Source organism: Hyalella azteca, unplaced genomic scaffold, assembly GCF_000764305.2.
Source record: "Hyalella azteca isolate HAZT.00-mixed unplaced genomic scaffold, Hazt_2.0.2 contig12589, whole genome shotgun sequence".
Lineage (NCBI taxonomy): Eukaryota > Metazoa > Arthropoda > Malacostraca > Amphipoda > Hyalellidae > Hyalella > Hyalella azteca.
Genome location: NW_025942544.1, coordinates 71,135 through 143,223, shown reverse-complemented (window position 1 = coordinate 143,223; position 72,089 = coordinate 71,135). Strand labels below are relative to the sequence as shown.

General features: G+C 38.8%; 2 protein-coding genes across 2 annotated transcripts; one reads left to right on the top strand and one right to left on the bottom strand.

The window, feature by feature from the left end:
* Positions 1-17,587: 17,587 nt before the first annotated feature.
* Positions 17,588-29,112, bottom strand: LOC108681121. Its single transcript, XM_018170112.2, has 12 exons — positions 29,069-29,112; positions 26,960-27,019; positions 25,990-26,725; positions 25,242-25,631; positions 24,603-24,853; positions 23,575-23,721; positions 22,783-22,994; positions 22,098-22,232; positions 21,356-21,513; positions 20,526-20,668; positions 19,307-19,970; positions 17,588-18,871 (listed from the first exon to the last, which is right to left on the bottom strand). The coding sequence occupies exons 1-12, from the start codon at positions 29,085-29,087 to the stop codon at positions 18,667-18,669; spliced, it is 3,120 nt and encodes a 1,039-aa protein (XP_018025601.2). The 5' UTR covers positions 29,088-29,112; the 3' UTR covers positions 17,588-18,666.
* Positions 29,113-38,935: 9,823 nt separating this feature from the next.
* Positions 38,936-53,811, top strand: LOC125178774 (mucin-19-like). The gene is made up of 10 exons (XM_047883318.1): positions 38,936-39,270; positions 39,996-40,394; positions 40,657-40,907; positions 41,411-41,566; positions 43,663-43,832; positions 44,831-44,968; positions 46,016-46,158; positions 46,877-47,037; positions 47,256-48,298; positions 48,343-53,811. The coding sequence occupies exons 1-10, from the start codon at positions 39,215-39,217 to the stop codon at positions 52,948-52,950; spliced, it is 7,125 nt and encodes a 2,374-aa protein (XP_047739274.1). The 5' UTR covers positions 38,936-39,214; the 3' UTR covers positions 52,951-53,811.
* Positions 53,812-72,089: the final 18,278 nt, after the last annotated feature.

Here is a 72,089-nt window from a genome sequence, read left to right as displayed (position 1 = left end):
TATTGCAGCTGTATTTTACATGTATTGTACAATATTATAGGAGCAGTTAAAAAGAGTTTAAAAAGTGTTGTTGACAGGGTAGTTAAAAAAGGTAAAAATATATTTTAAAAAGTAATTAAGAGAAATGTTAGAAGAGCAGTTAGAGAAAAGTAAAAAAAAGTTATTAAAAACACATGAAACATTTTCGTGGTCTGTGCCCTCAGTGCATGCGTGTTCTGTGCTTCACTAACTCTTGTGTGAGTGAATTTCGTCTGCCAATATTATTATCGCTTTCCTAATTCTACTTATCAATAATACGGCTACCCTGTTATTTCCAGGCAAAGCTCCACATTCAGTTGCAAAACAAATAAATAATGATGTAATAAAATATATAATACTAAAATAATATAAAAATAATGAATAATAAAACAAATAAATAATAAGTTGCAGAACAAATAAATAATAATAAATAAAAATATACGACTAAAAACAGTGAAAAAGATTTAAGCCTAGCCCTGACTTAAGTATTAACGATATGCTAATGCTTCAAACACTGAAAAATACATATTATGTATTACAAATTATATTATTTTCACGTCCTGTTATCTTAGAAGAGCAGTAAGCGTCTAATTACTCAGCAATATGCTTATCACGGAACTATTTAAACTCCATGATTTTCCACTTATTACCGTTTACTTGAAGCCCCAAAAGCTTTACTAGAAGGTCGACCGAAAGTCTTTAAACACGGCCATTAAAAACCAGCGTCCGCCACCTCATCGACACACAAGTTTTTTCATCAAAACTTACACGGCAGCCTTAGCCTCAGCTGCCGCAAGAGGTGCAGTTAGAAATAAACTCAAGCACTGCTTTTGAATTATTTCAATTGCTGAAATACTTACGAAGTATTTCTGCTGAAGTATTTAGCAGTGGACAAATTAATGTTGCGCCAAATACTTAGCTTTATTTTGGCTTCTTGTGGAGCGTTAAACCATTGACCATACATACCTTGGTATAGTATTGCAACTTCAAACCATAAACTAAGTGTTAGCTTAATAATTTTTCTTCAAACACTGGAAAATATATGAATAGGAAATTTTTAAACCTAACATTTTTTAATTTTCATCCCACAGCGCAGGCAATTTGGGCGCTATGAGCTTGAAACGAACCTTCCGCCTTATATCATTCGAGTTCGGTTGAAACATGTCGCTGGTGCGCCATAACTATTTTGAAAGAGCAACAACACCTAAAATATTGCTGATAATTAATTTATATCGCAAATCATTACGTTTTATTCTTTTCTTTACGTTACGTTACATTACGTTACGTTTTATTCTTTTCTTTACTTAACTTACGTTTGCTTTCTTCATTTACGTTGACAAAAATTTTGTTCAGTTTGCTTTAGCTTATAGTTGTTTGGATTGAAATCACTTACTTTATTTGTAATTTTTACCAAAACTAAACAAAGAGATTCGATTCTCGTGGCTTTTCAGCGAGCATGTTAAATAATTGTATTAATAAAATAGAGGGAATTCCAAATTAATAAGGTTCAATTATATGAATCTATTATAAGAGCATCGCTTTTAATGAACAACATTAGGCAAACCCAACAACTGTCAACTGCTATCGAAAATACATGATTTTTCACCCGCTCAATGCAACGTTTCTTAGAGTAATGATTAAAAATTGAACATGTAGCATATTGAATGAAAATTTAGCATGAATGTGCATTAGGGTTACCAGACGGTCTTTTTTCCGGACAAATTCCGCAATTTAGTTTTTACAATTGCTTTGGCCGTCTAAAATTTATGAAAGGGGTACTTCCTAATAAATTAAAAAACTGCAAAAAGATATGAAATTTTTACCTCGGAACCTATAAATATACTAGAATATACTGAGTTTTTTTTTTTTTTTGCGCATTTTCTCATTTATGGAAAAAAGGCGCTATTGTGCTCTTCATGTCGGTCCGCCCGTCTGTCTGTCTGTCCGTCCGTGACTTCAAGTTTTCATCGACGAGAAAATGCTCTCTCTGTCACTCACTGCAGTGAGTACTGAGTTATATTTTTTATTTTTGGACTTGGTCCTCTGTTAGGCCATCTGGCAGCCCTAGTGTGCATTGTCTCACGATGGCGACTTTCATTGTAAAGGTTAGTGCGATGCAGACAGAACCGCTGAGGAAGAATGTGCAATTATAATCTGCATGGCCACGGATGCGGTTAACCGAGCGTATAAAGCGACAATTAACGTAGCGGGGGTTATTAAGAGGTCGTTATTGAAAACGGGCACAGCAGTTATTGTAAGACGCACACTATAGAGAATATCTAAAGTAAAATATAGGTGCATTGAATATATACAGTGGAATGGTGACAGTTGATTATCTGCTGTAAAATATTTATATTATAATATCTACGGTTGAACATCTGCTATAAAATATCTGTATTATAAAATCTACGTTGTATATCTGCATTAGAATATCTGCCGTATTAAATCTTTCGCGCGATATCTACTTCTGAATATCAAGCATAGAATATCTTCCCTAGAGAATGCCATTCTAAGAATATCTACTTTTGAATATCTAGCATGAAATATCTTCCCTATAGAATGTCATTCTAGGAATATCTACTTTTGAATATCAAGCATAGAATATCTTCCCTAGAGAATGTCATTCTAGGAATATCTACTTTTAAATATCTAGCAAGAAATATCTTCCCTAGAGAATGTAATCTTAGGAATATTTACTTTTGACTATCTAGCATCGAATTTCTACCCTATAATATCCACCATGAAGGTAGGTAGAGCCACGCTCATAAGTCCATAGTTACAACAGCGGCGACAATAACAAGTGCAGCACTACAACCATTACGGCGAGCGTAACGTCGTTAACGGCTGCAGTTGATACTACACCAAAGCTGCCACGATGCGCGTAATTCTGCTCCGGGACTCGAAAATTACCAACACCACACCGGCAATTATCGCAACCAATGCGGCACTGGTCCATTACAGGCACAGAATAAGAGTGTTCACTCATTATGGGTTCAGTCATGCCACACAAAGGGGCTGTTAAAATATCGTAAAGAATCGTAAGAGGGTCTGAAGTGAACTCGTGACTACAAAGAACTGACTTCAGGACCGCAGGCATGAAAGCGACGCGTTTGTTTTTACGTTCCGCGGGCTCTTCCGCTAATTGCGAATTAATCGAGTTCGTTGTGAGCATAATTGATGGCAGCGAGTTTTGGTTTCGGCGAGTGAAATAGTGGAGCGAAGTGATGGAGTAGCGGTGGAGCGAAGTGATGGAGTAGCGGTGGAGCGAAGCGATGGAGTAGCGGTGGAGCGAAGTGATGGAGTAGCGGTGGAGCGAAGTGATGGAGTAGCGGTGGAGCGAAGTGATGGAGTAGCAGTGGAGCGAAGTGATGGAGTAGCGGTGGAGCGAAGTGATGGAGTAGCGGTGGAGCGAAGCGATGGAGTAGCGGTGGAGCGAAGCGATGGAGTAGCGGTGGAGCGAAGTGATGAAACAGATTGGTGATGAGATCGAATTTCTAACAGACTTTATCCTTTTGGATGTGAGTAAATTGAACTAAAGTTGTTTCTAAATATTTTGAATCGCAGATTCAAAATATACGTCATTATTGCACTGAGGCAAAATATTGCCTCAGTAGCTAGACCTTGAATCCTCTAAAAGATTGCCAACATGTGCTTGGTCGCCAATCATTCAAAAGATTGCCAGCAATTGCGTAAGGTTTTGAGCTCTGTAGGATATGATAAGTGCAATCACTTAATTGCTCGCTATTTGAAATTAATGAAATATTTGTGAAATATTTGATTGACATCTGGCGGCAAGATGACAGACGACAGGTTGACAGACGGCAGGTTGACAGACGGCAGGTTGACAGACGGCAGGTTGACAGACGGCAGGTTGACAGACGGCAGGTTGACAGACGGCAGGATGACACACGGTAGGTTGACAGACGGCAGGTTGACAGACGGCAGGATGACACACGGTAGGTTGACAGACGGTAGGTTGACAGACGGCAAGTTTGTTAAGTTTCCATGTTTTATTCGTTGATTTACAAAGGATATCTTATAGGATTCATATAAATATGGTAAATTGCAATTCTGGAATTTCAATGTCAGGAGAAGTAAGAATAAAAAACAAATTTTAACAAATATTATATTTTATTTTCATTGTTCTTTATACTGTTGCCAAAATCTGGTCGAGTAATTCAATACAATTGAATCAGCAATAATGAATTTTACCCATCACCCATCACAAACGAATAATTATTTATTCGGCAATTATTCCACATCGGCAGTTCGTAGATTCATATGAATTTTTTTGGAATCATCGACATAATAATTTGACTTTAGGCGTTGCAATCACTAGGCAATTACCGGAGGCAATCAACTGGTCATTCATCACCAAATATATCAACACAGCAAAATGAAGCGTCGGAGGTACCGTTATATTCCCTCATTTATCATGGGCATAATCGCGTCATTTATCACTGGGTCCGATGTGCTGCGGGGACATAGCGTGCAGTGCTCGGCCTGATAACTTGGCGTCGTCGTAATTGATGATCACTTCATGAGGCTAAATTTAAATAAATTTTAGTATTGGTCCAAACTCTCGGGAGACTCAATAAAAAATATTATAAAATATTGTTGAGGATTCAAAATTGTTCTACATCTATACATATATACAAATGTTAAGATTTAACATTAACATTTCAAAAAATGTTCATGCCGAATTTCAATGAATTATTTGAACATTATCTCAATTATTCGCACGGCCAATAATGCGGCTTCATTAAACTGGAATAATATTCATACGACGTTAAATTCCCGTGGAAGCGCACTCTATGATGAAATAGAATGTCCCATTAAATACTTTGTAAATTTTCAGCAAAGCTTCTACAAATTTCGCATCAAATTTGTAATAAATAAAGCAAAAATTACGTGTAAATTTAGCAAAAATGATGTGTAATTTTTTCAGAAATTTTTTTATAGGTTTGCTAGCAAAATCTAAATAAATCTCCTAACAAATATTTTGTAAATTTCGCAACAAAGCTGTAGTGACTCGATCATAACTCGCACTATCATTTCTTGTGAATGTCGTAATTATTTTTATTAACTCTTCAAACTCGTTAATCACCAATTTCTATAGCTATTCGCAACTTAATTACCTAGAAACTTGCCAATTACTTCCTATGTCGTCAATCTAACTTTTGAATAATCATGCAAACATTCTGTCAAGAGACGGCTCTCAATTTTCTAGCACTAATAATATTCGTATGATTATTGAGTTACAATATAGTTAGATATACGACAAAAATACTTTTTATATTTAATTCGATCACTCGAAAGTTGTAATTTTCGTTTAGAACGTGTTAGCGGACAGAGCTAGAACCATATACGGAAGAATCACTTTGGTTTTTCACGTCGACGTGTTAAGATCTCCGGGGTGTTGGTCGTGCCGTCATTCTTAATCCCATCAATAAACATACCAAGCACCAGATTCTTTAGTACTCCATCCTCCTTGATACATATTTTCTACTATCAATTGGAAGAGGGACGTCGAAATCTTATTAATTTCCAACCTACTAAGAAAACCAAAAACCCTATTCCTAAAAATCTGTTTTAATAGTTATTAAATTCTTATTATATTGCCCAGCAAATCCTTGGAAAATTTCCAACCAATCCTCTATACGTTTTTTAGCAAATATTTTGTAGATTTAAAAAAAATTAAATTTCCCAGCAAACGTTTCCCCTATGTAAATTTATGAGAAAATCCTAAGTAAATTTCCCAGGTAATCTTTTGCTAATTTCAGATTAAATCTGGAGTAAATATCCCATCAAATCCTCTGAAAGACTCAAAGCAAGTCCTTTGTAGATTTTCCAGCAAATCCTGTGTAAACTGTCAGCCAATCCGTTGTAAATTTCCTAGCGCCTCCTTTGTAAATAATCCCAGCTGAACTTTCCGAGCTGCAGTTCAGAGTTCGCCGTCATAAATCCGAAACTGGCATCAAAATCCCGCACATTTTTATTCAATTGTCTTATTGCCTCACCATCGTCTACAAACTAAGAGAAATCAATGAGACTTTGTCCAAATACTAAACTCCTTTTCGCATTTTCTTGGGTCATCGTGAACTATTAGGACAAAATGTTCCTTTTCTTTCTGAGTGGGTAAAAGCCCCAAGCAGTGGCTCTAGTGATGCACTAATGAACCGCGAGATTTCTATCGAGAAAATTTTTCGGGCAGCACAATTATCCTAGTAAGCTTTAATAATTGAGCTTTAATAATTTTTAATATGAAGTCTTGAATTATAAATTCCTGCAGGCCTGGACGTGTCTCCAGCGATACGGCCATGAATAGTCGTAAGGTGGGACTGTGTCTAAAAATAGTATATGCGTGAAAATCAAAACAATTTTATTCATTACAGCTTCAAATGAATTAGCCGTCTTATACGATTGAAAAGAAACAAGGAAAATTAAAATTTTTGCTAGTTTAAAAAGTGATGAACAAATTTTGTTATAAAAACAAGTGAAAAAATTGTGTTGAGTCAAGCACATTTTATTCAAGTAAATAAGCGCCTACTGGGGATCACGCAGGCATCACGCAGACGTTGCGCAGGCGACACGCAGACGCCACGCAGGCTACACGATGACTCCCGCAGGCCCATTGCGAGCTACGCGCAAGAGCTACGCAGGCTACACGCAGGCTAAAAGCAGGCGCTACGCAGGTTACACGCAGGCTACACGCAGGCTACACGCAGGCTACAAGCAGGCGCTACGCAGGTTTACACGCAGGCTACAAGCAGGCGCTACGCAGGTTACACGCAGGTGCAACGCAGGCTACATTCAGGCGACACGCAGGCGACACGCAGGCGACACGCAGGCGACACGCAGGCGACACGCAGGCTACACGCAGGCTACAAGCAGGCGACACGCAGGCGACACGCAGGCGACACGCAGGCTACACGCAGGCTACAAGCAGGCGACACGCAGGCGACACGTAGGCGCTACGCAGGTTACACGCAGGCGCTACGCAGGCTACACGCAGGCTACAAGCAGGCGCTACGCAGGTTACACGCAGGCGTCACGCAGGCGTCACGCAGGCGTCACGCAGGCGCCACGCAGGCGCCACGCAGACGACACGCAGACAACACGCAGGCGTCAGTATAACTGCGCTAGATGCAGCGCAGTAGCCAGACGCGTTGGGCTATTAAGCGTTGGTGGCCGTGCGGTCATCAACGAGATCGCGTTTTACGACAGCTTCATGTACGATATGAGGTCGTCAGATCATACGTTATGACATCGCAATCCCCGGTCTCCTTATGCTGCATCTGGTCTGACAACACGATCCATTTGCTTCTCTGAGTGTTCTGCAGCATTTCAATCGGTATTTTTTCCTCTACTTGCGATCGGCTGTCAATCTGAGTGTTCTGTAGCATTACAGTCGATAATTCTTCCTCTACTTGCGATCGGCTGTCAATAGAAGGGAAGTTAAAGTGTTCGGGCGGAGTACAAAGTTGGTGACATCTGCACCAGTAATTCGATAAAAGGGCGGCCGCATCAATCGATGTGGGCAGTCGGTATTGAGTCTCGCTCAATTATCGACCTCTTCGGTTCCTGCTAAACTTTTGTGGTGGATGGAAAGAAAGACCAGACTAATACAATCCGATAAAATCGTGAAAATATAAAATGAAGATAAAAATTCCAGGCAAAAAAATTCATGACTGTTATAATGTTTAAATTTTATATAACTTTTTAAAACATTTCTCATGTGTTCGTATATTTGATGTGTAGGAGAGCACACATGATGTCATTATATAGTGAAATTAAGCACTGTAAAAAATTAAAGGGGTTTCATGTTAGAATTGAAGGGAACGCATGGGTAATTTTGACTAAATGTTACCCAAATTACCTATATAAGAGCAACAATACTCGCATATTTGATGTGTAGGAAAGCACACATGATGTTTTTATATAGCGAAATAAGGCACTATAGAATAATATTAAAGGGGATTCTTGTTAGAACTGAAGGGAGCGCATGGGTAATTTTGACTCAATATTTTGCCAAAATGACTAATATAAGAGCAAAAATACAATAACAAACAGTAAAAAAGTCAGCTAAAACGTTTATATGTATCACCTGAAGGAAACATACATGCCGACGAATTTTAAACGCTATGAGAAAAAGGCTTCAGCCATTTAGCTCCCAAGACCGAATGCGGCCGACCATCGCATCTCAATTTCCGGGTCCCGGCTATCGACTATCAATGGCTGTTTGTTCTGTGACTAACATTAGCCTCCCGCGCAGCGGTCCTGCGTAACTCTGTGCTATTCCTACCAACGCTCAAAATGTGTGCTATTCCTACCAAAGGCTCAAGGCTCAAAACGTGTGCTATTCCTACCAAGGCTCAAGGCTCAAACTGATCAATTTCCAAGCATGGGGAACAATTGAACTACCTCTAAATATCCTACAAGGTTAACAGTTTTATGAGTTATTTCTATAAATTTTCCACAGTTAAAAATTTATCAGTTTTTCGAGCACATGCAAAGAATTATACCAGAGATTAATATTATCGAAGATTTGAGTGTCATATATGTTATGCCTATCCAACTGGCCCTTCTAAAAACTGACCAACTTCTCAATCTCGGCGAACAATCGATAGGCCAAATCTCTTCGAAGGTTTTACAGTTTCACGAATTTTCGGCTTATTTTCACAAGTGCTTTAAATCTCAGAATGGATTGCGACTGCTCGCGCCCGGGTGCACCGGCAGCCACGAGTGAAAGAGATTCTAGGGTCAGTAAATTGCGCTGCAAACCATGCATGGAGACGCGAATTTCGGACTACCATCGTGAAAAATGTTACACGAGTTCATACGGACATTTGTGCATTCATCTGAATGTTATTTCTTAATGCACTGTTTGTGTGATACCTCAGTTGAAAATGATTATTCATATTTTCTATTGAAGTTGACAGTCGCTTTCATTTTTGTAGTCCCTCGCATACATTCATTTATGAAACTGAATAGGTTATATTGTCCATATAGTTCTCATGAACACGCTTTATTACACACAGCTCGAGATAACAGCGAATGCAGCACTGATATGCCCTTTCACAGGACTAAACTGGGTCACGATGACTCACAAAAAAGTAAAAGGTACATCGTTACTCAGAAAAAGTCTTGTTCATGTCTCCAAGTGATATGTCGTATAATTTCTCAATATTCCCCAATATCATCAGAACGGGAGAAGGTTCATTGCGGTTAATCATTTTAGAGGAAGCCAAATTTCTAAATTTTCACGAAATGAAAAGCCAGAGAAGCCGACGAGTCACAATTTTTCTTAAAAAAAATTAGCTGGATGACGCCCGATGACGGCAGAATCGAATTTTTCAACGAGTAAATGATTGCGCCTGATTTCATAATTAAAAAAACATATGTTTTCCGCCGTCGACAATAAAAGCTTAGCAAATATTGCACATGAAGTCATCAATAAAACGATTAACTGCCATCGATAATGAAGGTTTTGCCAATATCACACAAGAAGTTATCAACAAAAAAGTATGTGAAAGACAATTATCTGCCGTACTTTGTCATTGGCTGCTGTGCAGCAGTCAATATTCGAATTTTTGAACAAACGAGCAGTCAATATTCGCCATAATTTGTACAAACGATTCTGCCAACGAGAGAAATCAGTTGTAACAGACAACTGAGCAATTTAAAGACAACTGAGCGACTGAGTAATTAAAATATTTTTAATTAAAGTTGAGTCAGGTTTTGAGCTGATATAATTTAACATGAGTAATTCTATTCTAAAAATATCGAAATATAATTAAGTTTTATTGGTTCCGTATGAGTGATGCCGTATGGTTGCTATTGTATGGAAGACTATACATAGCAAACGACTCTTCTTAGAGTTGATTAAAATTAACACATGAAAATATATTTAACTGGTCTGTATTTCATTTCTAAAACGCTGCATTGATTGTTCGCTTAAACATAAATGTTATTGGTATCAGAGGTTAATCTCAGGAAACTTGGAAAAGTGGTTCTAAACGAAAAAATTCTGTATTTTGACCCGAACTATTAAGTGTATTTGGCCTAAAGCAGATTAATAAAGATTCCATCATAAACTCCTGAGTGCCCCGAGGTTTTAAGCGATTTATCAGAATCAATTCCGGGTATCGAATATTCGTTTTGAAAATCTCGGCGAGGAAAAAAAAAGTTAGTTTAATTCTTTTAAAGTTCTCTGATGCTTACGGATTTCACTGGCTAGAAATGGGACATATTTGTAATCCGCTTCGAAACTATAGTCCCGAATGACAGATTTAGTTATAATTGTAAAATAGATTTCTCTCGAATCGTGATATGAATTTTAAAATCAAGTTTGTGGAAATATGATAACAAATGTGAATTGATGTCATGTCACTGGGTACGTTTCAGGAGTGGGAGAGTAAATGTGATGATACCCATGAGTGGGATACAAGATTTTACCATATCTTATATTTAAAACTAATTAAGTGATAAAGAACATAGAAAAAGCTAGAACAAAACAAAAATTTAAACAGAAATTAAAAAAAGAGAAATGAATCAGCTGTTACAATGATGAACAAAAAATTCATTTTAATTCGTTTTTAAACTGTTCAGGATCTGAAGATGAACATCTGTACATTAATAATAACTATTGACTATTAGTATTTGTTGTAATAATAATTTTCAATTATTAATAATATCTGTCTATTAATATCATTAAAAATATCTGTCTATAAATATTATTAAAAATATCTGTCTATTAATAATTGAAGCGTTAAATATGAAGTTTCAATATGAAGCACAAAGTCGCTGCCACTAACGATGCATTCAAAACTTAGTACCAGGGCTTGAGATGAAGATCTTGTAAAACATTAAGGTATCATAGGAACTTATACGGCGCTATTAGGTGCGGTGACGCCTCAATCGCGATTTATGTCACGGAACGCGTTAAATATTTATGATGAGAATCACGCTTATTGAAATCGGTTTGTAGACAGTAAAACTGTTTAATGAATGAATCTGAAAATTAAATGGCATTGGTGAGGACTTCGGTTAGAAATGAGTACTTCTTTACAACATAAACTTTGATGACAATCGGTTTGAAGACAGTAAAACTGTTTAATGAATGAATCTGAAAATTAAATGGCATTGTTGAGGACTTCGGTTAGAAATGAGTAATTCTTTACAACATAAACTTTGATGATAATCGGTTTGAAGACAGTAAAACTGTTTAATGAATGAATATGAAAATTAAATGGCATTGGTGAGGACTTCGGTTAGAAATGAGTACTTCTTTATAACATAAACTTTGATGACAAGCGAACTAGCGACCAAATTGACTGCACAGTAAGTGAATTTCACTTCCAACTTGATAAGTAATGTCAGGATGAATTAAGTTAGGTTCGGTTTCCCCGAGTCAGGTTCAGGTAGGTTAATTGAAGATAAGCTGTTTTATGCTAAGTAAAAATTTTTGAAGCTAAGCTGTTTTATGTTAAGTAAAAATTTTCAAGTTAAAGCTGTTTTATGCTAAGTAAAAATTTGTAAATTGATTAAGTTCAGTTGAGTTGAGTTATAGTCAGTTGAGTTAACAATATTTGTTTACGAGTATAGTAGAGTTAGTGTGAGTCACGAGTACAGAGTTTTTTCTAAGATACAAATATAGTAGACTTATTAAAAGATGGTATACCATTGCATGGTCAAGAAATGAACATTAGTGAATCTTAATACAGAGAGGACACTTATGCAGATTTGGTAAAAAAGTTTTGTTTCATTCCCAAATTGAATAAAAATAAAAAAGGAGGCATCCCCTAGTGAATCGTGGTAAAATCGCGAATAAATATTTTGTGGCCAATCAAAGCTGATATTTTCAGAAAAAGTGCGATGCTGCGGCTAACAAATAAATTGGGAGCTCTTTGCTTGAAGGCATCAAGGCATTGCCCTCGGTTGTAGGCTCACTCCGGAAAATAAATGTGTCATGTTGTTCAAATATCAGAGCACTTTCTTACCAAGAGCACAAGGAGAAAGCAGACGTAGCACTGATTCGCTGATTTGCTTGGTCAAACCGGGTAGGGCTGACCCACACAATGTCAAAAGGTGCATCATACCTTGGACAAATCTCACTCATTTATTTAACTGCAGGCGAGCGTTTTACGAACGCATATCCAGCACCTCAAATAATTTTTTTAGTACGGCCGCAAAACGTATACGGTCAATGATAGGCCTGCTGCGCGAGGAATAAAAGCCCCCGTATGATCTTTCAGCGCTGCGCAGGATCGCTCAATATGTAGCTACTCAATATTGAAAGCCAGTAAACCGAAATGACTGAAGCTGCTGCTACGCATGGCAGCAATACCGTGTCGCCGTTTTTCTAATTCGTCACAAGAGCTCCGTATCACATGCAGAAAAAATATGACTCAGTACTCGCTGCAGTGAGTGACAGAGAGCGCATTTTCTCGTCGACGAAAGCGTGAAGTCACGGACCGACAGACAGACAGACAGACAGATGGACGGACGGACGGACAGACGGACAGACGGACATGGCGAGTACAATAGTGCATTTCTTTCCATAAATGAGGAAATGCGCTAAAAACGGCGAAACGGTATATTTTCACGAGAATGCCAGATTGACCGTTTTTTCACCCTTATTTCGAACAATGCCAAAACGAATTAGGCTGACATGGAGTGACTGCTATGGCCACTGTTGTGGAGACTATAAAATTTCCGAAAGATTCTATGGCGATTCCTGAACTGATATAAGCGATTAAAAAAATTATATGGCAACTTCTGAACTGAAATAAACGATTCGGTGAAGGTAGTTATACTTTTAGGTTCGTGGTGGAAGAGGGAAAATGTGCAATATCTGTCGATTTATTGAACTATGAATATTTATACTGCGAAATGAAGTAGTTTTAAGTGACTCAATTCTAATCTCATCTTGTACATATTTCATTGTAATTTTGATAACAATTCAACACGCTTTGATGTAGAGATTTTTAATATTTTGCGTTCGCTAATCAGCTTCAGTTATTAACTATGTTCACGAGTTTATTTATTTTTGTAATGTTTTTCATAATCGCTCGTCGTACTACTCAAGGCTCTTAGTACATACATCGCAGGGCGTGCATTGTAAAGGCAAGAAATATCCTCTGTACTCTATGTAAATAAATACTCTGTAGCAAATAAAAGAAAAGGGTATGCGAAGATGAGACGGCACTCCATAGAAAGCGGGAAATCAAATAAATATAAAAGATAATGTAGATAGAAAGTCATCACGAGTGAGGCCAGTTGTAGGCAAAATTATTGTGCTATTATTTACAATAATTATATAATATATTTATTTTAAATAATAAATAACCCAAATATATACAATTATACATAATATAATAATATAATTATTTAACTATAAATTACAGTTGAACTTTAACTTGAAATTAGATTTTATTTTCTGTTAATTGGATTACAAAATAATCCTAATTTGAATCATAGTTAAATAAGATGCGTAGTATTAATAGAAATTAAAAGATGAAACAAATGAGCACAAACTTTGAATCACTATATTTGATAGTGCAGCTCATGCTCCATAACCTCCATTTCTAATTCTATATGAAAATTTATAATTAAACTTCCTTCTCCCTGTAGGCATAGAAATTTCCATAATTTTAATAATGTATGTCTTGTAATTGTAGGCATAAAAATGGGTATAATTTATTTTAAGAACATTATCGTGCAAATTTTCTCATCTTGGACATATTTATAAACCTAGATCGTGGATTTATAGGCAAAAATAAACAGGCCAAATTTCTCATAAAAAATATAACTCAGTACTCACTGCAGTGAGTGACAGAGAGCGCATTTTCTCGTCGACGATAACGCGAAGTCACGGACAGACGGACAGACAGACCGTAGACGGACAGACGGACAGACGGACAGACGGACAGACGGACAGACAGATTGACAGACAGACGGACGCACATGACGAACACAATAGGGTCTTTTTTCCATAAATGAGAAAATGTGCTAAAAATATAACTTGAAATTATCCCAGCATGGAATATTTTCAAAATCGAATAAGTTAGCAGCAGTCAGACCTGCAAACTTAATTAATCTGTAAATCTGTCATCTAAGGCCCGCTTAGTTTAATGATAAATATTTAATGTAATAATTAGATTTATATAAGATAAAATTTAACTTTTTATTTAAATAAAAAAATCACCCGCCAGTGATAGGGATGATCTCGCTTGGACACAGTCCCATAGTGGGGATCTTTATCATCCACTTCAAATATTTTAAACCCGCCTGGCTAACAATTGCTGAGATAATTCAGTTAATTTTATGAGCTTATCGTCCTTTCAAAGTTTTGAGCTTTAATCAAAAGCTGTCGTAAACCAAAGCTAATTAACAAAGTGATTTGTAGTTGAAGTTTGTTGTGATTAACTGGACTTTGCGCGAGTCATTCTGACGCAGAACTGAGGGGAGGAATGTGCGCTGGCCGCAGACTTAAGAACTGAGGGGAGGAATGTGCGCAGGCCGCAGACTTAAGAACTGAGGGGAGGAATGTCCGCAGGCCGCAGACTTAAGAACTGAGGGGAGGAATGTCCGCAGGCCGCAGACTTAAGAACTGAGGGGAGGAATGTCCGCAAGCCGCAGACTTAAGAACTGAGGGGAGGAATGTGCGCAGGCCGCAGACTTAAGAACTGTGGGGAGGAATGTGCGCAGGCCGCAGACTTGAGAACTGCATGAGGGGAGGAATGTGGGCAGGCCGCAGACTTAAGAACTGAGGGGAGGAATGTGGGCAGGCCGCAGACTTGAGAACTGCATGAGGGGAGAAATGTGGGCAGGCTGCAGACTTAAGAACTGAGGGGAGGAATGTGGGCAGGCCGCAGACTTAAGAACTGAGGGAGGAATGTGCGCATGCCGCAGACTTGAGAACTGAGGGCAGGAATGTGCGCAGGCCGCAGACTTAAGAACTGAGGGGAGGAATGTGCGCAGGCCGCAGACTTAAGAACTGAGGGGAGGAATGTGCGCAGGCCGCAGACTTGAGAACTGAGGGGAGGAATGTGCGCAGGCCGCAGACTTGAGAACTGAGGGGAGGAATGTGGGCAGGCCGCAGACTTATGAACTGTGGGGAGGAATGGGCGCAGGCCGCAGACTTAAGAACTGAGGGGAGGAATATCCGCAGGCCGCAGACTTTAGAACTGAGGAAAGGAACGTGCGCAGGCTGCAGACTTAAGAACTGAGGTTGTTGGAGTTGCATTCGATGCAACATTCACTGTGTTATTGATGGCTGGTGTTGGAGTTGCATTCGATGCAACATTCACTGTGTTATTGATGGCTGGTGTTGGAGTTGCACTGCGATGCAATATTTATTGTGCTATTGCAGGCTGGTGCTGGTGTTGCACTGTGCTGCTTCAGTGTTGCTGCTGCAGTCACCACAACTTCGAACCATTTTAAAAGCTCGCTGTTTGAAGTGCGTGTCGGCAATTATAGAAGCACTTTGCTAGCCTCCCTCACGAAGTATAAAGCGAAAGCGTTTCCCAGCAATTTGTAGAATGAAAAATCTGGGCGCAAAACCAAAAAGAAATAACAAGGAAATTCGGAATATCCCGTCATCTGATATGTTCCAGGAAATTGCAATATTTCAAAGAATGAAATCGTGTTGCTGGTGAATATCACTAACACAATGAAATAAGGGAAAATTTGTCGGAATAATGATGCACTTCTTGCCTTTAAGTGAGTCACCTTGACTCGATTAGGATCGACGGATGGGCATGTCAGCGCAATATTAGCTATCTGCTCGTGAGGTAGGTATGGAAGTGTGTCAATACATGGACAATTAGACACAGTTATTTTTATCAGTGCAGGGGCTTAATGGACCAACAAACGGCCACCTGTTGACCAGCGATATTATTATTTTATATGAATTGCGAAATTAATATTTTTATATGAGTTGAGTAATAGTGTTTTGTATATGAATTGGTTTTGGTCACGAATGAATTATAAAGCTTCTAAAAAATGAACTTGGAATAACCTACGTTAATAGTTCATGTTTTTTTAAATGCTCGAGATTTATCACTTGTTGGAACGCTGATAATATTTTTAAACGTACTCTGTGATATTTTAGCTAAAAATATTCATAGAAAATTTAAAATTGTGCATATTATTAACGTTAGTTGAAATTAAATAATTTTAGGTCCTTCAAACAATTTTTTCTCGAAAGAAATTAATTTATAAACCAATGGATATTTCGCATATTTAAAATCGAAATAGAATGAGACTAGTTTCATTTAATAATTTTTTGTTCATTAACTATAATGGATTGATTAAAATTAGAAAAATACAATTAAGATATCAACGCCAAATTAAAATGAGAAAGACGCCAATTATTCCGGAAATACGAAAATGCAGCCCATTTCATTTATCATAATTGACTTCTAGTCAAATAATCAAACAAAATTAACATCTTTTCGTAATTACAAACTAAAAGTATAGACACACCGATCATAAACGACTAAACTGTAAAGCGTTAAAGACCAAATTATGATTATTATTTATAATGCTACATTGTTTGTTATATGTTATATTCCTGTAAATTGTAAATCCTGCTATTCCGAACTCGATCATCTCGCATCTCGTCATCCCAAATCCCGTTTTTAAGAATCCCCGTCATTTCGAATAAATTCATTTTTTGTCAAAATTAACGAAAGCAATAAAGGAATGCTTCGTTCAAACCTAAATTTAGCACTAAATTCATATTAAGGTCAAATTTCGAAGTTCATAGGAAACTAGCATTTTCTTTGTTAATAAAATTTTCAATTACCAAATTTGATATGATATTTCAAAATTTAAATGAAAATCCTCTCTACTTCTGCCTCGCGATTTTACCACCGAAATAGATATTCTTCCATCAATAACATGCCATCTTTCGTCGATAACACCGTCTCCCATCAATAATATGCTATCTTCCATCAATAACATGCTATCTTTCATCAATAACACTGTCTTTCGTCAACATTTTTTAAGAGGCTATTTAACTTCGTATTTCCATAAATTAACTTAAGTTAATTGGTTATTAAGTAACAAATTAACAGATTCTTGTACATTAATCGAATTAATATAAAACCATTGTTCGATCCCCAGTCGACCATTCACCGCAATCATCTTATAGATTTTATCACTCCAGGCGGGAGTAATTCAACTGGAATTGCTGCGGCCAGCAGAATCGGCTTGAACGAGCAGCTTTTCATGGCAGTTCCCCCTCATTAAAAGTCCAATGAAAACCACATAAAGGTTAAGTTTACAGTGGCGCATAATTGATAGTTAGAGAAAGTGCGGTCATTTAGGCGATGTTTAAGAGCACTCAAGAGGCTTCAGCAATAAGCCCCGCAATTGTAGGCTCTGATATCGGCCCCGATCAGGTCTGTGGGCGCGGGATTCCCAAGTTTCAAGAGGAGCTTTCAGCGCTTAAAATAACTGGCCGCTTTTACCATAGGCTGTTGATTATTTAACAGGTGCTTTATCGACAAGAGGAATAAATAGGTTACTAGTGAGAGAGTGGTTATTAGTAGGCAATTAGTGCGTGAAGTGCATTTATTGTATCAGTGACATGCAATGATGATGACAAATCCTGGGCAACTGATATTGTTATATGGTTATTTAAATTAATATTGAATATCAATGTACCAGGTTGCGGTCGCGATGAACCGACGGCTTATCGACAGCTATTGCAAGAGACGCTTGGGCTTGGAGATGCTTGTCGTAACTCGTAAGTTCTCTTCCATTGAAGAGCAACGGAGCGCCGTGCTTCCGGAAACTTTCATCACACTAAATTCAAGAAGGAAAAATTTCCTCAGGAGGCCAAAAAATCTGACTTCTAAACAATCAAACTGATTTTTAATGTATTGGCCAATTGTGTAACTTAGTCCGATGTCATTGACATCAGACTAAAGTCACTAAACAAATAGATTCACGCATGGACGTCACGTGGTGTCTCAATGGAACACTATTCCATTTCGAGACACTAGAAATAGAAACCTCGGCTGCGGCATACTGATATTGAGTAGCAAGTTCATGGTGTCCAACATGCGCCCTGAAAAGGTAGCTTTGTTGAGAGACTGCGACTGGCCAGGTTGATTACGCAGAGATAGAAATTTATTTTGTTAAAACTCAGGAAAATAGATTGCATCGTTGACTCGAGGACATTTGCCAGTCAACTGGTGCTTCGAACCGCAGCAGTTGCGGCGTAGAGGATGCCGTAGGGTTACCAGTAGAAGGGACTTCTCGGAATATTATCGTCTAGCACATAGACAAGCTCTTCGTATCATTAAATTTTCATGCTTTTCGTACTCTATAAGAACCATGGTAAGTGAAAAATATCTACTACTATAGATTACAGACGATTGAAGATTCTGGCAATTTGTACTGGAGAACATACAGTACCTATTAATATCACGCCTGATGTTAGCAATTAGGAAAACAATTCTAAATTCTAGAACAGGTTGAACCACATAACCGCGATATTAAGCGTAATTACGGGTAAAATCAAGGAATCAAGAACTAAACGAAGAAATAAATTTATTTGAAAAAAATTCGTAACGAACATCAACATTTGAATAATTAGGACAAACGCTAATCAGGGGAAGCATTTTGCCGTGATTAATCTCCAGGGCTGGGCTGGTGATTCATGTAAACTTGAGTCGGAAAGCCGAATGTGAAGGCAACTTCCAGGAGAATACGAAAGACGGTCTTCATGGGATCGTCTCTGCTGATGCTGGATCTCTCGGTAGATGCCAATAACTTGTCTACCGTCCTTGCCCAGTTAAGTAGCATATCCCGCTCTATCTGGTTCACCGTTTCATCTCTGGAGAAAAAAATTAGCAACTTGAGCAACGGGAATGCGCTGACAATTTTTTGAAACTTTGAAATTTTCGCATTTTACTTTATACAGTCTTGGGATTGGTTTGTACTGGAGAATGTTGAAATACTAGTCAAGAGGTGTTCACACATGCGCTTCAGAAATTACATTGTACTTTTAAATGGAAAATGGTAGGCACTTCAATCTTCGAGGGATAAAATAAATCCGTGACTAGTGACTGAACATTTCAGTATCACACTCTTCGAGCAAAATACCAGTACAGAATAATTTTGTTATAAATACTAGTACGGGAAAATATGTTCTGGAAGTACCAAGTCGTCAATAAATAACATATTCCGAGGATGGTCTATATGTTATGAGACAATGTTTTACTGGGAACTATTGCATTTGCGGTTGGTCTTACCTTCAAGTTACACTTACCTCATTTCCAGGAGTGAATTATAAACTTCTCCAATTAGGCTGATCATCACGAGGAGGAAATCGAGAACGTCTTCTACTTTTTGGGCAGGATCCGCTGCCTCTATGAGGTCCAATTCATTTTTGATGTAGTCAAGTTCGAAGTCATTGCACCGTACAACAAACTGTGCTGATCGCTTGCTCAGATCAGATTGGAAAACGTCGTACGGGAAGTTTTGCATTTGCCCCGGGCCGATGTTTCGAGGTTGAGGACTAGCATTGGGGTTAATTTCCGCCAACTTTTTCGAATAAACCTGATTGAAATGATCTATTTTGCATCTCTGGCTGAATGTCGCGTACACAGGCGAGTCGTTTCCATGTTCAAACTCTCTTGGGTCCTCCACTCTCCAGGTTTTAGGCCACTTAGATTGAAGGCGATGTTGAGGAAATTGATTGAAGTAGGTTTTGGTGAAGTCGTGAAGCTGTTTTTGTCCAAAAGATGCGTGGGGATCTTTAACGTGCTTGTAGTCCTCTCTGGTTTCTGATAAGGGTGTATCTACGTTTTGTTTCGCAAGTTCGTACATTTCAACCATTGCGTCAGGATCGTGCTTCGAGAAGTAATTCATGAGGACAGGCAGTAGGTAATAACCTAACTTTATCAGCCGTAGCGTCTCGTGCAAGGATCTTTCTGCAAGTAAACGAGTCATGGCAAATAAGGGTAAAAACATTCAAAACATAAAAGTAACCTATCAAATAAATTGTGATGTACATAAGAGGAGAAGTCCAATTAGTTTAGAAAAATCTGTACCACATTATAAATTCAGGTTGGCTGTTCAATCTTCTGTCATAAATCTCCAAGGCATCTTTGTAAATTATTATAATAATGAATTTCCATGAATTTCGATTCGCGTTTCAAGGTTACACTTGCTAACTGCTTATGGTTACAGTTGGACAAGAAAGAGCATTCCTCCCAAAGTGTGTCAATGCATTAGTGCTTCAACATTTATGCTCTGTTCTGTGGTTTTGTACCGCTTCAAAGAACTTGAAAACTGTTGGACCGTGGCTCTGGTAGAAGGCCGTCCATCGAAAATAGTTTTGCCGTTTTTTCCTAATGCCGTAAGGAATTCTTCAATTAAATCCGAAAAAAAGGTGGGACGGCGCTATTTTCACGGGCCGGTCGGTCACTAAAATACCTGTCTGACCGTTTTACGAAGATACTCTGAACAGTTGTTAAAGTTCTTACTTTCCATGACGCGCATCAGTCTCTCCATCCTATCCCAGATCTTGGTGCTGATTTCTTCGAACAGCCATTTGGTTAAAGGCTGTCGGGCCATACAGTCCAGCGAGTGTGTACGGGACTTTTTTATGGAGGGTTCGCTCAGACGACTGGAAAAATTGAACTGGTCAAAAAAGTATTTATGGCAGGGCAGTCACTTTAATAGCATTCGGCAGCAATTTAAAATCAAAGAATGGCTGAAAAAGCAATATCGGTACAAAAAACGTTTCAGGGTCCAGCTCTACCCTTAAATGGTCTGTTTCGCCACTCAAATTTTTGGCGTCAGTAAGATAATGATGGGAACCATATTTCAGGGAAATGGGTTGGCGTATGGATGACTAAACAAGATGCGTTTTTAGTATGTTTTACCCGTTGTCCACGATTTCAATTAAACGTTTTTGCCAATTTCTGTCTGAGCTTCGTAATGCTGACCGAGATGCGTCTTTGCTCATATCCTAGCTAATTTTGCAGCTGGAACTACTTCTACTCATGTCTGGAGGGTCAGGCTATAATTATTTTTATAAAGGACCACATGAATTGCCACCATCCACAATATTAGAAATAGTCGACCATTTTGACATTTCAGCGAAGAAAACAGAGTGCTTGGGGAAATTCAAGTCACAAGCCATTGGGCTTCAAGATCAGAAACGAAATCTTTCCCACGTACAGATGTAAATCTCAACCGTCATTCATGTGAGCGTCATGATCGTCACGATGTGCCCGATTATTACATCTTAATTATAATTGTCAGTATTGGAATCGATAAAATATTCAAGTACATTTAATTTACGCTTTACCTTTCAAGGCCACACGTGTAGTCCACCAAGAGAACGTGGGCCAGGAAGAGGCTGGCGGCTTCATCAAACTTTATTGGAATCCAACTCGCAAATCTCTTCTCAGTTATTAGCTGGAGCAGAGCGACAGTTTCGTGTGTTGTGTTCGCGTTCTGAAGTTCCTGCAGAGACGAAGAACAAGCTATGGTTTAAAGTATTACTAAAAAAGCAAATTTCTTAATGACCAAAAAGTTCTGTTTTGCGAAACGTTCAGCGGGTTTACTAGATTTTTCGGGATTGGACCCAAGCGGTTCTGCAACTTGGAACAGGTCATTATCGTGGGTGTTAACATCGTTGTGCTGGAATGCACCGAGAAATATTTAGGGAAGCCAGCCAGGAGGTGAATTAAGCAACTAGGAACTCATTCCCTGTAAATTAGAGCCGCCAAATGTTACGAGATCAAATGAATGAACCATACTACTGCACAGTTGAGCGACATTTCTAAATATAATGCACATGTGCATGCGTAATAGTGTGAATCTGGTCCTTCAAATATTTCGTCAATTACTAGGAACTTTAACAATTCGAGGCCTAAGAAATAAAAGTGCCTTAAATCTGACTGAATGCTGACCGAAATCAAAAGCCATTTATACAAATGGGTTATAACATCTTGCTCGATGACTATAGCGAAAGGATTCCAAGCTAATGAATATTTCCGAGGATAATTTCGAAGGATTATAGGCAGGCATCTGAGAAATGTACTGACCCACATGCATCGAAGGGCACAATCCAGCTGAATGGAGGTGAACGTCTCCAAACATTGTTCGTGGAAGCAGATCTTTATGTTGGGTACCCTCATCTGCTCCAGCTTTATCGCAAGCGCCACTTTGCTCAAAGCATACTGCAGAATAAAGCAGTGTAAAAATGAATAATGACATAAGGGCATTATTCCATACTTCTCTTATTTACTTTGATAGAGGTATCAGAAAATTTGGTTTAACTCTAGAATTAAAGGCCAAAGCTCATTTTTCAACGGATCGAAAGCAATACGAATTTCAATTACTAGAATTTATCGACAGAATTTAACAATCTGTCTCCAAGAAATATGTTCCCAGATACATGAACAAGTCTTTGAAGAGCCAACAGGTTGTGGGCAGGGCAATGGACGAGTGGAGTTTTTAAAGCAAGTTTCGAGAGGATAAAACGTAATGATATTAGAGTTCTTTTACAATCTCCGATTCAGTTGCTTCTAAGGGGCATAATTATTTCAAGCGCACTATTTTATAGACTTCCAAGTAGTGTTCAGGTTCAAGTAACTCGAAGGTTGACTTGGTCTGATCGGACGTGCAGCTCTATTTCTTCTTTACTGCAGAAAAATACAATATTTGGGTCATGCGATCTCGACTTGCCTTGTCAGGAGTTTGCATTTCTATTTTCCCCTCACCCCTCACCTGGTAACAAGGAAGGTAGTCCGTGACAAAATTGGCTATGCAGCTTGCGATCTGGGCTTTGTAGCGCAGCACCACCGAGCCCAAGTTGTTGGAAGAGTAATAATTCAAAGGGTCCTCCCAGTTGTCAAACTCCATCAGGATTGCCATGATTTGACGGATAGTTGGATTGTTATCGCCGGCAAGATTACTTAGGTTGGGAACTTTCATGTGAACTGAGGGAAGTAGGAATCGGGAAGGACGTGTGAAATTTATACAATTGACGCTATGTTGGGATTGTCAGTTTTCTTTTCACTAAAAAGGATTATGCGAGGAGATCTTGTATATAAAGTTATTGCTATCATTCGGAAACTTTGCTAAGCATCATGAAATCTGAATATTTTTTTCAATATAGAGAACTTGTAACATGCGTTTAGTTCGCAAGCAAAGCTTTAAATTCAGCAGAAATTTGAGGGAAACTGAGCTCAGTTCAATGGAAATTAGATGCCGAACGTCGGATGGTATATTGTTGCTGGCGCTACAAAAAATAAAACGCGCTAAACCAATTTGACTATTCAAGCTGGCTTTCACTTGTTACGAGCAACGTAGCCCTTCTTAGCTAGTTGGACGGACCAGATGATACTTTGCAAGAAGGTTCTAATAATGCATATGATAGATTACGCAAGATCATGAACATAAAAGAAATTAAATTTGTGAAGTGAAATGCAAAACTACAAATTTCATGCTATTCTTTTTAACGCATTCGATTGTGGGTCATAACCGATCAAAGGCTCAATACCGGTTTCTTTCACTCACGCGTTAAATCATTTATTTTTGACGATGACCGGAAGCAGAAAAGAAAAAGCCTTTCAAACTCCAACTGTTTATCGATGAAGGTGCTGCGCCTCAGTATCAGCAAGCTCATGGCGAACTCTTTGAAATCAGTTGGCGGCATGTAGGCATCTGAAAAAAGTCAGTACCAATTTGATAGATAAAAATTAGTTTCGATGGCGATGGTAACTGTCGAGGAATATAGGAGCGAGCAGATATCAATCTGTGAGTGCTATGTCAAGGATCTAATGGAGAAAGTTAGGATTTTTTTTTCAAAATAATGCAAACTGCGAGTAGATTTGAGGGCCGAGTAAAACTACAAAAACTGCACCGGCCCCCTCATCACTTTATCCAATTATCTCGATACAGTGAAGCAAGATGGCTCAACCTGAGGGTATATGGCAAATCTAGTATGACATCAGATATAAACTTCATAGAAACTATAATTAAGTCTACACCTTCGTCCCAAGAGCTCTACGTCTTCTCTGAAATGTAGTGCTTTATGCTCTCCCTGGAAATTAGCCGCTTCAATCCAAGAGAAAATCTTCAAATTAGTTGAATGATGCTTCAAGCTTGCTATTGCGTTCTCTGAACAGAGTTAGTATTCTATTATTAACTGAAATTTTAATTCTTCATTAGGCCAGGCCTATCTGAACTTTTTTTCTCCGTTATGTCAGGCCAGGGGAGTTGATCATCATCTGTAAATAACTGGCTTGACGCTGAATAGTTAGTTGACGCTGGCATCTCTAAATACTAGTTGACGCTGGCATCTAAATAACTGACTTGACGCTGAAAGTCTTAAATCTCCCTCTATGATTCATCTGGTTAATAGCCCAAAAATAAATTCACCAATCGTTGTGGCTTCTATCCGCGCCAACATTACGAGGCCAAGGAATCTCTCGCTAACCGATTATAATTCCATCAACCAACTTTAGCTGTAGTTGGCAGCCATGAAGATTCGGAAAACTTTTAAAACTGATTACGTTTAGTTGGACAACGGGTAAATTACATACCTGGGTCCTCTGACCCAATTTGATGGTCCAGGAAAGCCAGGATCGGGAAGAAGGCCCTTTCAACTTCATCGGTAGCTCCCGGGTCGTCGAAATCTAAATCTGCGTAAACGGCTAAGCGCACGAGGGCGGTAGTGAGGACCTGGTGGAAGAGTAGCTCCAAAGTTGAGTAACTTTCAAGTTCGTGCGTGATGGACACGTATTTCGCTGCCATCCTAAGGCCCCAGCGACCGTATGCAACAACGCAGAGCAGCCTGCACAGGGAAGTACAGTTACTGAGGAAGCTAATAAACGTTAGATATACGTTAACTCCACTACATGGGTAGACAGGCTTTGAAAACTAACCTTGAAGCCGGGTAAAGTCAGTTTTCTAGCTCGTTGCGTTTGTATCGTCAAAGTGGAACCGTCATGCGCCCCAAATCGTTAAATTAAGACTGAAGAAATTAAAATATTTTCTGCCTCTATCAACAGCGTCTGTTCAAATTATATTCTTTGTTATGATACAAACCACTACATTGCGATAACCAATATTTGGAGTCTGGTACTCAATCAAATTAGGGTTACAGCAACTTAATACGCAGGTGAGAAAATTTAAAGCTCAATTTATTGCACGATTGAAAATCCGGTTTAGCCAAAGCCGACCTTCCATTGTCGAGGGCGTCTTCAGCGAGCTGATGGAAGACCAGCGCAGCGGAGAAGCAGGTGTGTGCGGCGATGATTATGAAGTCGCTGGCTTTTAAGGATTTCAGGGTGAAGTAGGGAGAGTACTGTGTTGATGTTGAAGTAATCGAGAAAGTTTCTTTGAACAAGTCATCTGAAGAGAAGAATCCTTGGTGTCTAACTCTCTGCATCAAACGCATTCGGATGTCGCGCATGACGTAGGAAGGAAGGGACTTAATAACCTGAGACCTTATATAGTCTAGGAGCTGAAGCTCATGCGGGGCATTGATAATTCTTTCCATTACTTTTATCAACTCGTGCATATTCGAACGATGCTTCGTTATTCTGGAGGCGTAGATATCCGGGCTATATCTGTAGGAAAGATAGTTGGTTGATCATTTCGTGGCGAGGTAATCCATTCTCTGGCTCCGAATACCATAGGACTAATAATTAATCATTTCCAATCACAGTGCCAGTCTACGGTGCGAGTATAAAAGTCTACGTTAAATTATTGCCGACAAGCCAACAACTGAATAAGAGTTTAATCATAAACTACTAAAAATATTCAAAATTTACTTCTAGTCACAATAGAGTAGCCCGAAGTTGAATGAACCTAGCCATTACTTCTGGTGCATTCTTGGACTATAGTTCATTTGTTATCTCTTCAATTAATATCTGAAATCTTATTTCACCACCGAGCTTCTAGTTCATCTCAAATTAAACTACTTACTTTCTGGGATAGTTGAAAGTGAAAGCGTCCAAGAAAAAAGTATCAGAGTTGCGGAGGAGCACCTCCTGCCAAGCTGACCCGAAGGAACCGGTATCCTGGAGGAGGGCTGGCTTTTCACTGACCGGCAGATAAGGAACTCGGATTTGGTGGACTCCTAGGAAGTCTTTTTTGGTGTGATCGGGCAAGTACGAGTCCAGAATAATGCTTTCGCCACGACTGCTCGGCGTGCCTGTGGCGGACAAGCTTCTAGATGTGGAGCCAGAGGGACGAGACTGAACAGGTTGGGCTTGTGGTCTCGGCGCTGCTACAACAACGCAGCTAAATGAAGTTTGATTCGCGGTAGGCTCTTGTCTCGGGGTCGAAGGCTCCAGTCTTGGGACTTCACTGGGTATGAATGCCCCTTGGGCACCGGAACATTTGACCCTTAATGGATCGGAATTTGGCAATGGCTCTGTGACGGCTTCGATCTCTTCCTCTATTATCTGGCCCAGCTCTTCGGAGATAACTAGCTCAGGAGCTCTTTCAATGATCCCCATTCCAGCCTGAGAATCGGTTCTTTCTAAATTCTCTTGTATCTGAGAAGTACTTTGACTGGCCTCGGAAGCTGCTCCAACAGCACCTTCAACAGCGCTTCCCGTAGCAGCGTTTACGTCGCCTCCACGCGAGTCTTTACTCGCAGGTGAAGGGGACTTGGGAGCACCTCCGCTGGTCGAAGTGGGTTTTTTGCCATCCGGCTCTGAAAATTATTAGAGAAATGTTAACTATACCAACCAATAATCAAACGAGACAAGTGTATCATTTCAGTACTAGGTACCGATACAATGAATGGTAAAACCTCGTATGATATCACCGCCTGAACGAAATTTATCAATATAAAAAACCTTCATCGAAACCAATACACATCTGAACTCTAGGATATCATTGAAGTATGCAAGGCGGAGACTATCTTTGAAGCGAGCTAATTACATACCTTTTTTCTTGCCAGAAAACCTACGGCCCGCCATGAGGAGCACCAGAATTATTGACACGCCTGCAAACAGCACGAGGTTTAATTGCATCATGGAGCCGAAACCCTTATTTTAGCACAGAAGTTTCGCACAACTAAAGACATCAGAACCTGTTCGCCAACATACCATCCTGTATTCCTAAAATCCCTTGCTTTCGAGCGCTCAATGAAGGCATTCTCCGTACAATGGATAACAGAATCCGGAACGATCGAATGCAATATTATTTACAGTGGTCTACCGAGTAGAACACTTTTTTCGACATCCTACCCATTGAGCTCTACACCTCTCGGCCCTGCCCAGCTAGGTCCGTAGGTCGAGGAGTTGAATTTTTACGACGCGACCGATGTCTTCTGCGTTTTGTGGATTTCGCTAGACTGTCTCTAGTGATTGGCTGACTGAGTTACTAATTTTTTTTACTGGACGTTCTCACTGTAGAAGTATCCACTCGAGGGATACTCATACCCTAGCCTAAGAGTATACAGACTTCTGGCGTTTTTAACTGAAGAGCTCGCGTTTGCTTTCTGCCCCTCGAACTGAACTACTGACGGCAATTTTGGATGTGGGAGTCATTTCAATCTCATATTATAACCATGTCCTCTCAAATAGTTATAGAACCGCAAAAAATTTCCTAGTGCGATACGTAATTTGCAATTCATCAATTACACGAATATGCGACAGAACATATCTAGGTGATCATCAGTCATTAGTAAGCTGCAGTTACGAAATTCGAAAAAAAAATTCGTAGTTCAAATTACTGATAAGCGCCTAGAAACTAGCATATCGGCGAATTGGTTGGTAGCGGATTAAAAGAATATAGAACGTCTCAATGCATCTGCGTAAAGAAGTGTTCGTTCTTACTTACTACCATGCTTAACGAACCAAGGGAGACTGAACTAGCAATACGCTACAAATAATTCTTGTTAATGCGAATCAAATTCGTATATTTATAAATGAAATGAAAATATAGAGATTAGATTACTGACCATTTGTTAATCGTGGACGCGGGTTTAGGAATACTTGACTAGCTTCTTAAAGTAAATGAACCCGTTTGCTACAGATATGATCGGTGAACAGGCCTCGGTAATTAGAATTTCTGCAGTCGGCCGGGTACAGAATAATTAGCGGTTCTCTACTGTATGGTTTACTGAATACAACGTTCCGCAGATAACCGATCTCGGCGAGTTTAGGCGTCCGCTACGCAGGTACGAATCCAGGGATCATTGCATCAAGAATTATAAATTCGTAACAACGTTAGCCAAGCATCGATGGCTCGTCAATGCTACACTTTCCACTCACGGATGAGAAATCAGCCGCTATTTGTACTCAGAGGAGTGTACATAGGCAAGGCTACTGGATGGCTGGAACCCTGAACGCAGTATTATAAGGCATCTCTGTGACTACATGAACAGAAGGAAATGTTGCTCAGGAACCTTTTACATCGTGAACATCATCAGCAAAGTATCACAGAGGCTTCAGATACTGGAACACTACTCTGGCATTTCAATTTACTTGCTCGCTAGCTAGTCTAAGGAAAATGCAAATTATGGAATTCAATTGCGCTGCGTTTCAAGACAAGTTTCACAGGTAATCGACTAGTCCAAATACAGCGGCACAAGAACGCTTGCAGCTTCACGGATAAATCGTCTCGCTTGCTAGTTACGAACAGAAATTGTATCTTAAATAATTCTTCAACAAACCAAGCGATTTGAAAATTCAATTAAAAAGGCAACCAGCAGGGAACTAAAGGATTTCTTCCGCAACAGATCTTCCATGAAAAATAGCACTCTCACAACAGAGCTCAACATTCTCGGTTGGATTCCACTGCCATCAGCCGAAAATTGTCAGGAAACTTATAAAAACGCTGTCATGCCTCCGACTCAGTTACAATCAGTCATATAAACTTTACAGAGCAGGTTTTGGCCAATATAAATCACTTATAAGAACGAAGCACGAAGCTTCATTATATGGCCTTCCACACTACACAATTAAGAACCACATTTCTTCCTAGTACTTAGTATTGATCGGCACAATCTACACCATGATTTCTTACACTACACGTATTTAACCGTCACCAGTACTGGCGAAACGCATGCGATCGAACTTCACGCAGGCACTGCATTACTCGAGCAGCAAACCGACCACTGTCGTCTGGCGCTGCGCGGATTGTGAACTTTAATAGAGCAATTTTTCTTCAGCGCCACGGCAAGAAGTTCGGGTCATCATTAACACATGTTTTCTCAAAAATATTTCTTCAAATCTATGAGCAGTGGTATTAGTTTTAAATATACTGAAAATTTTCAACGATGAACATAATACTAGAAGTGTAGTGCAAGCGAAAGTAATGGTTACTTTTTAAAAATATTTTATGCAGCTATTTGAGTTTTCTTTCTGTATTTTGACGTTTCATTTCTTGGCGCTTCTCCTGGAGCGGCAGCTTGCATTTATTTTGCGATGATTTTCCACATATATTAATTAACTAATGAGATTTGAGGGAAGCGTCTACAGATAAAAGATAAATTTTTATATGAAGTTATAGATCTTTTTGGAACTTCATACACATATGTATAACACAACTTTTTGTTATATGAATTTTCTGAGAAAATGTGAGATAATGTAAAATGCATAGAAAATGGATAAAGACTTCCATAAATTTATCTCCTATTTTATATTACGAGCTCCAACACCGGGAGTCATTATTCGATTTTTCCATTTCCCACTCCTCCCTTTTCCATTTCCCACTCCTCCTACCCACTTACCTCGAGTTTTTACAAAATATAATATAATAAATAGATAAAGGCCTTCTCAGGGCGCTAGATATTCTATTTACAAATTGAATGACAAGTCCCTCAATGTGTAGCTTGAAAATTAGAGGAGGTGATAGATTTTAAATGAGGAGAAAAATGGCAATTTCGATTATTCAGGAGAACCAAATAAGTAAAATGGATAAAAATAATGAATAATGAGGCGAATAATAACCTAAAATTATAATTTTTCCTAAAGAATTCCCTGTAAAATTGTAGAGCAACTTGTTCATTTTATATAAATGTGAAACTGCCTCACGCATCAACTAGGGTACGTGTATCCATGCGGTTTGCTGGGTTCGACGAGCCTTTTTCGCAGGTACAAATAGAAGAAAAGGAAGCCAAAATTTTAGATTTTTGACGTAAAAATTCCCCTTAAAACAAATTGACTTAACATCAATAGCATAGCCCACAGCAAACCCAAATGCAAGGTGTGAGGGGTACCACATCTGTCAATAAAAATAACTGAAATTAAATGACATTCCAGGTCGATGCATGACGTTTTGTTCATCTGCCAGTCATGCACCAGTTCGCACGTTCTCTTTTTAGGTTTAAATGTAATTGCAGTGTGCAGATTCGTACATAGAACGTTCATATGATAGTAAAGACATTGTCTTGCTAAGGTTGATTGCAACCTTAGTGTGCAAACTCTTACCAAGAATGTACATATAACTTCAATTACATTCTCTGCATTGTTGAATGTGAACGGCATCTTACACGCTTGTGTACAGACTTACATCAAAAGAGCACATATCAGAGCAATGACATCTCAGGTTGAGTGCGAATGACATTTTACACGCTAGGGAACAGTTTTTTCTACCAAAAAAGCACATATCACAGTAATGACATCTCAGGTTGAGTGTGAATGACATTTTACACGCTAGGGAACATTTTTTTTACCAAAAAAGCCCATATCACAATAATGACATTTCAGGTTGATTTTTAATGACATTTTACACGCCAGTGAGCAGACTTTCATCAAAAGAGCACATATCAGAGCAATGACATCTCAGGTTGAGTGTGAATGACATTTAAGTGCCGTGGGAACAGACGCCCAGCAGAGACCATTCATATTCAAGAGCTGGACCACGTACGCTTGCCATCTTCCCGTCGGGATTTACGGTGGCACTACATCAGCAGCGCTAATTGCCACCTCCATAAATCGGCCGCACAAAACATCCTTCGGTTCTTGAACGGAGTAATCCTACTTTCCTGAGAAAGGATCAGTTACCAGCTTGAGGTTTGGCAATTATCGAGGAGACGAAGGGCCTCGTTTTCTGAATAGGAATCTTTGCAAAGAAAGAGAAATTCTTGTATGGTGTGCAGACTGAAAGATCGAACTACGACTGAGATTGGGTCCCATTGAAATTATTGCATCACTTCAAGATTCCATGAAACCGTAGAACTTTTTGCTACGCGCACGCTACATTGCGTATAGCCCGCATTGAACGGCTATACGCAACGTAAAAGCGCAGTTGAGCCAAGTGCGATCCAGACGAACGGGAGATGAACGGCCATTTATACGTCTATTATCCAGCTATGATTTACACATATAAGCGTTTGGTGGAATGGAGAGATCCCACGTATGATCGCTATATTCAAAGGATTACTGTAGATATGAGGGTTACGAATGTCTGAAGTACATTTATTTCATTGAAACAAATATAAATTACGAAAACACGATAGCATATTTGAGTTCTATTATCATCATATTCGGAATACTAAAGGTTTGTAAACGCCAAGGTTTCTGTCGAGAGATTTCAAAAAGAGCGTTTTGAATCACTTTACATGTATTTACTTACATATTTACTAAAAACATATAAATAAGAATCATTTTTCCCACAGATTTTTCTTTACTTGCCTGATTACAAAAAATATTTAGTCATGTAGTGCTACCGTTTACTTGATGATTGTGTACGTACGAGCTCGTAACCGTTCGGTAATAGTGTAGGCGTACGGAACATCCGTTCCTTACTCCCAGAAGTATGGGTCATTTATTTAATAGAAGTTAATAAGAAATTAATAGAATAGAAGAAGTTAATAGAAGTTAATAGAAGTAAGGTTCATGAGTTGTGCAGTATTAGTTGGGTGTTTTAGTTTACAGTTCGTAGGTCTGGTATTATAGTCCTCAGTTTCTGATGATCGTTATTTCACGTTATTGTAACATCAAAACAAATGATAACCAAGCGAAAGAATGCTAATATAAATGAAGAACTCTTATTAAAATTTGTATTTATGCAGATAATAAAAAAATTATAATCGCAGCTATACATGCAGAGGTGGGCAGTAGCGCGCTACATTTAGCGGTAGCGGTAGCAGCGCTACATTGAAGCAATTGTAGCGGAAGCGGTAGCGCCGGCTACATTTAGAGCATGTAGCGGTAGCAGTAGCACCGCTACATTTTAAAGTAGCGCTGCCCAGCTCTGATTACATGTATTTAAACTATCACTATTTATATTTTCCCTGGATTATGTATAAACTATACTTAGAGAGTAGGTGTTTAAGCATTAATATACAAAAGCAGTTAGTAGCAGTTCCGTAACTCACAGCAAGCTGTCAAAATTAACACAATATGTCAGGTTTATAGTGACAGGTTAAACATGGTTTAATCATGAACATAGATGTACCTATATTACATATAGTAAGTATATTTAGAAAAAGGTATAATTGCCCGAACCTGGTTAGAAGATTTAAAAATTCGAAAACACACGATCTCCCTTCTTTTCTGGAGCATGATGCCCTCTCAGTTTAAGCTCAGTCATTATATTTGTGCATTGTACTACATTCTGCATTATATAAAAATTCGGACTTTGGTAGATGCGGAGTTGGTAGATTATTTTCTTGGAATATTCAGACTTAAATAATATTTGTGTTGCTATAGGTAATAATGCTGGTTATTCATATTAATTTAAATATTAATATCCAACACGACCTGCACTAAACATCAATGATATTAAAATTTGAATTTCAATACAGTCAGTGAATGGCAAATTTAGTTCAACGTTGCTCGGGATAAATTACAAACTGAATTTCAGAATCACGTCCTCCTGAAACCCATAATTCCGAAATTCGTTATCTCGAAGGCAGAAAACAATTTTTAAATTGGGATACCATATATGAAGAAGACGCATTGATACACACGCTTTTCATGAAGCTTCCATCTAAGTCACGTTCTGAAATTCAACGGAAATTTCAGCTTATAATCGTGGATAAAATTTCCATCTAAGAAATTAAAAATTGTAATTGTATGCTTAACTATATGTGTCATATTTTTGTATGGTTCTTTCCTACTTCAACTATCAATAGGAAGAAGGCAACTCTCATGTAACTAATTTTTATTGAAGTGAACAACAACTTATTGAGTGCACTTAATAAACGGGTTAGAAAAAATTTCTGAAGCTGTCGACTTCACTAGATTAGGAAAACTCAAGGTCAACAAGAGCTATAAAATACTAAAATAAAAAATATAACTCAGTTCACTGCAGTGAGTGACAGAGAGCGTATTTTCTCGTCGACGAAAACGTGAAGTCACGGACTAACAGACGGACATGACGAGCACGCAATAGCACTGTTTTCTATAAATAAGAAAATGCGTTAAAAACTTCAAAACGACTTTCGGTATATCAGTTATTTGTCAAAATAAATTCTTAACAAGAAATATCCTCCCTTGCCCCATTTCAATGTGTTGTTGTTTCACTAATAAATAATATTTCTTACTGGGCAATATTCCGACACGATAAGTATCGGAATACATCGGAATTTTTAATTAATAAAAATTCCTTTTTTTTTGTTGGAATGGTGAGTGTGGGAGGCGTTTAAAAAAAATAAGTATCCTGGATATGTGCCTGAACAGCACGTAAATACTGTGTAAATAAAATATCAGGCTGCAAATGCATCAACTTTATACAGATATCCGTGTATAATATATTACTTATGCAGTGCCATTCATTTCTTTACTGTTGTGTAAATATTCTTGCGCCAAGCTTAAGTTGTTCAAGTGATGTACAGCGCTAGTTGCCTCGTCTCTCCCCCTCGAGCCATTACATCTTCGTCTTCTTATACTGAAAATCTGGAACGTATTTTTTCCTCACGCCCACGTCCTGTTCTTTATTTGCTGAAATTCAAAATTCCTGCAGTCTGATGGATTAGCCAGCTGAGTAAACATGACCGAGGGTAAGAAGCCATGAATTTTTAGCACAATTCACATCGACATTAATAACTTTTGTGAGGTTCTCGCTCGTAGTTTTGAATTTCTTGTTCCAATTTGAAAGAGCTTTGGAAATTGTTTCTCATATCACTTCGAAGATTCAACTACTCCTCTGTTATTTATTTTTTGGAGAGATTTTCAAATAAATAAAATTTATTTATAAGATATGAAATCGCAAAGCCTGAACTTGGAAGACATCCTTTACAATAATGAGGATGCGTGGTTTCAAAACACTGGCAAGATGTCTTATATCGAGAATGTCTCCTTTAATATAGATAACATTGATGTCTTGCAGCAGACCTGAACCTGCAACAGCCAACTTCTGCGTGTTAAATCTCAAGATTTTGTAGATAATTATTAATTATATTTGATTATAATGTACACACTTAGTACTGAGTAATGTCCATCTCGGTTTTGAACCGTTCGTATCCTTTTCCGTGCTTCATTATTTGCTCATCTTCAATTTTTTTATAGTTATCTCAGGAGGATGAAAAGTCCCTTCGACTTTTTTTTTCCAGACGCCCCTATAGTTTATTCGAGGAATAACGCAAGTAGTAACACTGATAATATTAATAATAATAATAATAATAATAATAATAATAATAATAATTAATAATAATAACAATCAGAAAATAATATTACCAATAATAATATTTATCACATTAATAATGTGATTTATGATAACTACCACTGACCCACTACCTACTCATGATAAGTGAACAACTTATAATAACTTTAAACAATTATCTTGAACTATAAGTGCCCCACAGCTCCCACTTTGTGCGTCTTCCGTAGCCATAAGAAGATGATGGTGTCTGGTAATATATTAATGACTCAGATGTCTGTCTTCCGGCCATATTAACTGTAAAAATATATTTCGACATTTTTGATCGGGAAATTTAATATAATATAATATTATAATACTTAAAGTTATCGGTATTTTAGATATTAATTAAATCTTGAATGAAGTTAAACTTTTAAGTCGTCGTTGTCCAATGGTTTAGAATTCACTGCTGAGCTCTTACTTTTAATCAGGATACGACACTGCAAATGGATCACATTTATTAAGATCATTAATCACGTCCGTTATGTTAATAAATAACATCTACTGGATTAATTAGGTAAGCTTGATTGAGAGATTCAGCGAATTTTGGTTTAAAATAGCAGAGGAACCTTAACAAGATCTCATTAAGCTTAAGATCTAATGAGATTGATCACTCAATGATATATTTATCTGATTAACGAACCCGTTGACCCCTCGACGGTAGAGGGCAGGGCTAGTGAGCCAGCTTTTGAATAGCATTAACGGTTGATCATTTATAACGAGACAAATGGTTAACATAACGGTGGATCATTGTAACGAGACAAATGGTTAACATAACGGTGGATCATTTATCATATCACAAATGGTTGACCAATGATAAGGGCTGAACAAATGACCAAGATCTGCAAATGAAAGAGAGCAGTAATAAAAGACAAAGCATCAACAGTTTAAAATCTTGATTAACAATTCAAAATGCTGAATACAAAAATATAATTATTTTTTAAATGACAAATTCATAACAAATCAAATAGAAAGAATAAAAATTGAAAAGAAAGGTTAATAAATGACAATGGCTCAACAAATCAAAAATGGTTAACAGAAGATAAAATTAAAAAATTTTTGAAAATTGATTTACAAATTAAGAGAGGGTTAACAAATTACAAAGGGTGTCAGCACTGATACAAAGCAATTGTAGATCAGTTCCCTCGCAATCTGCTCGATTAATGTCGATTAAACTGAGGGCATCCCTCGGAGCAGCATGTGACAGATTATATTCACGTCGTTCACCAGAGAATTAATCAGTCTACTTGGTCAAGTCCAACGGTGATGAGGTTAAATGAGTTAAAACGGTTAAATGGGTACTTAAGTGGCTGAGAGAAATGACACGCAGCGAACGAATGGTGGTGCATGGGAAGTGATTAGCGCGCGTGTGAGATTAGCGTGCGTGTGAGATTAGCGTGCGTGTGAGATTAGCGTGCGTGTGAGATTAGCGTGCGTGTGAGATTAGCGTGCGTGTGAGATTAGCGTGCGTGTGTGAGTAGCTTGCGTGTTTGTTAATCGTTGATTCAAATTCACGTGTAAGTGAATGTCAAGATTTATATCTAAGACCCAGAATATCCATTTAGCGGAACAGTGACTGCAGTGGTGCAAATGAACTCTAGAGGGAAACTGCATTTATTGACCGAATAATGATAGGTTAACAGGCCAAGTCTTCTTTTCGTGCACTAAATATAACATAAATATATACGTTCGTGATTATTATATCAGTTACACAAACGTTAATACACTAAATTCATCTTATGTCACGATTGGGACAATAAAAATCAATGTATTCGAAGAACATCCATTTGAATCAGGGTGAATTCGCATTGCAGCTCGCACTTGAAAAAATCCACGGGTAAAATTATCAAAATAGTGACACTCTTTCTGCACGGGGAGCTGATACGGATTTTTTTTTGTCCAAACTGGGTAAGAATGACCCACACATGTGCTAAAAGTACATCGCTATTTGGACAAAGTCCCTATAATTCTCTGAGCGCGTGTTTTCTCTTGCCGTCTCATATATAGTTCCGTGCAATGAACGGACAGAATTACTTTGCTGCGTGTATCCATAATCCCTTTATGAAATTAATCAATGTTATAATAAGGTAGCCACCAGACAATATGATATATGATCATATTTGATTCAGTAGAACAGTTCTTCATACCTGCGTTAGTTGCATATCATAATTGTTGTGGATCTTTTACTGTATGTACAAACTACAAAGCATGGTCTGACCTAATATATTCTTATAATTGACATTGTGGAATTGTTGTCATGGAATGTAACTGACATTCATTTCTTGAATTCTAATCGTGAAAATCAAGCTCGATTGAAATGAAATCCAATTCCTAAAATTTTCATAGAATTTTCGGTTTCATGCCGAGATAATTCGTTGGACTCGCGAAGAACCATTTGAAGCGCGGCAACCGCCACGTTCACGTCACTCGTGCCTTGGTCCCCCTCCAGTTGTAAAATATTCGTGATGCCAATCGTGCTATAACCTCTATTTTTTTGTAATTGATGTGGTGATGACAATTCCTGGTGATCGTTATGGTAGGATTTTTTTGGTAATTTTAGTAAATTAAATAAGATGAAGTAGTAATTCTGTCAGCCAATCACTGACGGCATTTCGATCTAAACCCAGCAATCGCAGACCATAAATCACCCGTTACTTGTACTTGAATAAATCATGAAAATACCGCCCCTGGCGTCTAAAGTTTGGTTACAGTTTATGTGTAATGGCGTCAGTTATATATTCGATAATTATGACTACAATTTTTGTATATTTCGTTCAGACGTAGCCATTTTGAGGGAGATGCTAATTTACTTTACTCGTGTATTCCTTATTCGGTAAATCGACTGCCAATTTAGTGCATGAGAACTGCTGGAATTTGAATCTTGATAATAGGAAAGCTACATGATCTGTCCTGTGTGGAGCAATTGTTAAATTTATTGTCTATAGCTAGATTCGAATTAAAACAAATTCTCAATAGCTAAATTCAAACAAAATATGTAGATCGATGATTAGATACCTAGTTAGTTAGTTTAGTGGCCAAATGTTTACTAGCGCTTCAGCTATTTAGCTATCTCGCACCAAAAGTCATACCTAGCCACAATTATTGGGTGTAGTGTAAGATTCTATAAAATTTTGTAGTGAATTGGTACTGAAAGACTTTCTCTAATAATTTGAAAAAAATATGCAAAACTGGCTGATTTTGAGATTTGTTTTGTTCAGGTACCTTCCTTCTTATTAATTATTTACAATAGGTATATTTAGCATTAGAAGTTACTCCATTCTGTTTTAGTTGAAATTCATCAATATCCTAATATGCATCATTGATAACTATGAATGATAACCATTACCATGTTTATGCTAGATGCCTAGTTGTTGTCTATTAGGTAATTCTCCGTAGTTGCAGCTCGCGCCTAATAGTTCTGCCAATAGTTAATCACATGAGCGTCACGCGTACGATTGCAGTCATATGTGCGTTTTATGTTCGTCACACGCATGTCACTTGTACGTCATATCTACGTCACACGCACGTCACTCGTGCGTGATGCGTGCCTTAACGAATGATCGTGACGTCTGCGCATACACAACCAAATCCCCTGCATGAATGGTCGGGGCTATATCAAAGTAATCTATTCTTTCTCCTCTAGTATATTACTCGAGAATTTTAGAGATTTGCTTTCAAAATGTTAGGCCAATAACAGTAGACGAAATAGTTGAGCTTGATTTATTGGATAAGTTCGTGTGAGGGCTTAAGGGAAGTTTTATTCAATGTTTGAAGTTTCCTCTATGTTGAACATACAAAGTTTTTTGTCACTCGGTAAATCATGATTAATTATGGACACAAATGGGATTTATATTATGATAGATTTTATGATTTGATATGGGATTTATTTAATGATTGCTCCGATGCATCAAGCAGCGATTGCATTTGTGTCCTTGCCGAGCAGTGATTGCATTTGTGTCCTTGCCAAGAAGTGATTGCATTTGCGTCCTTGCCAAGCAGTGATTGCATTTGTGTCCTTGCCAAGCAGTGATTGCATTTGTGTCCTTGCCAAGCAGTGATTGCATTTGTGTCCTTGCCAAGCAGTTATTACATTTGTGTCCTTGCCAAGCAGTGATTGCATTTGTGTCCTTGCCAAGCAGTTATTACATTTGTGTTATTGCCAAGCAGTGATTGCATTTGTGTCCCTGCCAAACAGTGATTGTATTTGTCTTTGGCAAGCCGTGATTGCATTTGTGTCCCTGCCAAGCAATAATTAAGTGATTGTCCTCATGAAGCTATCGCTGAACTTGTGTTCTTGTCACTGACTCGTTGCAATGACTCAACAGGTTTTTAAAGCTGAAACTCGTACGCGCTCAATGGAAAATTTTAGTTCAATCTAAGTTGAGTAATTTCTTGATAACTTTCATTTTACTGAGAGGATTCTTCAGTGGAAAAAGGAGAAATTATCACTGTGAGAGCGCAATGATTATAGACTGAAGTGTATGAGGGATCAAAGTATCTGAATGATAAGAATTTGAATGATTTTTACTACTACTACTACTACTAGTAAATAGTCTTGCTTAGCATTTGCATAATTATTAGTAGTTGTCTTCGTCCTGTCCCCGCAATGGCTGAGGTCTGCGAGCGAATGCAGGAAGTCATCGAGACCTGCCGGGAACCTACGTGAGTTTCGTATATATTTACACGAAATTTGTAATTATATTTTTATTGGAAAACATTTTTTCCCGAGAAATTTGCTGGGAATATCCATTAGTAGAACCGCAATAAACAAAATAAGAAAATTAATTGGTCCCACTGTCCATTTAGTGTCACTTCACTTCTAATGAAACTTTAATAAAAGAAATTGAAAAAAACTTGTATATGAGAAATTTCACTAAAATTTAGATAATTATTCATAAGTACTGAGATTTCAATGCGTAAACTCAGACAAATGCGTAAACTCAGACAAATGCGTAAACTCAGACAAATGCGTAAAGTCAGACACTTATTTCTGGTCGAGCTGGTCAGGATAACCCGAACAAGAGCCAAAAATGAATCAGTATCTCGACAAAGTCTTAGTTATTCAGTTGAAAGTAGGCTTTTTTAGTCCGATTGCCCTCTGGGTTCGAGTTTAATCTTTTTTTTTTCGCGCTTGCGGCAGAGAAAATCTTGGGTAACGTTCCCGGCGTATTGGTATCTTGCAAGTAATTTCTTTTTCTATATCGTTGATGTAATTTTTTTGCGTGTCTCACTCCGTACTGTTTAATTCGGTTAAAATTTGAGGAATTATTTAATTTGAATTTACATTCGGTGAAAAGTGAGAGGGTTGGTAGTGAAAATTATTACTTATATTACTATCTGTTCTTTAACTAAACATACAATATTAAAAAAATGTTTATTTCTCACAGGATTGAGAATGCTGAGGCCCAAGTCGCGATCGCAATTCACAAAACCATTCTGACACAGTTATTCGAAGGAACGAAGTTTGTTTTTCGCTATACTGACATTCACCTTCTTATGAAAGACATTCCTCAAATTTCCAATCACCTTGTGAAAGAAATCCAGATAAATATGAACACCATCCAACCCATGAGCTCCCGACTGCAGAAAAGCTCTTCCTACTATCAAGCGTCTATCATAGAACAAATGGACTCGGCTGGAAATTGTGTAGTATTCTATAAAAGTTACTTAAGTTGGCCATTGAATTACCGAATGATGACAAGAAGATATTCTGGTGTGGTGCGGTGCGCCGAGGCTGTGGTGTTGGTGCTGCACAAACTTGCTACGCTCACGCACGATTACAACAGGTGATGACTGCGACGGCTCACATTATGTCTTTATGTCAAGTTTAGGACTTCTTAGTTACGGCCATGCTGATGCGCCGCCTTCGTCGTCCACCTTGGTGTGTGTGGGTGGATGGTTTGTTGGATGTGTGGATATATGGATGCTTGGATAATTAGATGGTGGGATGGGTGGATGGTGGGATGGGTGGATGGTTGTTCCTGATTGGCCCACCTTTGACTTCTTCACGCAATGAATTTAATTATGCGTCTTTTTTTTGCGTTTCAGTTTTGTGGACAGTATCGGGTACAGCCGGGTGGGTTTGTTCCTGATTGGCCGACTGGCACCCGGTGTGTTGGACGCAAGTTTCCAGTCGACGATGAAATATCTGTTGTGGCGATGTCTCTTCACCAGCATGTATTACGTTCTACTCTACAAGCATGGGGACTGCTCACAATGCAACGATTATCTCGAGCAGTTCTGCCAATCTCTGCACAAGAACATACTGGAGTCTTTTCAGTTCTTCTGCGTTGAAAAAGGTAGGAAATTCGGTTGTAATTGGGCCTAGAGCAGGGTCTGATTGAAAGATCTTGGGAAGTGATATTTCTTATATTGGGTTGATATTTATGATTCAAAGCATATTTCAGTTAAGTAAATAGATAATTATCATTCAGAACTTATTTATGGTTCTCCAGTGAGAAACGTTATATCGTCTGAGGCGATGATGAGTGAAATGAAAAGACGAAATCCCTTATAATACACACCAAAAAACAAGTAGACAAGTACTAATTTTATATTTGAGCCTTTTCGCATTAGTTATATTTTTGTTTTATAGATTTTTCAGTTGTAAGGACAACGAAATTGGAAATATTTGTATGTAAGAAAATTGAGCGCTGGAATATTCATTGCCTAACCAACTTGTCCACTAACAATCTTGTCCACTGACTATCTTGTCCACTGACTATTTTTTCCACTGGCTATCTTTTCCACTGGCTATCTTTTCCCCTGGCTATCATGTCCACTAACCTGTCACCTACCACAGCATCGCCCCATGACGAGGCCGACCCATGCTTCGTGCCGGCGCTGGGGTCCGAATTAGTGTCCAAGTGCCCGACGTTCTGCACGGACGGGGCAATCTTGTGGAAAAATTCCGTACTGAAGTTCATCAAGCAGCTCGACGTTTACCACAAGCGCATCCGTAAGTCATTAGATACGCTTTTTTGTCTTAAACTGCAGGGTTAGTGGGTTAATTATTACTTTGACATTTGCCAAGCAGCCCCCTCAGGGGGGACTTCTAACGCGTGTCGCGTGTCTGTGCTCGTCAGAAGTCCTTTGGGATTTCGCGTTCCTAGGATTGTTCTTGAGCGCCCACCGCTTAGCTCGCGGTGCCTGACTGTGGCCTTCGGTTGTGGGGTTAAGTTATAATGTAGGTAGGATTCCTTACATTAAGTTATTATGTAGGTAGGATTCCTTACATTTCCCTTCTCTGTCTCTCTCGTGCGGGCGGCCGACGTCCCGTGTAAGCGACCTCATGTTCGAGTGTCTTTGTTTCTGTTGATTGTCACCTGTCCCTCCTTGTCACTTCGTCTCTTTGAGATGCTAACGCTGCTTCGTTCGCGCCAGTTTCAGCGGGCTTGACAATTGAGACCTTCCGCCCCTGGGTGATGACCATTTTTTTGATATAAGAAACTTTCAATAATCGTGACTTTCCACTTCGTTGATGATTTTCATCATGACTTTCGGTGCGAGAAAGCTGAAGCGCTAGTAAGCATGTGGCAACTAGATAACTATCTCGCTAAATAGCTGGACGTTTAGCGCAAAAGTTTTCGTAAATTTCCTTCATGTATGTTTTTTTTAAACTGCTGGGTTAATTATTATTTATTTTCTCCATGCCTGACCTCACAGTATTCCATTTACTTTTCAGGATGTTATTTCCCTCTTTTTCTTATTATTTTCATGCGCTATTTATACTTTGAATCATTGATATTATATATCGATATTTTTCTTTGGGCGTGTACAGCTGATAATTTTAGATAAAATCCTATTCGTTGCCTGAAATTGTTAAAGTTAATAAATTTGAACTCTCAGCTGATTTTAATGATGGGTTTAACACTGGCGTAAAACGTATTTACGGATCTTGTTTTCATTTCTACTTTTGTCTTCACTGTCAAGATCCTGAACAGCATGAATAAATCTTGCGGATATGAGTCATTATTTTACTGATAGTTCAATTCAAAAGCAATTCAATTCGATGGAAAAAGTTACCGAGTATTTCATGAAATTTTTGTCGAAACAAATAATCGTTTCAATATTATTCTTAGCTGGCATAGAAATAATCCCATTAAGACTAGAATTGCGTAAGTTATACTAGGTTGAAGGGTATATATGACATTAGTAGAGGTAATATCATTTATTATGAAATGTCTTTGATACATGAGAAGCCTACTGACGTTCAGAAAATGTATTTATCCAGATCATAGTCAGCAGGAAGGGAAGAAAGTGGGTTTAAGGGTGGGTTGTGGGGTTTAAGTGGTGGGCTTTAACCACTGGGCAGGGTGGCCCAGTGGTTAAAGTTCAGGGTACCAAGATATTGGCGCAGAGAGGTGCGGGTTCGATCCCAGCTCTGTGCGCCAGTTTCTGGTCAGAATCGGCGAGGAGGCCGGGCGGTTAAGCACAGCAGAATTGTAGCAGTGAGTTGTGAGTTCGAGACCGCAACAAGCTGTGTATGTTCTGCGATGTTAAGAATCGGCGACAGGCCTACGGCCTAATAAACGCTGAAACCGCTATTATTATTATTATTATAAAACAAAACAGCGTTTCTTAGTGTTGATAAATCCACTATCCTTTGGTGATGACATAACAAATACGTTGAATCTGTTAAGAATTCAAGAATTCAATTATATCAATAAATATAATAATTGCGGTTTCAGCGTTTAGAAGGCCGTAGACCCGTCGCCGATTCTTAACATCGCTGAATACACACAGCTTGTTGCGCTCTCGAACACGCAACTCACTGCTACAATTCTGCTGTGCTGTGTTAATTCTGCTTAACCACACATTCGCACTCTCGATTGCACGTGGTCGTGTCACGGAGACCTAATCTCGTTGACCGCCCGGCCTCCTTGCCGATTCTGACCAGAAACTGGCGCACAGAGCTGGGATCGAACCCGCGCCTCTCTGCGCCAATCTTGGTACTCTGAACTGTAACCACTGGGCCACCCTGCCCTAATTGAATTTTATACTTGAGGATCTTATATTTGAGGATCTTATACTTACGAGATCCTTAACTTTCAGTTGAGGATCCCAGAAACTCGGAATGCAGGGAAAATTTGGCGCATGTTGTCCTTGTGAAGCCTCCGCTGCCCGACGCTCTACTCGCCATCGTCGCTGAGGTGGCCAGGGCAAAGCTCCTGGCGGCGGTCGCCCTCACGCCTCATGCTGGCGGCGTCGATCAAAACTTACAAGTGAGTTTTTAGCGCATTTTCTCATTTATGGAAAAAATGCACTATTGTACTCGCCATGCCGTCTGTCTCTGTCTGTCTGTCTATTCGTCCGTCCGTCCGTCCGTCCGTCCGTCCGTCCGTCCGTCCGTCCGTCCGTCCGTCCGTCCGTCCGTCCGTCCGTCCGTACGTCCGTCCGTCCGTCCGTCCGTCCGTCCGTCCGTCCATGATCTCAAGTATTCGTCGACGAAAAAATGCGCTCTTTGTCACTCACTGCAGTACTGAGTTATATATTTTTTTATTTCTTCCAGACTTATTGGGAACTTTTTCCGGGCATTTATGCTTTTCGAGTTATTTGGAAATGTTTGATTTTTTTTATAAAAATTTACGATTTTTTCGAGACATTTTCTAAAGTTTGTTGAATTTTCTGTTTTCTTAGGGTTTTTGAGATCTTTTTTGATTTTTTTAAAAATACGTTTAATTTATCGAGACTTACTGATTGTGAGATTCTGAGTTTGTGACTTCGAGTTTTTTTTAGAGACATGCTATTGCTAATGTCACCAGGTGCTGATTGCTTACGAAAATTCATTGTCATTGTATTTCCATTGAAGTATGAAACTGAATCTTCAAGCTCTTCAAGCGGACGTTTCACATGGCTTGAGGCGCCCTCGAATTTTTCAAGTTACTAAAAATAATCACTTACAGCTGGATTGCCAAAAAATCTTACATGCATTGGATATTTAGATATTTATTGGTGGATATTCGCAAATTCCCACAAATTTATGAGCTGTGGCATAAGCCTGATACATTTTAAGAGTATATTGGGAATCGTTATCGACATAGAAAATCTGATAATTTGAAATTATAGTTATTATTGATTATTATTAATATTCCATTAGCGTATTGTATTACTAATGTTCCATGATTTTAGTATTCCTGATTCTTAATATCCCATTATTGTAAAACTCCAGAACATCGATTGCTGTTTTAAAGACGAGATGACAATAATTTTTATTGTGCAGTTAAGTTACAGCAGCTTCAATAAAGCATCTCGTATGCTGAAGTGTCTGGATCTTACGAGTAGCATCGCCTATGAGAATTGTTTCATTGACTGCGCACTCACGCAACTCTCAGGAGTCCTTCTGTACGCAAAACTGAAGGTGGGTTCACATGAAATTGTGGTAAATATTCATATTGTTTGGCTAAAGCTTTCGAATATTGAGTTATTAGTGGCAATAAGAGGCTAGAGATGGGGCCCAGTGGTGGAGATGTGGGCCCCGAGTGGTGGAGATGTGGGCCGAGTGGTGGAGATGGGGGCCGAGTGGTGGAGATGTGGGCCCGAGTGGTGGAGATTGGGTCCGAGTGGTGGAGATGGGGCTCGAGTGGTGGAGATGGGGCTCGAGTGGCGGAGATCCCAGTGGTGGAGATGAGGCCCAGTGATGGAGATGAGGCCCAGTGGTGGAGATAAGGGCCCCGAGTGGTGGAGATAAGGGCCCCGAGTGGTGGAGATGTGGGCCCCGTGCGATGGAGATGGGACCCGAGTGGTGGAGATGGGGCCCGAGTGGTGGAGATGGGGCCCGAGTGGTGGAGATGGGCCCCGAGTGGTGGAGATGGGGGCCGCGAGTGGTGGAGATGTGGGCCCCGAGTGGTGGAGATGTGGGCCCCGAGTGGTGGAGATGGGGGCCCCGAGTGGTGGAGATGTGGGCCCCGAGTGGCGGAGATGAGGGCCGAGTGGTGGAGATGAGGGCCGAGTGGTGGAGATGGGGCCCGAGTGGTGGAGATGGGCCTGAGTGGTGGAGATGGGCCTGAGTGGTGGAGATGGGCCTGAGTGGTGGAGATGGGCCTGAGTGGTGGAGATGAGGCCGAGTGGTGGAGATGGGTCCGAGTGGTGGAGATTGGGTCCGAGTGGTGGAGATGTGGGCCCCGTGCGATGGAGATGTGGGCCCCGAGTGGTGGAGATATGGGGGGCCCGAGTGGTGGAGATGTGGGCCCGAGTGGTGGAGATGGGGGGCCGGGTGGTGGAGATGGGGCCCGAGTGGTGGAGATGGGGCCCGAGTGGTGGAGATGTGGGCCCCGAGTGGTGGAGATGGGGCTCGTGTGGTGGAGATGGGGCTCAAGTGGTGGAGATGGGGCCGAGTGATAGGGGATGGGGGCCCGAGTGGTGGAGATTGGCCCCGAGTGGTGGAGATTTCTCTCCCCGCGTTCAGGGCGCGGGGTGTTGCTCTGATCGCACGTTCGCGGAGGTGGTGAACGTGTGCGCGGTCGCCGGCAGGGACAAGAACTTCCCGCGCTACTACATCGCAGCGAGCGTCGTATCCTACCTACACTGCTTCCTTGATCAGTACTGGAGGTGAGGCGTGTTGTGAGGCTTTGTGAGGCATTGTGAGGCGTTGTGAGGCGTTGTGAGGCTTTGTGAGGCTTTGTGAGGCGTTGTGAGGCGTTGTGAGGCGTTGTGAGGCTTTGTGAGGCGTTGTGAGGCGTTGTGAGGCGTTGTGAGGCGTTGTGAGGCGTTGTGAGGCGTTGTGAGGCGTTGTGAGGCGTTGTGAGGCGTTGTGAGGCNNNNTGGTGTTGTGAGGCGTGGTGTTGTGAGGCGTGGTGTTGTGAGGTGTGGTGTTGTGAGGTGTGGTGTTGTGAGGCGTGGTGTTGTGAGAGGCGTGGTGTTGTGAGAGGCGTGGTGTTGTGTGAGGCGTGGTGTTGTGTGAGGCGTGGTGTTGTGAGGCGTGGTGTTGTGAGGCGTGGTGTTGTGAGGCGTGGTGTTGTGAGGCGTGGTGTTGTGAGGCGTGGTGTTGTGAGGCAGGGCCATGAGATTAATCAATGAATTTGAAGAAAATATTAGGTACGGGCGTCTTGCAATGGTGCTAATATTAATAATAATAATAATCGCGGATTGATACGATTGAAGAATTTACGATAAAATTCGTCAGTTGTTGGTATTAATCATAATAATTACATTACATTAATCATTACATTATTGATATTAATCATTACATCACATTAATAATTAGATTAATCACATTAATCATTTATTAATCATGTATTAATAAATGATAGATGATGTATTTCCTCAGGACAAATCCCTCCAGCAGGCAAGATCTGCAGCATTCCTCTCGCTTGGCTGCAGAATTTCTGAAGGAAGAAACTGCAGCGAAGGCCGCGCTTATTTATCTGTGCACTGAGATACGTAGGACCTGCACTAGCAGCCTGCAGCAGGGCAGGAGGTCTGAGCCAGGTGAGGCTAGCAGCCTGCAGCAGGGCAGGAGGTCTGAGCCTGGTGAGGCTAGCAGCCTGCAGCAGGGCAGGATGAAGGAATACAGAGACGAGTTTATTATTGTAAATATTTTTCACTGAACTAGATGGTCCATATTCATGTAATATTCTGCTGAGCAATAAACATGTCATTACTGTTCATTGATTATTATTAATATTAATGAAAAATGTGCTCTCCAGGCCTGCTTGAACATCTGCTTTTCGCAAGTCACCTTCTTCTGTCTTCAGTTGCAATATTCGATCAGCTTTCTTTCGTTCATGAAACTTCAGAAAAGAACAATGCTGCCCTTGAAAGAAAAACTGGAAGTAAAAGATCTTCGGCATCATCTAAATTAACGAGATGGGCAATTGAACATAGAAACTGCTTCGTTGCTCAAATGAAATGCAGTGATGAACGGGAAATGAATATTTTAGAACGTCGTCTGCCTGCTGATGACAGTTACTGCGCATACAAGGATGGTGTTCTTGAGTTGAACAAAATCAGAATCGCCGCCTCTCGGTATTTGAATGCAGCCCAAAATATGGTATTAGGTTTATTATCTGAGAAGACATTAATTGATGACGGAAATGTTGCTGCTGAAGTCAATTATTCAGCTGAGACCAGCAACGCCTCGGTCGATATGAACGGCACTGTGACTGCAGAAGATCAAAAACAGATAAACAAGCAAAGGAAAAGTAAAATGAATAAATTTAACAAAATTAATGCACATTCGATGAAAAATGAAGCGCTGCCAAAAATACAGGAAGTTGCACTAGCAAAGGATGGATACTCGCCTGCTCAGAAACTAACGCAATTCAATTTGGATGAAAGTGAGTCGGGTAGATCGGCTAACAATGATGGGAAATCTGCCAAGAATCCAACAAAATTTGCCAAGAACCAAGCAAAATCGGCCAAGAATAAAGAAAAATCTGCCATGAATGAAGAGATATCTGCCAAGAATGAAGCAAAATTGGCCAAGAATAAAGCAAAATCCGCCAAGAATAAAGAAAAATCTGCCATGAATGAAGCAAAATCTGGCAAGGATGAAGCAGAATCTGCCAAGGTTGAAGCAGAATCTGCCAAGGATGAAGCAGAATCTGCCAAGGATGAAGCAGAATCTGCCAAGGTTGAAGCAGAATCTGCCAAGGATGAAGCAGAATCTGCCAAGAATGAAGCCGAATTTACCAGGAATGAAGCAAAATCTACCAAGAATGAAGCAAAATCTACCAAGAATGAAGCAAAATCTACCAAGAATGAAGCAAAATCTACCAAGAATGAAGCAATAAGAATGAAGCCAAATCTGCCAAGAATGAAGCCAAATCTGCCAAGAATGAAGCCAAATCTGCCAAGAATGAAGCCAAATCTGCCAAGAATGAAGCCAAATCTGCCAAGAGTGAAGCAAAATCTGTCAAGAGTGAAGCAAAATCTGTCAAGAATGAAGCAAAATCTGTCAAGAATGAAGCAGAATCTGCCCAGAATGAAGCAGAATCTGCCCAGAATGAAGCAGAATCTGCCCAGAATGAAGCAGAATCTGCCAAGAATGAAGCAGAATCTGCCAAGAATGAAGCAGAATCTGCCAAGAATGAAACAAAATCTGCCAATTATGAAGCAAAATCTGGCATGAATGAAGCAAAATCTGCCAAAAATAAAGCTAAATCGTTTAAGAGTGAAGCAAAATCTGCCAAAAATAAAGCAAAACCTGCTAAGAATGAAGCAAAATCTGCCATGAATGAAGCAAAATCTGCCAAGAATGAAGCAAAATCTGCCAAGAATGGAGCAAAATCTTCCAAGAATGAAGCAAAATCTTCCAAGAATGAAGCAGAATCTTTCAAGAATGAAGCTGAATCTGCCAAGAATGAAACTGAATCTGCCAAGAATGAAGCAGAATCTGCCATAAATGAAGCAGAATCTGCCAAGAAAGAATCCATATTTTCTGTGAATGAATTAATATACACAGAAAGTGAAATTGAATTGATGGAAAATAGATCAATATTAGTCGAAAATGAACATGTAATTTCAGTTAACAAAATTGGATCGAAATCATTGATAACTTATGCACCATCTGCCAACGATGAAGCTTCATTAGAAAATAATGAAACATGGCGCCTCACCAACGAGCCTTCATGTCTCACCATCAAACCTGCATCGGTCGGAGTTGTCACTATAACAGCCCAAAATAAAGTTCCATCAAATGACAGTGACGTTCCATCAGTTGGCAGTGACGTTCCATCAGTTGGCAGTGACGTTCCATCAGTTGGCAGTGACGTTCCATCAGTTGGCAGTGACGTTCCATCAGTTGGCATTGAAGTTTCATCAAATGACAGTAAAGTTCCATCAGTTGGCAGTAAAGTTCCATCAGTTGGCAGTAAAGTTCCATCAGTTGGCAGTGAAGTTCCATCATATTGCAGTGAAGTTCCGTTAGCTGGCAGCGAACTTTCATCCTCAGTCGCTGAAACCCATCGTTCCCTTCAGAAGGCAAACTTCAGGAGGCGATTATCAGTAAATCCTGAATCCAGTGAGGGAAAATCGGAAGAAAATGTGTCCAGTGAGTTGCCATCTGTAGAATTCTTCTGTGAAACAATTTCGAAAGCAGAGACCTCCACAAGCCTGTTAGACCCTCCAAAATTTCCAGGATTTCAGAAAGAAACTTCGTCTAAAGCCGAAACCCCAGTATCTCAATGTTCTATAATAGGTGAATCTGCATTTTCGGCAACAAATATTGAAGAAATAGGTTGCTCTTTGGAAATGATAGAGGGAGAGGGGAGGCCATTGCCTGTGAAACTCGGTTTAAATCAGTGTGAGCTATCCTCTGCACAGGGTTTACTAGAATCAAGGAATCAATTATCAGGAGAAACGAGTGCAACTTCTGCTACAAGAGGAAGGATTTTTCGCAGAGGCAAGAAAAGTGTTTGGGCTCGATCTACTCACGAATTTCCTGAGTTATTCCGTTGTACGGAGATGCCAAGCACACCTTCCAAACCGAAGAAGAAAGGCTCATCCCGTACCAATAATTCTAAATTGGTCTCATCCAGCGAACTTCCTGTGGTAAAAGGGAACTCTATGGCTAGCCCTTGCTCAGCTTTCAGCACGAGAAAATCGGATGGTTCCGCTCAGAAGTTTCCTATTCAAGTTAATAGGAATGCACCATCCACTTCACAAAGGTCGAGCGCTGTTAATGCCAAGGAACTTTCCTCATTGAAAACCTCTCGAATAAAACCATGTTTTACTGGGAGCAGTAGCATGTCTGTCCAGCCTTTACAATCTGCCTCAGGCAGCAATGCGACTGCTGTGGATGTCACCAAGGAATGCAATACTTTGGTAACCAGAGTATTCTATTCGACGATTCTAAAGGGATCAGGTACTTCTTCGGTGAGTGAAGTCAGCAGCTTAGCCCATGGCGTGCTTCCTGTCGAATCAGCAGAGTCCGTAAGAAATGGAATCGCTCAAAAAACATCAAAATTGGCGAACGAGACCACATCTCGTCTTACGTTTGGAGACTTCCTAGCCGTTGACAACGACGTGGCGCAAGATCTTGTGCCACCTGCCACGGCACTTATGCCACCTGCCACGGTACTTGTGTCCCCTGCCACGGAACTTGTGCCCCCTGCCACGGAACTTGTTCCCCCTGCCAGGGAACTTGTGTCCCTTGCCACGGAACTTGTGTCCCCTGCCACGGAACTTGTGCCCCCTGCCACGGAACTTGTGCCCCCTGCCACGGAACTTGTGTCACCTGTATCGGCAATTGTGCCACCTGTATCGGCAATTGTGCCACCTGTATCGGCAATTGTGCCACCTGCATCGGCAATTGTGCCACCTGCGTCGGCAATTGTGCCACCTGCATCGGCAATTGTGCCACCTGCATCGGCAATTGTGCCACCTGACACAGGAATTGTGCCACCTGCATCGGCAATTGCGCCACATCCATCGGCAATTGCGCCACATCCATCGGCAATTGTGCCACATCCATCGGCAATTGTGCCACCTGCCACGGCTATTGTGCCACCTTTTACGGCACTTGTGACCCCTGCCACAACACTTGTGCCTTCTGCCACACGTCTTGTGCCCCCTGCCACGGCACTTGCGCCTTCTGCCACACCACTTGCGCCTCCTGCATCGGCACCGAGTGGCCACGGTGTACCATCGGTGGACCGGTGGACTGAATGGCTGAAGGAACGCGGCAGATTGAATGGCTGCAGTGGACTTAGTGCCTGCAGTGGACTTAGTGCCTGCAGTGGACTTAATGGCAACAGTGGACTTAATGGCAACAGTGGACTTAATGGCAACAGTGGACTTAATGGCAACAGTGGACTTAATGGCAACAGTGGACTTAATGGCAACAGTGGACNCCCTGGTGGACCGAGTGGCCCTGGTGGACCGAGTGGCCCTGGTGGACCGAGTGGCCCTGGTGGACCGAGTGGCCCTGGTGGACCGAGTGGCCCTGGTGGACCGAGTGGCCCTGGTGGACCGAGTGGCCCTGGTGGACCGAGTGGCCCTGGTGGACCGAGTGGCCCTGGTGGACCGAGTGGCCCTGGTGTACCGAGTGACCCTGGTGGACCAAGTGGCCCTGGTGGACCAAGTGGCCCTGGTGGACCGAGTGGCCCTCTTGGACCGAGTGGCTCTCTTGGACCGAGTTGCCCTCTTGGACCGAGTTGCTCTCTTGGACCGAGTTGCTCTCTTGGACCGAGTGGCTCTCATGGACCGAGTGGCTCTCATGGACCGAGTGGCTCTCTTGGACCGAGTGGCTCTCTTGGACCGAGTGGCTCTCTTGGACCGAGTGGCCCTCTTGAACCGAGTGGCCCTCTTGGACCGAGTGGCCATCTTGGACCGAGTGGCCATCTTGGACCGAGTGGCCCTCTTGGACCGAGTGGCCCTCTTGGGCCGAGTGGCCCTCTTGGACCGAGTGGCCCTCTTGGACCGAGTTGCCCTGGTGGGCCGAGTGGCCCTCTTGGACCGAGTTGCCCTGGTGGGCCGAGTGGCCCTGGTGGACCGAGTATGGAGAACGTCACTGCGATTTCCCCCGCTATTCAGACAATTAACTATTCGCTCCGCGGATGTACAGTTGTCTTACCTCCGATTTTTTTGGGAAACGTTGCTCCGCCAGCGCCGCTTAATTATCCTTATGAACTACCTTTCTCTTCAATGGGAGTACCGACGACTTCAGGGACCAATATACCGCCGTGTGTTCAGCTGCCTTCGCCCCCTCCGAGGGATACAAATGAAAGAACAAATGGCGAAACATATGGCGGAAGAAATGAAGGAGCAAATGAAGGAGCAAATGAAGGAACAAATGAAGGAGCAAATGGTGGAACAAATATCGGATCGCATGACGGATCGAATGGCGGATCGAATGGCGGATCGAATGGCGGATCGAATGGCGGATCGAATGACGGATCGAATGACGGATCGAATGACGGATCGAATGGCGGATCGAATGGCGCAACATATCTGCGGTATCTCACCCCAATCGAGTACAATGGTGCGGTTTTCTACGGTGAAAGTTTACACGATAATCGCAATTCGCTACCATTTGCTGATTACAACGAACAGCAAGCAGAAAATTTTAGTGACCGTTTGCCTGCGTTCGGTAATACAATGAACCAAAATTCAATGGTTCATGACTCCTCAGAGGTTCCTCCATTAAATGGTTCGTTGGTTCCTGCATTAAATGGTTCCTTGGTTCTTCCATTGAATGGTTCAATGATGCCAGCTGCAGGGACGATGATGCCAACTGCAGGGACGATGATACCAGCTGCAGGGACGATGATGCCAGCTGCAGGGACGATGATGCCAGCTGCAGGGACGATGATGCCAGCTGCAGGGACGATGATACGAGCTGCAGGGACGATGATACGAGTTGCAGGGTCGTGGATGCAGACGACTGTAACATTTTTATGATGACTGACTCCTTTGACCTCGTGTAATTAAATTTTAACAGCGTTGAATAACTCACTGGTTTTAATTCGTTTATTAAATGCATCTATAATAATTTTGAATGCGTTCTCCGTGTTGTTGAATGCAGTAATAATGGCGAGGTTATTCCTTCAATTCAAATAAAAATTAATTTTTCAATGAAGCACAATTAAGTCGTATCCTTATTTGAGTTGACTATTCCATTGTTGTTATCATTATTGTTAAATTTTTGACGCACCTCAATAGGTTTTAATCTAGGAACTGATAATTGATGATCTCTATGCTAGGACGTTCTGTGCTGATGGTTTGATATTGTTATATTACAATTAATAGACCTGAAAAAATGCCCTTAAATTTCATTCCAACTTTGATAAGCTTCAGTGGGAGCGCAGAGTTATCAATGATGAAGATTTCTAAGAATTGCGTCAACGTTTAATTAGAAACGTCGATGAAAATTTTGAGCAAAAAACATTTGTCATAGACATGGTTCACCCAAACTTCCTAAGCTATATTTATTTTGGTGTAAGATACATCATGAAATTGCGGTCACTGCACAGTCAGCTAGATTTTCTAAGAATACTATGTTCAGTATACTAACTATACCATCTTCAGTATACCAAGTATACATGTTCAGTTTACTAACTATACCATGTCACCTAATACTTATTTAGGTCGATGACGTACAAATTTTCTCCTATAATTTCGGCTCAGGTACTGAAAGTAATCTTAAGTAATTTTTTTAATTTTAAGCGTAATAAAATGACCAAGTGTATAGAATGAAAAAATGCAATTTTAACCTGGAAGTTAAATGCCTTTATTGATTGGAGCGAGAGTGTAATAAATGAATTTATTGATGTTCCACAGTTATTGCAAGATTCGTTACTTCTAGTTAGTAGATGACCTGCATTTTAGCGTAAAGTAATTGCATTTTGTAATATTTAGTATCATTTTTGCAGCGGAGGTGCTTTGAAATACCGAAGAAACGTTTCATAATTAGTAATTCAATGACCGAGGAGCAACATTGTCTGCAACGCATTTTTTGTTTGTCCTGTCCCTGTTCTGTAGACTTAAATCGACTTTTACTTTAACGGAAAATTTTGTAATTCAATTAACATGTCTTATTAAGAAATTAAATTGATGCGCGGAATTGTTTGTTATACCTATTGCATATTTCACTAAACTTTATCTCAATTGTTTGATATAATTAGTGCCCTCTGTGTCAGTTAAGCTACTTGTATTTAGTAATTATTTAGAGTTCACTTCCCTACGGTATCTCGAATACCTTCGTGATACAATATCTAGATAAAAAAAAATTTGTGAAAAATTAATAAAAAACATTAATACTGTACAAAATGTGGCATACTCAATGGTACGTAGCACTGACACACTTTGTGCCTGGTCAAACTGGGTCAGAATGACCCGCACAAAGGTAAAATGTGATCGTTGTTTGGAAAAAATCTAACTTATTTTTGTGAGTGCATGAGAATCTGTCAGGGTCGCAAGTCATTTCGTGGTCTCGCATCGTCTCGAGAATTGCACGAACGAACACTCTCAAAAGAATAAGACTTACTCAATACATTAATGAACATTTTAATGTAGTATGGATCGTCCTGGGGCCAAACTTTCAAAAATCGCTAAGTGAACGTAAGAACTTACGATCTATTTTCTTGTCTATGATTGGTTGATTTTGCTTTAAAGGCCGTCAATGATTGGCTGATGAACTTACGATCTCTTAACTTTTTTGAAAGTATGGGCCCTGACCTGTTTTAGCCCACAACAGAGCGTATCAAAACTACGTCCGCTTCCTGCTCGTGCTGAGAGGAAGAAAGTGTGTCGCTATTTCGCCCAAACAAATTTCTTATTATAGTTACCCATAGCGTTTATTTTTATTTTTCGTTCAATTCGCCGCAGTTTTCAAAGTAATCACTAATCACAATCTAAATGCTATTTTCGTTAAATATTCCAGACCACTGAACCTTACTACCTAATTTGCTTACTCGTGCAAATTTATCTCAGACAAATGATTAGATTTTTTACAAATAGCGATTCAATTTTCAATCCGTGTGGATTATCCAGATCTCCATTGGCCCTGCAAATTGACTTATCAGTGCTAAGTACAGAAAGTATATCACAATTTGGACAATATTACCCATTACTTTTGTGTGTTGAGTCTTATTCTTTTATACGAACAATTTTTTCGAGTGTTGTTTTATACGAACTAATTATTTTTTTTAATCCTCGCCTCGGCTGTTGTTTTGAGATACGACATCTTAACAAGCCTTAAGCTGGAGCAGGCTCCTAAACTCCATTACTCACTGAGGCTTAGCGTCCCTGGAGTGATCGCTAAGACGACTCTTTTTCTCGTGCATCAGTTCTTTTAGAGGGAAAAAGTCGGACTAATGGACTGTTCATTTATTTGAGGTTGTATATATTACAGCAGGTTAGAGGGGCCTACTCAGAAGGTGTGAGTTTTTTAAGCGATTTAATTAGACTCTTAGTTTTAAATCCGAAGTTAACTGCACTGCTCTATTTTTTAAACTGACTTAAATAATTTTTTACAAAATATTTTAATAGAAAATATAGTTATAAAGGAGTTAGAGGGTTAGATTTAGCCTTCGAGAGAGAGAACGAGAAAGAGTTAGACGCTGACTGCTAGTGGGAATTAGCAGATGCGGAGGCCAGGATCGGAGCAAAAACTTAAGCTCTTGAAGAGCCTCTACTGATAGCCAGCGAGATCATTTGTAGGGCCCTCTTGGGGGGCGATTTTTGGGCCGCAAATGGAATAGCTGAGCTGAGCAAAATGCAGGCAACCGCGACCCCTCAAGGATCACGAGTTTTCGTTGCATGTATTTGGCTTGTGCGCGAGTTTTGAGTCGAATTCAACGTCGGTAAATCAAGACCATACGAGAATTTGTTGATGTCGCTTTAGGAAATTCCCCACGGTGCTCGTGATGGTAGTTTGTTTTTGGAACGTTTGCCTTTTGTTTTATTATACGCAGACCACCGCATGACTCAAGCTTCATCATTAGTACTGGTCTCACGCTAGCTTCATCATTATTATGTTTCAATCACAAGTAATCAGAGAATGAAAAAAGTTATATAAATATATTGTCATCAAGAATGTTTCTCAGACCAGGTTCATCATTTGCCAATTTTTTCAAGCAAATAAATGAAAAGTAAAAATTGCTTTCTTTCATACGTCCAATTTAACATGAACTTATAGTCTGTAATCATCATATATGATGATAATAATTAATTAAATTACTTCAAGTTATCAAGGAAAAAATTTATTTACTATAATTATTTGCAGTTGCTGTTGAAATGAATTACCCCGACGAATATTCCCTGAATTTGGGAAAACACACTTGGACAATCCATGTCTTTAATTACTTAAAGAAATTAATGCCGGTGTGGTTAGTGCCTGTATAAAAAATACCATTGATACCAGCACGGCGCAACGACTGATCAATATCTTATACATGGATATTAAAGATATTTTCCTAGTCATATATTAATAATATTATAGCTCGTAGAGCAGAACTAGTACGATGTTATAGAGGTGCAGGAAACCCTGAAACATCGAGCATCGACGAATACGGAGAAGAAAAGTATTATTAAATACAAATATTTTGATCTTGAGACTAATGTGTCTTGATACGTCAACATGTCAACTTCTAAAATCATCGCTCGTTAATATCATCGTATAATTTTTTTTTAGGAATTTTCTCAATATCGCTTGTTGATATTGGGAAAATTCCTATAAAAAATGTCTCCCAAAGTCAAGTTTTGCTCAGTTAATTATTAATAAAATTACAATTATTCGCCAGGTTGCAAAATTCGTACAAGATCGGAAATGCGACATATTCTACAGATGAGAAAAAAATTAAATTTGACTTAAACTGTAACTGGAAACAATTAAAATAATTAAGAAATTAAGCTTTATTTGACAATGAAGTTTTCGACATAACGAATATGTCTACCCAAAATATTTTTATTGATACGAAACTAAATTTTTGGTCATGGAAAGTCAGATCGGACGAAAACTTTAGAAGAAAGGATAATTAATTTACCGGAAAAGGACATATTGAATATCAAAACAATACTAGAAATTAAAAAAATTAACAAAATTTAAACTGGTAAAAAAGATTTAAATAAAACTGAAAATTAAAATAATACTTAAAATTTTATTAATACATAAAGTTAATAATAATGCTCAAATTAATATTATACCTAAAATTCATATAGTGCTTACAATTAATATAACACTCAAAAGTAATATAATACATAAAATTAAAGTAATAATACTATAAATCAAAATAGCTCTTAGAATTAATATAAAACCTGAAATTAAATAACATTTAAAATTAATATAATACCTAAAATTAAAATGACACTTAAAATTAACATAACTCATACATTAATACAGGGTGTTTCAGAATTAAGTAACCCTTTTAATTTGTTAATAAATAAAAAACTAAGAACGTTATGAAGTTGAAACTTGTTTTATTTAAAAGAAGAACATTTTCATGGTAATATTGTATCTGTGATTACAGGATCCATTTCAAAACAAGGATCCTTCAAAAAACACATTTAAATATCTTTATCGAAAATTTGCGGATATCAAAAATTTGCATTCTCGTCAGAAACACTAATGAAGGTTATGAAAGCAACGAAGAGAAGAGCCCTATTTTGTCAAAACAATTGTGGTGGGCATTTAAAAGATATTATATTTAAAAACTAGGATACAATATTACCATAAAAATGTTCTTCTTTTAAATAAAACAAGTTTCAACTTCATAACGTTCTTAGTTTTTTATTTATTAACAAATTAAAAGGGTTACTTAATTCTGAAACACCCTGTATTAGACTTGGAACTAAAATAATACTAAAGTTCAAGATAATCATGAAACGTGCAATAATCATACTAAAAATAGGGGAGATATTTTTCAGTGCCTTATCTTCTGCCTGTGAGCATACGTAGGTTAAAACTCGATTTATGATCGGTAGCACCATTCTGTCCGTGTACTACAACCCAGATCAGGTTCGTAATTAAACCGACTCCTGCCAGGCGTCATACTTTCAGATCTCGCTAAGTGAACGTAAGTACTTACGCTGTATTTTCTTGTCTATGATTGGTGGATTTGGCTTGAAAGGCCGTCAATGATTGGCTGATGAACTTACGATCTCTTAACTTTTTTTGAAAGTATGGCCCCGGAGTCCTCAGCATTGTGTTTTATACTTCTAGGTACTATTGATGTGTTCGTAAATCGAGGAATTTTTTATGTTTTAGAGTATTACATCGAAATACTGCGCATTGCTCGACATATCAGGCATTTTCCTCGTGATGACACGAAAATTGAGGTCATTCCTGCCTCGGGCAGAAATATTTTTTTAGTTCCGCCAAATGGCCCAAATGTAGCCTCGGCGTGAGAGGCATATCTATGGAACACGATACACGCTACACATCACACGCTACACACTACACGCCACACATAACACGCCACGCACTACACACTACACGCTACACGCTGCACACTCTACGCTACACACTGCACGCTACACACTATACGCGCTACACACTATACACGCTACACACTATACACGCTACACACTATACACGCTACACACTATACACGCTACACACTATATACGCTACACGCCACACGCTACACGCTACACGATACACGCCAAACGCTACACACTACACACCATACACTACACGTTACACGCCACACGCTACACACGCGGCGTGCTGCAGAGCTGCTCGAGGCAGGGTCAGTGTCGTCCATTAGGAAGATGATGCGATGGCGCGGCAGCAATCCTGAGTAGCTGTTATACTGAGTAGTTGTTATACTGAGTAGCTGTTATACTGAGTAGCTGTTATACTGAGTAGCTGTTATACTGGGTAGCTGTTATACTGAGTAGCTGTTATACAGAGTAGCTGTTATACAGAGTAGCTGTTATACTGAGCAGGTGTTGTGCGGAGTGACACTGACACTACTGAACGCTCTGTCGCATTTGAAGCTTCAAGACATTTACCCTCTGCGACGAAGGCTGTAATTTTGGCTATCATTTCTAATCAAAAGTCATCAACAGCTTCCAACAGGTACTATAAACAAATAAGAACTCATTTTATTGGTAAATTAATTAAGGTTTACTACCCCAACACAAATACGTCTCTGATGAGCTTCATTGCAATCGGTAATAGCAGACCACACATCGTCTAACCACACACTAGCTTGCATCAACATGTAAAATATTCACATTCCTGAGAAGGCGGAACTTTGATGTTAGCCAGTCAATGTTGATTATTGATGAGCCTAAAATGTTTAATGTTTACGAGCCTGTGCTGGGTATACTGGGCGCGTCGAAGTTAATTGACAATGAACCCAAAATGTTTTATGAGTGTGCGTTGATGATATATTGGACGGTTCAATGTTGATCAACAATGAGCCTGAAATATTAAATGTTTGCGGAGCTTGTTATGGAGATAATAAATAGTTTAATGTTGATTAAAAATGAGTGGATGTTATACTTAAAGTATATTAAAGTAGCTCGAAATGCTTAACGAGTTTGTGTTGGGGATATAGAAGGTTCAGTGTTGATGAGCAATGAGCCTGAAATGTTTAATAATAGGAGTTTAATCCGGTAATTTGTTCAGTGCTGGGTCTCCTGAATGCAATTGTCGACCCTATTCTCCCACACTGAGCAGGTGAGCTTATAGGCATAATGCAATAATTGTGTCCTTGTATTTTTTGGGATAAAACTATAGATATTTGAAATTTTATTTGGATAATAGAACTAGTTAAAGATAAGTCGATATAATCGCATCGATATTAATTTAGGCTTGTATCTTGGCTTAATTAATGTATTAATTTAGGCTTGGCTCGTAGGACTGAACCTTGTCCCACGAGTTCAATTATATTCACCTTATACCATTATCCGTTATAGTTTCTAATATTACTTCTACCTGCAGCCTGTAACGTAGATCCTAGTTTATAAATGCGACCTGACAACTTGACTTTGTTTTGCATGCCACCCCCAATTAATATTTCGAACCGACGTTCCTGGACAATAATATACATACAGAGTTATGGTTAAGAAGAAGATGTTATGGGAACTGAGAGTCATAAATGGTGCAGAGAGCTGAGTGCTGCTCGTCCTAGACATCGCGTTGTAAATGACGAAAATGTTATGGGAACTGAGAGCCATAAATGGTGCAGAGAGCTGAGTGCTGCTCGTCCTAGACATCGCGTTGCAAATGATATTAAGTGAAGAATGTTTGCCACATAACAGGTATGTAGGCTTCTGGCTCACAGCGCTGGACTTTGCATTCATATTGTCGAAAAAATGTATTGTAGAAAATACGTCGGTAAAAACATTTTACATTTTTCACCATCCCTTTATACATACAATGGATAATTATAAAAAATAATATATCAGGAAAAACGTATACGATTTTGTAATAAGTTTGTATATTGTTTTGATAACATATTCGTATATGTAATTGTGAAAAAAATAATCAGAGTAACAGGCAATGATTCTTTAGATATCCACGCGGCATATATGTTTTAAATCTTATACCTCATTGCATTTAATGATCGTATATAAACGAAAACTCGATGCTACTGGAAACAAAAAATATTAGATGAAACATAAGTTCTTTCTTTTAAACATAACATTATTTACAATGCATCAAAAGTTAAACGGACATATGTATTCAGAATTCAGAAATTTAATGGGTCTAATTTATATTTTTCTGCTAAAATAACATATATTTACAACTTCCGAAGTTCTCCCTAAAAAAAGTTAATAAAACATGGGCTATTAATTTGGTAGAGTCGAATTAAAAAGTGTTTTCTCAATTTTACTTGTTTTCGAATAAATAAATTCCGGTCAGAAAGAAAATTATATTTTAGAACTCATTTTTATATAATCTCATGTAGTATTGAATTTTACAACCACATTAACCGTTTAATACGACATTATTTTTCAAAAATGTTACCTTTGGAGTCACTATATATCGCTTTGAAAAAATCCATTTTGTAAAGTTCATGAAGCAAAATGTTTCGTCGTCGTGCAGTCACGTGAAAGCTTTATTGTTATTATTTTGAATAAAATCTGTCAAAAAAAGCTTTTAAGAATGAAGAAAAAACATCATTGGAAAAATTGTGCGCGTTCATAATTATAGAATAAGATGAGCTTACAATTCCAATTTATTAAAAATTGACGAAAATAAAAGGAAATAAATACGAGCGATCACTATAAATTTCAGGCGCAGATACGCATGCTCTCCTTTCCCTCTCTAACGCTGAATTTTAAACCTGCTAAAATTAGATATTAAAACTTGATATTTGTAACAACGAATAAATCACCGCATGGATTTGTCGCAGCCATCTCATTCATGCAGCATTTAATCAGATTCCATTTGAATAGAGAGATGAATTTTTTTAAACTTACTGTAATGAGCTTATGCATAAAGATTAGTAAGTTAGCGGGGTATCGAGCTGGTATAAAGTAGATTATCGAGGGAATCTAGCTGGTATAAAGTAGATTATCGAGGGGATCAAGCTGGTATAAAGTAGATTATCGAGGGGATCAAGCTGGTATAAAGTAGATTATCGAGGGGATCGAGCTGGTATAAAGTATAGTGGCCAGGCGGGCGAAATATATAAAGACTCATACTACACTGCACAACTTGACACTGTTCTGGTGTAGGTCATGATATTGAGGTCTCTATGTTAATACAATTGATGACAGTGAAAGGTTAAAAATAATTTAGCAAATATGTATGCATTATCCAAACAGTCCTGTATGTTCGCCGAAAATTTAAAAGAACAACTTTCTTTTCAACGATGTAAATTTTGAAATCTGTTTTGCCTGTAATTTCCATACTTCAGTAATTATTAAACGATTTCTTCAATGAAAGGTTGCCGGCTAATATACAATATTTTCTTATTTGGGTATAGGTAGTTTCCAAATGTTCATCATTTAAAATCCTTTAATATATATCTGTAGAAACGAGTTGGACAATTCTTCAATCATTCTTGAAAAAAAAAAAGAAAATTAAGGCCAGAATGAATAGCCCTCTTATGAAATTTTGCAGCGTAAAATACAATGATCTCTTGATTCTTGAATGACATGAGAAGCTCATTAACGAGTTAATAACGTAACATGATAATTCTTACGACAAACCTGTAGATAAAACTTGCGTAAGTAGGACGCACGATCCCCTTAAGAAAATCTTATTATAATTTTTGCAAGAGCGCGCTATTTTCTAGCAGCTGTTCAGAGGCCCGCCTCACGCAGCTGTTCAGAGGCCCGCCTCACGCAGCTGTTCAGAGGCCAGCCTCACGTCATGAACGTACTCGTACAAGCGAAAGTGAATTTCTTGAGATATATTGTTTAGAATTAAATTATATTGACAAATAATAAATAATTATGTTTTTACAGTAGATCAATGTTTCATATTAGCGGTAATAAAAATAGTGATGATATAATTTAAATTTAAATTATCGGAATGATTAACTGCTCCCATTGTATTTTTACTGGACTGTATTATTCAGTATTGAAGTGCATTAATCACTAGCGTAATTAATTAATCACCATTAATCACCGGCGTAATTAATTAATCACCATTAATCACCGGCGTAATTAATTAATCACCATTAATCACCGGCGTAAATAATTAATCACTATTAATCACCGGCGTAATTAATTAATCACCATTAATCACCGGCGTAATTAATTAATCACCATTAATCACCGGCGTAATTAATTAATCACCATTAAACACCGGCGTAATTAATTAATCACCATTAATCACTGGCGTAAATAATTAATCACCATTAATCACCGGCGTAATTAATTAATCACCATTAATTACCGGCGTAATTAATTAATCACCATTAATCACCGGCGTAATTAATTAATCACCATTAATCACCGGCGTAATTATTTAGTCACCATTAAACACCGACGTAATTAATTAATCACCATTAATCACCGGCGTAATTAATTAATCACCATTAAACACCGGCGTAATTAATTAATCACCATTAAACACTGGCACCACGCCACACTGCCGTTATAATTTCACGAACCAGAGGCTAAGTGAACACAATGCGAGGCCAAATAATTTATTAGTTTTTTATGATGCTGAGGCTACAAAAAGCGGATTATTTGTATTGTTCCCTCTAAGATTTATTTTAATTAACCAAATGAAACCATGTTAGAAAAAATTAATTTAAACAATGATTATTATAAGTCACAATCGAGAAATTTAAATGTTGAACTAATTCTTTTTTGTAATAAAGTAAGTTTGCAAGCTTTCTAAAATAAGATATAGCTCCGTTTACTGATTTTCTGCGAAAAAAAACAATTAATTGTTTATCTAAGAAATTTATTTGCAAAACCTCTTAATTCCAAACTAATTATGCGAACCATGATCACGATCAATTGTGATGAATTATTGATCTCAGAACAATTGACTGCTCATATTTTGCTATAGTGACGCGCATTCTGCACACATTATTATGAGTTCTCAGGTCATTATAGGACATATAGTCTCACTAATTTCTTTGGGTGTATGTGATCAAACTGGTGTTGATAATCAAATGCATTATATGTAAGTTTATCTTGTGGAATGTTTTGCATTGTATTGTGCTGTATTGTGTTGTATTATATTGCATTGTATTGTATTGTGTTGTATTGCATTGTATCGTATCGTATTGTATTGTATTGTAATGTATTGTATTGTATTGTATTGTATTGTATTGTATTGTATTGTATTGTGTTGTATTGTATTGCATTGCATTGTATCGTATCGTATTGTATTGTAATGTATTGTGTTGTGTTGTATTGTATTGTAATGTATTGTATTGTATTGTGTTGTATTGTATTGTATTGCATTGTATCGTATTGTATTGTATTATATTGCATTGTATTGTATTGTGTTGTATTGCATTGTATCGTATCGTATTGTATTGTATTGTAATGTATTGTATTGTATTGTATTGTGTTGTATTGTATTGTATTGCATTGTATTGTATAGCATTATATTATATTGTATTGTATTGTACTGTATGGTATTGTAATTTCGTGCGCAAATAATAACACTTAGACCCTATCAGCTCAGTGTCAGAAGGGCTAGCAGTGAATTAATGTGATGAAAATTACTATTTGAACATAAATAAGGGAAGAAAATGATTCTTCGTTTTATTTTTTATTTAACTGATATATATCTCACTAATGTGAATAGCTACGTTAATTTTGTTTCAAATTTATTTTAAGGACAAGGTTCTGCGATATTCTTCTTTGTATATAAATATGACTTAGGTTTTTCTGATTGATATCTTGTTTTCCATCCAGTCTCTAATCAGAGTAATGTTGATATTGCTGTTGTTTGATCCCAGGACGTTGAATTCTAAATTCTATCTTCTGAGGACATTACCGGGGAAAGCGTCTTATTATTTTTTCAAATCGTAATACTAAAGTTTTGTGTTTATGTTGTTGTTATGTGTTGTTGTTTTGTGTTTATGTTGTTGTTGTTTATAGAATAAAAACGAGATAATTTTTTTCTCAAAAATGTTTAACCTGACATAGTTTCATTTTTCTCCAGCCCATAAAGCGATTATGAGCAGAACATTAGGCTCAGATGCAGGCGCTTGAGAATTAGTTTCGTTTCATGCCGAACTGCTACAAATTTCGCTCATTTCCTACAGAAGCTCGAGCCAAACTACCAGAAAAGATTTAGGCTCCATTTCCTTGGCGAGCAGAGAGCGTTCAGATGCTTGGGGGAGACGATTACTGGAGTAGGGATGAGCTGGATGAGGGTGATACTGAAGTAGGGATGAGGTGGATGAGGGTCATACTGAAGTAGGGATGAGGTGGATGAGGGTCATACTGAAGTAGGGATGAGGTGGATGAGGGTCATACTGAAGTAGGGATCAGGTGGATGAGGGTCATACTGAAGGAAGAGTAGGATGAGTGTACGTCACAATGGTTACATAAATGTCACAAATTTCAAAGTCTTAGTAACAGTCTTCTAATGATTGAGGTTTTCGGCGTTGGAAATTAAAGATTCAACACAGAACTGATGCTAGTGCGTCCGTTCATAACGCAGTTCCAATGATTGTGCCCTGTACAATTATGGCATCCAGTTGCTTTCTGAAATAGTTTATTATTATTAAATTATTTATATATTATTATTTTATTTTTAAATATATTATAAAGGATAGGTCGATGTGAGTGCATTGTGTACTCAGAAGAATCAATGGTTGATATTGTCCAAATATTGGCACACTTCCTCAACTACAGTACAAGAAGAGAGAAGTCGTAGAATTTATAGACATTTTTACCGGGAAAAACTGGGTCAGGATGACTCACCCAAGCACGAAAAGTGTATCGCTGTTTGAACAAAGTTTCGTTAATTTTTCCGAGCACATTTCTTCATTTCATTGTGTAGTCGAGCGTCAGATGTGAATAATGAAAAAATAGCGGTTTCAGCGTTTATTAGGCCGTAGGCCTGTCGCCGATTCTTAACATCGCAGAACATTCACAGCATTTTGCGGTCTCGAACTCGCAACTCACTGCTACAATTCTGCTGTGCTTAACCGCCCGGCCTCCTTGCCGATTCTGACCAGAAACTGGCGCACAGAGCTGGGATCGAACCCGCACCTCTCTGCGCCAATCCTGGTACTCTGGGCCCATACTTTCAAAAAAAGTTAAGAGATCGTAAGTCCATCAGCCAATCATTGACGGCCTTTCAAGCCAAATCCACTAATCATAGACAAGAAAATAGAGCGTAAGTACTTACGTTCACTTAGCGATTTTTGAAAGTATGGCCCCAGGAGTCGGTTTTATTGCGAACCAGGGCCTATACTTTCAAAAAAAGTTAAGAGATCGTAAGTTCATCAGCCAATCATTGACGGTCTTTCAAGCAAAATCCACCAATCATAGACAAGAAAATATTGCGTAAGTACTTACGTTCACTTAGCGAGTTTTGAAAGTATAGGCCCTGAACTGTAACCACTGGGCCACCTTGCCACCCTGTAATGTAATCTTCAAGTAAAGCAATCTTCCTGCGTTGTTTCAACATAAAGAATTATAATATAGGTACAGAATTAAAAATTTATATAGTGTATTATAAATACTGAATTATCGAATCATATATTAGAATATAGATGCAAAGTTATAGAATTATATATTATAGTATATTATAGATACAGAATTAGTAAATTATATAGTATATTATAGGTACAGAATTATAGAATTATATATTATACTATAGATTCAGTATTATATAATTATATATTATATTATAGACACAGTATTATACAATTATATAATGTATTATAGATGCAGAACTATTTAATTTGTGGAAAATTCCCCACCGTTTGCTGATTTTCTATTGTTAAGCTTGTATTTGAATAAAGTGTTGGGGTAGTATTAAGATAATTTGGGGTAATTTAGATTACGTAATTTGGGATTAGGATAATTTGGGGTAATTTAGATTTTTAGACGTAATTTTTAGACGTAATTTGGGATGGTTTGAGCGGGGAGCCGGAATATCAGTAGCAGTAAGCAATACGCCAGGTTGAGGAGAGGTTCGAAACCAAGAAGAGAAGGTTAAGTGTTTGCGTCACCGCCTTAATATAGATCGCCAGCTCCGCTTCAATTATACTCAAGTTAAATTCTACTAAACTTCCTTGAACTTTGCTGTGTCTTTACTTTATTTTGTGTGCAAGAGTTTCTTTCGTTTTGTTTAGTTGCTAACTGCTTTGCTTTATTTTCAACTGGATGCTTCAGTTTCAATTAATTTTATTAAAATATCTTAATCACCTTCAACAAATAAAATTCAATTTACCTAAAGTTCAAGATGGCGGCAATTCCTGAGTCCACAATTAACTCAGGTGTGTTAACATTTAATTTTTATTATTTGTTTTAAAATCTCACATGATACTTTGAAATTTAGCTGAAACGGTTACTTGTTTATTTACCTGTATTCAGCCTGCACCCTTATTTTTATTTTAAGTATCGCTCATCTGTTCAAGACAAACTACAACTCTTTGGTGCCGATGACGATAGCATGACGCATTTTCTGATATCCTTGATTCCCTTGCCGAGACCATTACAGATTCCTTCAAGTCTATCAACAATTATTGTTTGTTTAACATTCATCTAAAAATCGTTCCATCTAAATAAATTAAATAAATCTCTAAAGCTATCATTCAACTTACTATCACTTACCTCAAGAACGATTGTGTGAAATTATTCACAAATTTAAATTTAATCACTTGCATCTATCATAAGAAAACAAATATGGAAGAAATGCCAAAGCCAAATTTAAGAATGAAATATTACGCAAGGTAACATTTGTATATCACATTCATTTATTACAAGAATATAATTCCAACTTCACTTATCTGTTTTTTTTGAGAAATGAATAATTCACTCTCAAAAGTTGTTATTTGAATCCTAACCTTTGATATCTTTAATAAATTTCATACATATTAATTATTCTAGCCTAAAATTTACCAATAATGAATCACATTTTATAACATTATTTGTGGATTTTTGGCGATAACGAATTGTACTCGAATTCATTCATTCATCTGAGTTTTAATCAGCGAGAAAAAATCTCAACAAGTAATTATTGTTGGATAGATCATTAGTGTGAATATTTAAATATATAGTTTGCATGTAGATATGCATATAGACATGAGATACTGATTAATTCATTAAGTTAATCGATCTTCAATTGAATCATATTTCCTTCTACATTTTTATTTTTTAGTGTGAGCTCTTACTATCCTTTTGTTTTTTTTTTTTGCTTTTTTTGCTTGCCTTTTGCCTCTTCATACACTTTATCGCACTGAACTCTCACTAAATGTACTGCTTGCATATAAAGAGTCTATGTGTTTATAATTAACTCTCACTATTGTACTGATGCATATAAAGAGTCCACGTGTTTATAATTAACTCTCACTATTGTACTGCTTGCATATAAAGAGTCTACGTGTTTATAATTAACTCTCACTATTGTACTGCTTGCATATAATGTCTACGTGTTTATAATTAACTCTCACAATTGTACTGATGCATATAAAGAGTCTACGTGTTTATAATTAACTCTCACAATTGTACTGATGCATATTTAAAGTGCGCGTGTTTATAGAGCTGAACTAAGGGAGTTAATGCTGCTGCTGTAATTCGGTCTCTATTTTGCCACTCGGGAGACAATGAATGCGCAATGAGCTCGGAATGAGTTCACCGCCACAATGTGATGAGTTCACCGCCACAATGTGATGAGACCGCCGCACCAAAACACAACTTGGCCACTCGCACACAGAGAAATGAGCGAGAATTTGTCTGAATAAGGATACATTCGCTATATTTTAGTGCATTTTATCATTTATGGAATAAATGCACTATTGTGCTCGCCATGTCCGTCCGTCTGTCCGTCCATTCATCTGTAACTTGGCCACTCGCACACAGAGAAATGAGCGAGAATTTGGCTGAATAACGATACATTCGCTGAACTTTAGTGCATTTTCTCGTTTATGGAATAAATGCAATATTGTGCTCGCCATGTCCGTCTGTCTGTCTGTCCGTTCGTCTGTCTGTCTGTCCGTGACTTCGCGTTTTCGTCGACGAGAAAATGCGCTTTCTGTCACTCACTGCTGGGAGTACTGAGTTATATTTTTTGTATGTCACCCTGACCCAGTATGAACCGACGCAAGGGGCATATCAGTGCTCTCTGCTCGTGCAATGGTAAGGAAGTGCGTTAATTTTTGGACAATATGACCAGCTGATTTTTCTACATGCCATTTCTAACATAGAGGACAATTCTGCACCTAACTGTGCTTTAACATGTTATTCTTATTTATTGTAGGTAAAATATATCTACTTTTTAGTATATTTTGCTAGTTTTTTACTCATGAAAGATTTAGAGATAATTTCCGCCTGTTATATTTAATAATTTTCAATTAACCTTGTGAATTAGATTCTGTTTTTAGGAAGCAATCTGGTTTCCATAAATACGTTTAGTTATTACCTTGATTTTACGCTGATTTCTGTAATTAAATTTCGAGTGAAATAAGATGGACATTTGCCTGCCTGACGATTTACATAAAATAGCTTTACTACAGCAATGATAGCTGAACATTTTTTTAACACTTTATGTAAATAACATTACAACATAAATGACAGCTGAACATATTTTTAACACGATGTACAAAATAACATTACTACAGCAATGATAGCTGAACATTTTTTTAACACGGTATGTAAAATAACATTTCTACAGCAATGATAGCTGAACATATTTCTAACACGGTATACAAAATAATATTTCTACAGCAATGATAGCTGAAAATATTTTTAACACGGTATGTAAAATAAAATTTCTACAGCAATGATAGCTGAACGTTTTTCTAACACGGTATGTAAAATAACATTTCTACAGCAATGATAGCTGAAAATATTTTTAACATGGTATGTAAAATAAAAATGTCTACAGCAATGATAGCTGAACGTTTTTCTAACACGGTATGTAAAAAAAACATTTCTACAGCAATGCATGATAGCTGAAAATATTTTTAACACGGTATGTAAAATAACATTGCTACAGCAATGATTGCTGAGCAGATTTGTAATATGGTATGAGAATCCTAACAGGAAAAGCTTTTAGAAGAAAAATATGACCTAACAAACCGCTAAAAAACTATGAAGACTTTATATACAGCAAAACTGACTACAATATTTCTAGCAAAATTTCAGAAGCGGAGAATTGTTTTCGTTTTAGTACATTTTTTTCCAAAAGAAATTGAGGAGAAAAAATTTAGATTTGAAACGATTTATTGCGCTATAACAACACGACGTAACTTGGTTTGTAGGATGAAAGGTATTTAAATTTTATATATTATCAATGTTTTATGACGCTGCAGCCGCTGCTATTGTCAGCAGCAGCAGGGAATCGGGAATCCAGTACGGATTCCCTGGGAATCCATTACGGGAATCCAGTACGGCCATTTAGGTCCAGTACAGCCTTATAGGCCCAGTACGGCCTTTTAGGTCCAGTACAGCCTTCTAGGCCCAGTACGGCCTTTTAGGTCCAGTACAGCCTTCTAGGCCCAGTACGGCCTTTTAGGTGAAGTACGGTCTTTTAGGTCCGGTACTGATTTTTAGGTCGAAATGCCTTTTTAGGTCCACTACTTTCTCCTAGGTCCAATATCGCTGTTTTTTTGGAGAAGTAAGGCCTTGTAGGTGCAGTATCAAGCAACAAAAGTTTCCTTTTGAATATTCTCGGCATGCCTCTTTACAGCGGATTGCCTTGCAACGATCCATTTTAGATTGCATTGCATCCCGACTCGCGTAGCGAAAATAACTCGAACGGTATTAGGGTTCCAAGATTGGTAGTGTTTAGGCAGCCGAAAACTTAGCCGAAGAAATGTTTTGGCCGAAGTCGGTCGCAATGTCGGGGATGCTGACAGCTATGTTATTCGTGGGACGAGTGAGGGTTGTTTGGATGAGTTTGTGAAGGGTGAGCGTCTTCTGCAGACTTTGCAGACTCACATTACTCTGCAGACTTTGTTGACTCACATTACTCCGCAGACTCACATTACTCTGCAGACTTAAATTACTCTACAGACTTACATTACTCTGCAGACTTTGATGACTCACATTACTCTGCAGACTCACATTACTCTGCAGACTCACATTACTCTGCAGACTTACATTACTCTGCAGACTTACATTACTCTGCAGACTTTGATGACTCACATTACTCTGCAGACTCACATTACTATGCAGACTTTGATGACTCACATTACTCTGCAGACTCACATTACTCTGCAGACTTACATTACTCTGCAGACTTACATTACTCTGCAGACTTACATTACTCTGCAGACTCGCATTACATTTCATTAGTCTGTATGCACACGTCACTGGTTAATGTAATATTGATGTGGCAAGAAGTATTCCTTTAGTTCGCAACGATTTAATATATTTTTCGAGTCAGCGCCTGAGACCTGATTAGTCCTGAAAAAATATATCATTTATTCTGATTTTTATGTACAATATCTCACACGTCTGCATGGAAAATAAAATAAACAAAATTCCACTTTCCCTGAAAAATTCCGATTTCCCTATTTATTTTTCACGTGTTAAGTCGTCATTCATCCGTTATAAGCAACTTATAATCAATCTTGTGTCTTAATTAGTGTGATGAGATCACTCTTCATGCTGGTCATTCAGAACATTCTGAATGATCATTCAGAATGATCACCAGCAGATCATTCTTCATGCTGGTGATCTTATTTCCACGCATACAAGTTCTATTTAGAAGATATTTCGGTAACGAGGGGAACTCGTTTGCTGGTTTCACTCATCTCTATAGTTAGAGAAATGTGCGGAACTATATATATCATAGAGAATATTGTTTTGTAAATAATACCTTTTATTTCTTTGGTTCTGAAATTCGATTTAAATTATGCGCGCAAATGTCAACTTTGTACTGATTCAAAACTAAATAAAGGCATGAATATTTCTCACTGCGTATAATCAATCGAAAAATGCAATGAGCTTTTGGAATAACACGGCACACATTTTACATGTAACTGCAACATAAAGTACACAAGAGATACCAAATAAATGCTGTCAAAATGTAATCACAAGGCGGGGTACGCATTTTTCTTTCTTTTTCGTAATTTTCCCTTTTCGCATTTTCTCATTTTTTTTCATCACGCCGAAACCGTGTCCGTATTAATTAGCGTCGCTGGAGCTGCGACCGGTCATTTCGCCGCCTCGTGTCGGGCAAAGATTGCTGAAGGAAGTGTTTCAGGGACTCTATTTTATCAGAAATTTCGAGCGAGCCATGGGGAGGCAAGATTTTCGAGCGAGTGAGCTTTTCGATTTGGTGACGGTTAAAAATGTTCAAAAGGACCGATTGATTTTTCTTTTGAGTCCGGAAGCGCGCGAAGGATCTAAAGTGCCAGGCTCCTTTTGGGTTCTTGGAGCGATGGCAGCGCGGGTCGCTGGAGGCACTTAATGGCCGCGGCAGTTCTGACCGACACTTCGGCCTGGAAAAGAACTGTCTTCAGGATGTCACACTCAGACTA

What these genes read in the sequence shown, in the direction of transcription:
- LOC108681121 (XM_018170112.2), bottom strand. An exon ending in ACTTTCAACTATCCCAGAAA is followed by an intron (nt 25,632 to 25,989) that starts GTAAGTAGTTTA and finishes TCTTTCCTACAG; the next exon opens with ATATAGCCCGGATATCTACG. An exon ending in ACTGATGCGCGTCATGGAAA is followed by an intron (nt 19,971 to 20,525) that starts GTAAGAACTTTA and finishes GTTTACTTGCAG; the next exon opens with AAAGATCCTTGCACGAGACG.